A 71,939-nucleotide genomic window follows, 5' to 3' on the forward strand; every position below is an offset into this window, starting at 1 on the left:
GGATATAATGCTCATAGTTTGAGTTACATGTTCCGAATCTTCCTCGAGGCCTGACCCTCACCTCGTCCTGCCCTGTCATATCAGGTTAAGAGTTATACTGGAGCGGTGGACATGACAGCTGGAAATGGTTTGAGACTCTCTGGATAGTTTGTTTTCAGACCACGCTGCAGGGAATGGATGAGAGACACGTGTAGGTTAGCCCTTGGCTGTTGTACTTATGTGCCTCATGGTGACAAAAGTGTTACTGTGAATGATATCAGTATAAAAATCTGCAGCTCCTTGTGGTCCATGTAAATATGACAGACTGATCGGGGGCAGTCTAGTCTAGGTATCTCAGCAATGTGTCACTATCTGAGTTAATTAGGCTCCTCTGGTGTTTCAAGCACTTTGACCTGTTGGGGGATTCATTTCCTGGTCTGTTGTGTTTCTAAGTCTGCAATTGGGGTTCTGGCATAATTTGCGTTCTCACTTCCCAGTCCCTCTCAGATGGTGGGGTGCTTTTCCTTTCTTTATGACCAAATAAATCTGACTGGTGCCAAAGGAAAAAAAAAATGGGATTAAAATTCCCCTTTCGCTGTCTTGAGGAGCCCAGCTGCACTGCACTGTTTGTTTTCCACAGTACGGTGCAGCTGCACAGTCGAGCATTATGGAGAGGTGGGCCAAAGCAAAAACAGAAATGACTTATTTTTATTGGCATGTACCTCTCCATTCAGTGAGTGATAATTGCATTGTGGAATTAGAAAGCAACATTCAACAACACTCTGGTTAAGATAATGTTAATGTGGTCAAACATGCTTTCTCTCTACATGTAATATCTTCAAGGTCTTTTTTTTTGTTTTTGTTATTTTTACAGTAGTACTTTTTCTCACAACTAAATTCTGTTTTCTCACCACAGTCTATTTCCGAGACCATGTACTGTAGCAGCACTTACTGTATTCATACACGCGTACGCACGTATGTGACAGCACAAATAGTGACGTTCGCCTGAATACAAAGAATAATAATGACTTAGATGGGGGAAATGTAAAGTATACTCTGGTCTGCAGAGCAACATGTACAGTGGTTTGGTTATTCTGAAATTACTTAACAGACAACCGACAGCTATTTCAACCGCAGACAAGTGGCTAGACGTTCATACAAGAAGGAATGAGCTGCGCAGAGAGAGGGAGGGAGGTTTCGATGCACCTTGAGATAACACGGGAAGAAATGTGGTGCAGCAGGTAAGACATGTCTGTGAGCAATATTATCTGGGCTATGGCACCGTTCAGGTAATTCTCTCTAAATGCTTTCTGAATGTAAATGAGGTTGACTTCCCAGCAGGTTTATGAAAGCTCACTTTGTCATCTGAACGCAGTCGCTCAATATCCTCCCTGACCTTATAGAGCAAAGTTTGCCGAAGAGAAAGGGGGGTGGGTTTTGCTCTTTGTTTAATTATCCAACCTATCTCGGGCCCTTTCTCTTGATATGCTCCTCTCTTTCTTTCTCTATCTGCACAAACAATCCTATCCAATCATGCCAATTTTCAGTCCCTAGAGTCCGGATGTGTCCTCTCAAAGAGTGCTCTGCACCTTTTTTTTTTTTTACCCTTGTGCATTTACAAAAGCTTTCACAGTACCAGGAAATACATCTCTACTTCACTGTTTACTGTTTCACAGCTCAAAAACAAGAACACATTTGATTCTAAATTAACATAACCATCACACAGGATGTAATCTCACTGATGTTTATCACATAATTTGAGCTAAACTCAGATGTAAACAGTTATTTTTGTTGGACAGTTCAGTCTCCTCCCCAGTGATGCCACATAATTCAAGCTCAGGTGTATGGACTTGCTGGACACTAAAAAGAGCAATATGACTGTAAAGATATATTCATGAAATACAGTGCATGCGCACATTTGTTTTACTCCTGTGACTGTGCACACACACATGCACACAGCTGTAGACATTCAAGAATAAGGCAATCACCAGCAGGGTTGTGCAGTAATTCTATGGAGGAGAGATTTACAGACCAACACATAAAGATGATGGTTTCCAGACCCTGTGCATTATTCTGACAGATTGTGTGCTGCTGATTGTATAGCTCGAGAAAGAAAGTTAAGGGGGGTGGGGGGAGGCGACGGAACAAAAAAGACAACACTAATAATAAGTAATCCATGTGAAAAACAAAAGTCTTCGAGGACTGGGAATAAGTTTGTCTTCTCCTGTGGATACATGCAGACAAAAACCAGCAAGGACGCTAAAAATATGCAAAAGACTTGTGGTGCAGTTTCCCAAGGCCAGAGAAAGGAAATAGACTGACAGTTTCTCCCTGACCCCTTTACTACCCCCCTGTAACCTCGTAACAACCCCCACGGGGGATCCTGTCTCTATGTGTAAAACAGACAGTCAGAAAGCATCCTGGAAACTTTAGAGCCACAAAAACAAGAGGACGTGAGGAAGTCCAATAAGCTTGTATGTAGAGGGGCTCAGTCGGGAGATAATCTGGAGGCCACACAGACCAGGCGCCAAGCCTATAGAGCCTAAAAGCTCCGTGGCACAGCCGAGCAGCGTGGTCATTGTTGTCTTTGGAAAGTAAGCAGCTTCAGCGAGGCCAGTGGTGTGAAAGCCACCTCTCTTCTTGAGTGTCTGCTCCAGACCCTGTTGTTGACATACAGGGCAGGTGCAGCTGCACTCTACAACCGCATCAAGCCGAACCCCCTCGACACACACATGCGCACACAAACACACACGGAGCAAGAGCATTGGATGTCAAAAGACAGGGTTATATGGACAAAGACAAATCTACCATTTTCTTTAATATCTCTGCAACAATCAGCGAGGCACTGCTGAGTTAACACAGGGCCCACAGAGATGAAAACAATGGCTGGATTCTTCTGGCTTGAAGATGGCTATGGGAAATGGCAGGGATGCCAGGGCTGATAAGTGACTGAGGGGCTCAAGTTACTTCCAGCTGTCTGCAGCCGTGCATGCCTCTGCGGAACGTATGGTTCACGCATAATGCAAACCATTTCATTTGCGTAATGCTCATAAAAAATCTGGCGGACATATTAAATAAAGTCAACAGCCTCTCACTTGGGCAGGGTTTACATCACAGGAAAGAATCTCCAGTCCTCTGCGGAGCGATGCAATGCACCCCTCAGCTGAGAAAACACAGACAGTTGAACACTGTGACCTTGTTAACATTAATGTTAACTGGATCAATAAAAAAACGGGCGATAGCAGCAACTCTGGATGCAGCATCTGGAAAGAGTCTGACAGAGGCTTTGGGACAATTACGGTAGTTACAGAGCTGTGCATAGTAAACAGTGTCCATGAGGACCTGTTGGCATTGTTGGCTGTGCTTGTTTTTTTCCTTTACACCATAAAACACAGATTCCCATATAGACGCTGCAAATAAGGAGCGTATTTACCTTCTTGTAATTAAAAGTGATGGGAAATAAAAGTTAATGTAAAATCAGCCCGTAAAAGATTAATGGTATTTAATAAAGGCTGTATTTTTGTGCTGTAAACCGAGTTACGCTGAAAACTAGCGCCACATTGCATTAGCATCACCTCAATACCAGTGAGGGCCTCTTCCTGTCCATTTGGAAAATATAAGTACATTTTCAAGCCGCTGCACACTCCAAAAGGGAGAGTGCTTTTGGCAGGCTTTGAAGTTCTCAGAAATAATGCTCCTTAAAAGCATCCTCTGCCATACAGAAAAAAACATGAACATGTATTTCAGTCAAGAGGCATGAGCGAGCACTTCTCAGCAAGCATGTAAATCCGCACTGGAGGACTTGGACGTTTTTGATGTCTTTTTAAGTCTTATGATGTTGTACCCTCTGCCTGAGCAGCATTGATTAGCCTTCAGGTAATATTCATTCATTCATTTGTTCATTCACTCATTCTGTCTCATCATATAGAGATGAGCAGAGTCAACTCTCATTTCATTACGCTGAGTGTTTTCTCCCGCAGATGAGCACTGTCTTGGTTTGGAGCCGGGGCCTTTCTGGAAAAAGGACACTACAAATTGCAACAAAACACCAGAGAGAAGGAGAGAGGCAGGAATAAAAGTTTGCAATAGTCTTTTATTTTCCCTTCTCTGCACAGTTTAGTGTTTCAGTTACACCCTTCAGGCAGTAAAAACTGTCATCTAATCATATCCTCACACAGTCTTAAATGCCATATACGCCCATACCAGCCTGGAAAGGGGACCTTTCTGCGGATTAAAACGGATATGAGGTTATTTTTGTGAGATCCATGATTGCATGAGACACTCCCATCCCTACTTAGTGTGATGACTGAGGAGGTGAGGTAATATGGCAGAGTGGTGATGCAAAAGAGTTGGTTCATCTGCACAGGAGAGACAAATGTTTTGTTTTTGTTTTTTTTTGCTCTTTAAAATCTGATGATCCTTCTGTGAAAGAAAGTTGATACTCACTGGGTGTTTTTTTTTTCTGTAATGGGGTCAGATCGGGAAAATGTATCTTTGGATGTTTAAAAAATGTGTCGGGATCATGGTTAAAAAGAAACACCATCACAAAAAAAAATGGTTTGCAATGTCTTTTACATCAGTATTTTATGTTAACGGCTGCATTAGAAATGACAAGGTTGAGGCCACATCTATTACAATTCTTCCAGCCTTGTTTTGACCAATTTTCTGCACCAAAGTCTGAGATGCACAAAACCAAATGGAGACATTCTGGAGGGCTCTTTGAATTAATGAAAGAACATGACTCGGGTACTCTTCAAAGACAATCAAGTGATACCTAAATCTCCTGAAGTGAGATGGATGGAAGCAGCAGTAGCACACTGTGTGATCTGACATGTCCTCCACACACTTTAACTAGTATTATTAGAGAGCTTGACAGGGTGGGTTTGGCCTGGCAAGACACGTTGGACACACTACAGCAGATCAGAGAGAAGACAAGGGAACTGCTTTAACGCCCCTGAAACAGCGAGGCGAGAACGTGATGAGGAGATGGGAATTACTGCTGAATTAAGCACCACTTTGATTGGAAACTGATTGACCGCTGGTTGGCAAAACATGAAAGGATGACCTTGAATTCTCCAAAGCGAGTATGGATTGGCACAGAGCATCTCTCTCCTCCCTTTCCTGCTTTCTCTCCTCCACTCGCACTGTCTTTCAAGCACACGCAAACACAACACAACCACACAAACATGCACACAACCTGCGCACACTCTGGCAGCTATACGCACAGCACAAGGGAAGAAGCACACGTGTGTGTATAGGCACGCACAACCAGCTCCATCTCTCTCTCTCTCTCTTTTTTTTTTTTTTTTTGCACTCTCTTTAGTGAGGGAAAAAATGAACACACAGTCACGTACGACAAGCCAGAGTTGAGAGAGCAACTTCAAAGTAAGGCAGATGCAGGGACAGCACCCTCTGAATAAATTTTCTGGCCACCAGTCGATCTGCCCCCAGGCTAAGATTGTGGCTGTTCGCATCTCTCCTGACCCCTCATCAACTCCCAGTTAAAACCAATCCTTCTCTAACAAGGCAGGGAGAAGGTAGGGATAGGTAAATATCTAGAGATAAAATCCTCTTGCACATGTTGCAGGTGTAAAGAAAATACATTTTCAATATTATATGAGTCAGAATGCAGCTGGTTTGATCCATACATTGGTGTGAGGAAGATTCTATCACATCAACAACAACAACAATGAATTCTTTCAGTCTGTAGGCATATGTGTGATTATGTGCACAGAATTATGCTTTAAATGTGACCAACTAATGTTCTTTACTTTAATGAAAGCAACAGCTTGACAACAATAGGCATAATTTTGTTTTTGCGAGAGTGGCCCCCTCTCTCACATTGGAATAATACACTTCCGATATGCTGTTATTTTTTTTTCATTCATTTTATTTCTCACTGAGGTGTTATAATCTCACTGTGCTGTGAAACAACAGTCTACTCACCACATGCCCATGGCGCTTAATAGCACACTGCTGAAACTTATGCGTGTGTGAGAAATGTCAGTATTTAAGAGATACCCCTGCTCAGCAACTGCTTATGCAAGTCATTATTATTTTTGTGTGTTGACTTGTTTTAATATTTGATTTCTTTATTAATCATTTATAAGGCTATGGTTCATGAGCACTGAATAATTGTAATTGCACCTGCTGGGACATACACAGTCCATTACATTTCTGACATGTGATAGATTTGGGTGGGGTGGGAGGCTGTGTTTTCGGTGTTTTGTGTTAGTTTAGGGGTTGAAAAAATTGGAGTTCAATGTCAAACCAAAGGGCCGTTTCATAAATTTGGATAAGTAAAAAAAATGAACAAGTGCAAACACCATTCGTAAAACGCACTCTGTTACATTCTCTGCATACTGTAGCCAAGACAAACAATGATGTATAGCCTTGAGGGCAAAATATTCACCTATGTGTGCGCATGCAAGTGCAAACGTGTATTTCTGTCTATGGGAAATCCACTATTTATAACAGCCCAGTGTGCAGTTCATATGAGATGCAGAATGCAACTACAGTATATGTTGCTTTTAACTGAATACAAATACACACACTGACATGCACGCACACACACACACACACACACACACAAACACCCAGGAGGAGCAGGGATCTAATGAGGCCCGTGGAGACACTGCTGAATTGTCAGTCAACCCTCAGCTTGCTGACATGCAGTCGACAACATCAGTGACTTCTTTTCTCAAACAGGGGAAGCCTGTCGAATTGCATCAGAAGCAAAGAAAAGTCTGAGGTCCTGTGGATTTGGGCTGAGGGGGGTGAAGACAGGAGGGGCTGAGGAAATGTTTTAAAAAGAATCAAACTTGTTAGCTGCTGTGTTACACTGGGGAGAAACTTTTGCAAGTTTCGATGCTTTGTGGGCGAAAAATTGCTTTCTTTTTTTGTAATGCATTTAAAAACAGGCCATGATTCAGATGTATGTACAGGTTACTCCACAGACACACACACACACACACACACAAAAAGTTGCAACCACTTCCCTTGTTCTTCCAAGACTGTTTGCAAAACCGGGCCTCCAATCCTGTTCCTCAAATATACAATGAGGCCAGTGAGGGAGAGAGAGAGAGAAAAAGAGAGAGAGAGGGAGTGAGGCTGGATGTTACTTCACTCTGTCATGCCTATAGTTGTGCCATAATAGGCCATGCTTATCCCAGGTGTTGCTGAGCTTTGTCTGTCCCAGCGTATTGTTTCAGGACATGCAGACGTGCAATTTGCACATGGCAGTGTGTAATTATGACTTTCTCACTAGAAGTCTGGCCTGTCATTTTCACACAGATGGAGGCAGTGTGGTCTCCCGCTGCCGGCATCCACAACACTGGAGTTATATTGGCAGGTCACACCTCGTGATAGGAAGCTGCTCAGGTTCACTTAGACTCTAAGAAAACACCATATGCATATTCTCACTTTATTGACCTGTGATATTATAACAATAATGATAATTATAATTGTGACTACAACTGATACCCTACTGATAATACTAATATCACTAATAATAGTGGTAATAAAAATAACAATAGGCTAAATCAAAACTGTGCCATTCATTATTCGGTCACTCCGTGCTACAAACCTCCTCTGTTGTGTTAAAATGCCCTCGATCATTTCATTGTCTGTTGCGGTGGCAGTGCGTTGGTGGCTTGAGGGTTAAGAATAGCTGATCTACATGGTGGTGAATTAAGTGTCGGCTTTCAGTACTAACTCCTCCTCTTCGGACAGGCTGCGCTTTTCTTCCACTTGAACAACCAAGTAGTTTTCAGGGCGCATTCCCCGGCAGCAATGTGGAGGGAAAGGGAGAGCACGTCCAGCTGAAAAAATATTTCTCTCTTCGCACCGGGTTTTTATTTCTCTCTTTTTATTTTATTTTTTGTTTAATCCCTTGGTTTGTTTGGGAAAACGACATTGCGTCGCCTCAAACTTGTGGAAGTGGTTGTGGGGGAAGCAAGTGAAGAAAACTGCAGCAACCGTCGCGTGTTTTTTCTTTCTTTCCTTTTTTTTCTGCTCACTCGAGCCATTGTTTTCTTACGCATGGATACTAGGAGATGAAATCGGACGTGTTTCTTTTTCTTGAGTAACCTTCCCCCTTCGCGTGGACTTTTTTTTTGGTTTTGTTTTAGTTTATGTGGTTCCCGGGATCTGTAAGAGGAGGAGAGAGTCCCATTCCTCTGCAGCGCAACAAGGAGAGACAAACGCAGGGGCCACAAGTTGTCCACAAGCTGCGAAGGAGACCAAACTTTGCCAAGTTGCTGCGCATCCGGCCACTAACGCCAAAGATTCATCGATATCTCCCCTCTGCGGCTCTGCTGTAACTTCCAACTGTGGATTATTGTTGTTGCAGTGCTCGCCATGGACCTGGGGACCACGTTTAGAGGATGAAAAGGGAGTTTTGAAACATGAACAGTGTGTTGTAAGTTGGTTCACTCCTCCAGTGGCTCGCTTGGACTACGCTCATCTGATATAAAGTCAATTATTGTTGCGACTGTTTTTTCCTCCTCGTTAAAAACACAAACAAAACAAAAACACCCACCGCTCTGCCAAAATGCCACAGCTCAACGGAGGTGGTGGGGATGACTTGGGGGCCAACGATGAAATGATCTCGTTTAAAGACGAAGGGGAGCAGGAGGAAAAGATATCGGAGAATGTATCCGCGGAAAGGGATTTGGATGATGTGAAGTCCTCCTTAGTCAACGAGTCAGAAAACAACAGCAGCTCGTCAGACTCCGAGGTGAGGACACGCTGCACGGAGACAATGTGCTCCACGCGGCTCACAGCATTAAGACAGATGTGATTTAATGGTGTTGAAAGTTTCAATAGTTTCTTCCCCTCCGTGTGTGTGTGTGTGTGTGTGTTCTCTCCTTGTCAGCAAGCAGAGAGGCGCCCCCGAGCCAGACCCGACTTAGAAAGTTATGAGAAAACAAGAGACTACTTCAGTGAAGGTAAAAAATAAATAAATAAATCAACAAAACCGTAAAGGCATTCGCACAAGTTTTTTTTTTAAAATGCAGTGTCCGGTGGTCATGCAGCTTTTGTGCTTTTATTAACCCTGACTTGTCTTTTATCCCTGCAGCACTGAGGAGGCAGCAAGATGGTGGCTTTTTTAAGAGTCCTCACTATCCAGGCTACCCGTTTCTCATGATCCCAGACCTCAGCAACCCCTACCTATCCAACGGTTCACTGTCCCCCAGCGCCAGAACAGTAAGTGCCGCTGTGGAAATGTCGCTCTTTGCTCTCTTTTCTTTATTCACTCGCGCTCGGTGTGAAAAAAACCAGAAGGAGAAGAAGAAGAAGAAGAAGAGAAAAAAAAACTTTGGCCGTGCGTAAAAGTTCCTTGTGCACTGCCAGACCGCCATATTCCCTCCGAGTGGCCTCTCAAGGAGTACTAACTACTTCTTTGTTCTTTTTGGGGATATAAATTTCTCCTCTGCCACCCACCCCTCGACAAGGCGTGCATTTGACAACCCCTCATTCGGCTCAAAGTTCAGACAAATTAGTTATTCTATTCTTATTTTGAAGGATTTATGGCAGTTTCTTACCGAAAATACTGCGCACTGCTATCAGTGGATGTTGATTATATACTTTACACAGTGACCTTGTCTTACTAAAGCTGGGTTTATCTCATGTGCTGTCCCCGAGAGGGACTTATATTTTGCACTATAGATGCCAACATTTATCTAAATTTAATTTTACAATTGTATGATATTTAAAAAAGTGTTTCAAGGGAGTCATTTCTTTTGTTTGTATGATAACATCTTTTTTTTTTTTACATGCTCTGCAAGAAACTGAAAATAAGTGCTATCCTACAGTACTAACAATGTAATACTTCACTTTGACACACATGGGAGGCATTTCACTGCCCAGACCATGACAGCCGTTGTCCTCAGACTAGATTCGGGTGACAGTTGTGAGCCTGTGTTGTTGGTTCGTTTGAGACTGTAGTGATTCATGGACTTGTTGCATGGTTGCATCACACCGCTTGTACGTGAAGTTGTAACAGGCTCACAATGTTTGATATCAAGTGTTCCACTGGTTTGTTTGCTGTTACTGTGCAACAGCTTCTTTTCCATTGTGGAGAGCGTCTGGCTTTTTTAGCATGGCTAGCAGAGGGCTGAAGAAGTGAAGCGCCGAGACTTTACAATAATTTCACACCAGTTGGCAATGAAGATAACATGACTAATGAAGTCACAAGAAGGTGCATGGGGGGAAAAAGGCCACGCTGAGGTCAGAGAGTGTGATCCGCAAAGTGACCACGGACACTGATTCCAGACATTTAAATGTAACCCACACTGTTTGGAATGGCAGCTCGTGAAATACAAATTTAAATGGGACTATGCAAACTTCCTTGAAATAATCCCTGCTGGAGAGCTGTTCCTCCCAAGCTTGTCCATCCCCCAATGCCTGTCATGCCCCCCCCCGCCCCCACCACAGCACCCAACCCCACCCCTCCGCCCCAAAAAACAAGTACTTTCGTTAAGGCCTGGCAGGCATCTGACTGAAAAGACCCCCTCCACCACCACCACCACCACCACCACCACCACCACCACCACCTCCTCCTCCTCCACCCCCCTTTTTTTCTGTCTCCTTTTCACTGTTCAGGCCCGCTCCCCTCGCCTCCCTGTATCTTCCATTCAATTAGAAAGGCGTTAGTTGACCATTGTTATTCTGAGCAGTCTTGATGGCTTCATTGGAGGTCTCCATTGGGGCTCATTAACTAAATGGCTACTCTGCTCACGCTAGGTGATACATGTCGCTGTGTAGATCGTCCACCTTGTTGCTTCTGGCCACCAGAGTTTAGTTGGAATAATGTCGTTATTATATTTTTTGCTTTTCCTGGTGGATTTTTGCAGGGAACATCTTTTTTTTTGGGAGTAAATAAGGCATTCAGAGTCGTCTATTATCTAGTCTCTGCTTTGTTTTGTCTTGTGTCTGTGGTATGAAAGACTCTCACTTTACTTGTGTTTTTTTTTTGTCCAACAAAACAAAGTTAAAATTAAATGGACTTTCCTCAAGGCAAAATAACAAATAATTGGAGAGGATTTAAAATTCGAAGGTATAATCCCCCATATTAGAAAAAAAAAGAATGAGGTCAATGGGACAGAGTGAGCTGACTGTGTCAATCATCACCGTGGCAGAAAACAAGCAGGCAGACAATAGCTGGCATACTTAGCAGATGTCTCAAGGTCTCCATATTGCTCTGTGCTCATGGCTATAGTGAGAGGGCAGTGGATTTGATTGATGAGAGGTTCGACTCAGAACCCAGTAAAAGCTCTGGGGCCGGTTTGTTTACACCTGTGAAGCTGAATAAAGTCAGATTTACTGGATGATATTTACCAGTGGCTCAAACACACATCAGCCCAACAACTTAGTTTAAGTAATGAGCTCTACAGTTAGATTTATCGTGCAGCATCATCCTGTGGGATATGCTGATTTACTGGCTGGATAGAAATGTGCCCACAGGGTAACCTCACCTCGTTTGTGTCGTCACCTCTCTGGTCTTGAGATACGGACAATGCCAGTGCCAGCAAACAGATATATTATATTGTGTGTCTCGCAAAGCCCCGCTGGGAATGATAGATTTGTTTTTGTGGCATAGTATGTGGTTGCACTTGTGCTGCGTGAGACACATTAAAGTTATGCCTCTCACCCACATCATGTGATTAAATACCAGACGACAGAGTCCAGTGGCTTTTATTTCCAGGTGGAGCAGCAGCTTCGTTTCTGTAGCAAGGTAAATATTTTTGTAATTACACACAGGGCAGTGTGTGTGTCTGGCTATATTTTTACATTTCCTGCATGTGTCTATTTACACCTCCCCTACAGGCCTGACATCTTTTGTGTACTTTTTGTGTAATAATAATAAAGCAGTATACCCCGTACATGCTAGGATTTAAAAGAAGGCAAATGCTAAATAATAGATAGGAGATGTTGCACAAGAGTCGTCGTGCTGTGATTTGACTCTGCAATGTGCTGCATGATGAAGGATTTGAGGCCCGAACTTTTAAATTTGGATGTGGCAACCCTATCATGAGCAATGAGAGACAGGCCTACATGGGATCAGCACAAAGTTCCCCCGAGGGCCAAGCATAACTGATTTAAAGCCTGCGTGGAGCTGACATTCCGCTGTAATCCACCGAGAGCTGAGGAGGAGGTTTTATGTTTGCAGAGATGTTCCACCAGACTTCTGCCTGCTGTGGGGCTACGGAGCCAGAGAGGGTTTTTTTTTTTTTTTTTTTTTTCATTTTCCTACATAGTCAGCCTGACAAATCCCGCTTATTGTTTGTCGATTCATTGATGTGATTATCGCTGCATTGTTCCCGTAGTGACGGACTGGTGCGAGATTTAATTGATGAACACACACTTGACGCTTGACGCCATCGCTTGTCAGCCTCATCAGCACTTTGAGATAACTCTGTTAGTACATCATCATCATCACTAAAGAGTGAAATGCCTCTTGTGTGTGAGAGGTGGCAAGTGAGCGAGAGCGAGGTTGGCCGCTCAAATATATCTTCATCAAATACGCAGCGAGACACTCGAACTCCCGAGCATGATTGTTGAATAGAAAATTGTTTGAGATTGAGATATGAATGGAGAGTTTGTATAAGTCTGAACATGTCGGTGGCCACGGTTGCATGCCTTTCTGACTTCTTTTTTTCCCATTCTTTCTGCTGCTTTTGGTGCTTAAAAATGTGCAGACAAAGAAAAGTCAACACAGACATTGTCCCGCTGAATAAAAGGGCCTCTCCCTGCATAAGCAAAGCCTGTTTGTGTTGAGGTGTCTTTTCATCAGGTGGCTCACTTGGCCATTTCACTCACCTTGCTGCACATGTGTGTGTGTGTGTGTGTGTGTCGGTGAATGCACACATATGCATCCATGCGTGCTGCACGTTTGTGTGTGCAGTGTGAGTGTGTGAGTTGTGGGGGTGGGAGAGGGTGGGGTGGGGGCGTTCAGGTGAGGCAATGTGGATACTTTGTGCAACAGAGGGAACAGTGTACGGCGCTCACATCCTGACAACCCTCAGTGTTGTATTCCTGAACGTTGGCACGCAAATATTTTTTCAACCAAGGGCTGTGTCAACAGAGCTAACATTTTTTGACTAGGTTTATAGTTTTTAAAAGATTTTTTCTTCAAAGGCAAACACATCTACATCAATTTAGTGGCACTGTTCAATTAGGAACAGATCGCATGTAACCGCAGAAATGCCATCGCTGGCTAAGAGCTCTTTCCCGGAGCGATTCAGGTTGATAATGAACTCATTGCTCCGGCTGTAGGAAATTAAATTAAAATTGGCAAAAGAAAAATGTTTTGAAATATTAAAATAATGTTGAATTAGTTTGAGAAGAAGGGCGAGCTGTTTGGATGTAATTTAACATTTCAGAATCGAGTCATCTGAATTGATTCATTGTCAATTACTACATATCTAAACATCAGCAATTACTTGCATATTACACAGGGTTGAACAAGGTCAGGTCTAATTAGTGCAACACAAACCAAAGCAGTTTACAGTTGTAATTAAATTACCATGTTTCTAATGTTCCACTTTATCTGCCTTTACATCTATAAATCACTGACTGTGTAAACTAAACAGCCTATAATCTTCAGCAGCTTCACATAGAACCTGTGTTATGGAGCTTTTACAGGAGCGTGCATTTTGTGCTCATGTTCGCTTCGTACCATCGCTTGTGTAGTGGAGCTGTGTGAAATGGTGTCAGTCCTGGTCTGTATCCTTCCCTCTTCGGTCTCTGTGGAAGGCATGAGCTGGCGTCAATTCCTCCTGCTACCCCATAGCCTGCTAGTTCACTACCTAACCCACCCGCCCACCCTTCCGCCTGACATTAGAAATTCTGTTTATAGCGCTCTTTGGCTCTCGAGCGCAGGGCCCATCAGGAGCATCTCAGCACCCTTTGAGGAATGGATAACCAACATCTCCCCTCTCCAGCCGCAGACTCCCCATGTTCAGTGACATCAATGAATCCCTTTGATGTGCCAAGATGAATATGTGTGTAAATGTGTTTTTATCAATTTATGTGTTTTTCTCATTTGCTATGTTTGGCCAGAGCTGCTGCGCGGGGTTTGCTACATTGCTTTTCCCTGTGAAATTTTGGGCGAATTTGTGAGGCGGTTGGCCAAAGGTGAACATCTCTAGCAACACCTGAGTTCTCTCCAGAATCTCGGCCTTTCTTCTCACCTTTGAGACCTTTTCGAAGATGTTGTTGACCGTGTCGAACAACAAAACAACCCTGTTGCGGAGTTAGATATTATAGTGTATCACTTACTGAAAAGATCTCTCGCTATTTATAGAGGAAGCTGCAAGTCATGTCTACACATGCTCTGTCTCCGCTTATGAACAATTTTGATCCTTGTGCGGTGAATGGTGAGACTTAAATGCAAGGAAATTCAGCTGTAAGGACGTGGGATTTTAAAGTGCTGCTGTCTTTAAAGTAACAAAAGTTTTTTTTTTCTTGCCAAGAATGGGGTGATGCAGGTGTGGGAGGTGGAGACATGTATCATGTGTCACATGAATACCAGTTTAGTCATGTCTGTTCTGTGGTATTAATGTGGAGTCTGGGTGTAAGAGGGGGAGGGGTGGGCCCCGGGATTTTATCAGGAGGTCTGTCTCCCTCCCAGGTGACTGCAGTCCTCAAACTGTTCCTGATCCAGGGTTAATCATCCAACCTCTCTCCAACCTTTTTTTCTCTTCTTCTGTCATCATATATTATAAGCCTGATTAATGGCCTATTGGTCTGTTAGTGAGAGAATGGCTTCAACTAATGATTATTTTCATTAATTTTGGCGTGTAAAATTCCGTAGTAGAAAAACCTCTTTTAAAAAACCTCTGTCTGTGATGTGTTCACCAACACACAATAACCTCAAGATATATAAAAAAAACAACTACAAATACTTATAGCTATATAGAAAGTGTTTGTTTTAAAAATGTGCTGATAAATTGAAAATGAAAATAGTTCCAGATCAATTTTCTGTTGATCATCTTATCAGTTAATTGATTATTACAACGATTTCAGCCCCTCAGATTAAGCGATAGTGAAACTAGCTTTTGCTTGCAGCCACACTAACTGATGCAACAGCGGGGGTGTGGGGGGGCGTCAGAGGGGGGGAGTGAACTGTGGTGGTGTAAGTGTATGTGGCCCTTTCATAGCTATAACCACTACTGTTTAGCTCACATAAAGAAATGTTTTCCCTCCATAATTGTACCTTAAATGCTTCACTCCATGCTAATAAAACGTGATTGTACAGCAGGAAGAAAAAGAAAATGCTCTAAACAGGGTTTCATCAGTCTGGTATTCCAAGCAGCTGTTTTCAGTTTAAGCACTGCAGGCAGCAGGAGAGAGAGAGAGAGAGCAGGCAGGAGGAGAGATTGTTGATGAGATGTGGTGGTGGGAGCATAAACTGGGGCAGATATGGGTCCTGCTATCCCTTTTGCCTGTTATCCCGAGGTGGGCCGGCTTCCAGACCGTGAGGCACTCACTTATCAGAGGGATTCTGTCTCCCACAGAGCACAGCTCCTCCGCCGTAGACCGCAGTGCCTCATCATTCCCTTACAGTCACAGCCCCAATCAGCAGGCAGCAGGAGGCTATCAGATCATGCACGTAGCTTCAGTACTACTAAGATTTGTATCAGGCTGCGCTTCAGTTCACGTACAGGGCATAGAAACACTCTCTCCCTGCTCAGGGTCTGTTAAAGGCCATGTCAGTATGTGTAACAGAATGTGTGGAGTATCAGTGAGGTTGTAGTGGTCATACTAAATTAAGGAGAGGATGGATATCCATCCAGGATGAGGTTAGTTGACAGCGAGCAGAGCAGCTGTTCTTCTTGTTGGAGTGATAAATCAGTTTGGCTGCATCCCGCTGAGTTTGTCCCCGTACTGTCGGAGCGAGGTTTGGGCCGCTGGTACGGCCCATGTCCCCTGACAGACACATGTCACGTCAACACATTTTACTTGCAAACACGTGTGACGCCCTGCACACAAACCATAACCATCTTATGGTTTCTGGGGTTAGCGTTATAACTTACGTGCATGATAAGAAATGACACATGAATTTACCTCTTCCTGTTTTACACAGTGTAACTTTTAGCACATATCTGTCTTTGGCTTTATGATGTCAAAATATAAACGCATATAAACTTAGAGATGTGACTGACAGTAAAGCTGACATCACTGAAATGTCATCTGTAATCTAAGGTGGGTTAAGTGTGTTTGGCTACATATACCTTAAAGAGAGCCATATGTTGTAACCATATGTAACACATATATACATACAAGCAGCACATGTGTTTATATCTGATTACTTTCGTCAAGTTTGCTTTGAGTTCAATAGGTTTGTCTGACATGTAGTTTTGAAAGTACAACGTTGCTTTAGCTTAGTTCTTCTATCAATTGTATCAGTGTGTTCTCTTATGGCCATACATAAAGCATTATCTTAATTTTATATTCTTCAAAATACCCATGTTTTTTTGCAGAACAACTATAGGTTATAATCATATTGTGACTTATTGGGTTAAGTCACGATTTTAACTACTTTGTTTGACATTTGGAGTAAGATGAGTTTTAGTCTCTGCTTTGGATAGTTTTTAATAAGTTCATTAATTTTGAAAGACACCCTTGTTAAGTCCATAAAGTGTGTAATTGTTGCATATAAGAACAGTTTTCCCATGAGATCAGGTCACTTGCCCTAATATTGATAATAACTTAACCTTTGGGTGGCCCTCACTTCCCCCAGTTACCCTCATAAACCAATTGTACTTGTTAAGAAGTCACAATGTTCTGCAGAGCATCAAATTCAATTAAAGCGCAGCAAAGGCACAAGTCATCTAAAATGTGTAGCCTCCTTATCTCCATCCAGACTTGTGGATCCTGTTAGAATAAACAGCAGAAGCAGCAGAAACTCTGATGGGCTGATATTTTTACATTGGGCCTTGGCCGCAGGATGCATCACTCTTTCTTGACCTTCTCTACTCAATTTAAAATTATGAGGTTGTGCTCTTGATTAGTTATGAGTAATGGCTGTGGTTGAGGGCCTTGTGCTCCTCAGACAGGAGACACTCTTCAGTACGAGCGGGATTCCCCCTGTGGCTGCCACAGATGATTGGATTTCTTTGTTCAGGGATGTGATCAGTTGATTGACCCAGGTGGGCTTTTTGGTTTACTCCCTCTCTCTCTCCCTGTCTCTCTCTCTCACTCGTTCTTTGAAAGATGTGTATTAGCGTGAGGTGAATCATGTAGCAGGTGATAACGATGGATGGAGCGCGACCGGATGGCAGCTCCACGCCTCCGCTGACATAATCCCTCATCCATTTACATGGCTGGATACCAAATCCCTACAAATGTGACTGACTTATTTGCTTCAAATTTAGAGTAGCTACATTAGAAAAAAAGATCTAATCAGCCCTATATGACATGGAGTAGGCCAAGGAGCCCTTTTGTTTGAATTGTACATGGGTTGGAGGGGCTGGCTATTGGAAATCCCTGAAGCAGGCTTTAGGGGCAGGTCTGATTCTCGTGTGAAATGGGAAGGCTCTATAGCTCTCGGCTGACTTGACTGGGGCTGTATGGGTGTGTTGGCAGGGGGAGCGCCGGTCATGAATAGGGTCTTTGACTACCTCAGACTTGCCCTGAAAGGCAGGACAAAGACCCTAGGGCAACGGCTTAGAGCCTCACAGCTGAGCTACAGAATGCTTGGCCCAGTCTTCCTCCCTCCTTGCCTGATTTAAATACTACACTGGCTTTCAGCATTCTGGCGACGGAGGCTCGCATTCACCGCAGCACATTTACCATCAACTTTTCTCTCTGTTTTTGTTTACAGTATACTAATGCTGGAGATGTTTACGTAATCCATTGTACAGAATCCACCAGTGTTGCTAGTGAATATGCATCAGTGACTCTCTTAAACCCGCCTGAAGATTAGCTTCATGCTGCTCGTATTAAGCAGAATTTATTTTGCTACACACTAACTGCTGGCATATGTGTCTCACTGCTAATCACAACTCAACTCGCAGTCGTTAATTATGGAACATTTTTGCTTATCGTAGTGCAAGATGGAGATACTGGCAAGTAAACAAGATGCAACTTGGTGCGCACCTCTAATTGCTTGATTATTTTTGACAGTTCTGTGCAACTCTTCAGCTTCGAGATTTGCAGTGGTAAAAAAAAAAAAAATGGAAAAAAAAGCCATAAATCTTTTCTGCAGAGTTAATGGGGTTATTTGAGTCCTGTCCAGACACTCTCTCCCCACAGAGTGTCTAGTTTCAGATGTCACTCAGAGCTTTGTTTGCCCCCCAGGGTGAAGGGTTAGAGGTCAAGGTTCAGGGCCAGTTGGCTGAGTGGCCACAAAAGCCCAGGCTTCCCCTCAGCACATCCGATCTCTTCTTCCACACCAGCCTGCAGCCACAATGAGAGGATCGGTTTGCAACATTTGTCTTCTCTCGTTATAAGCTAAAATTAATTTTCGCTTATGTCCAGGGTGTTGTTGTCAGGGTATCGTTCGCAGTTTCACAATGAGCTCATAAAACTGGCTAGAAACTGTAATTGTTTCTCAGTGGAAACTTGTGTAATTATTCAGTTACAGTTCTCGTTTTGGAGGCGTTTCATTGCTTTTGCTGTCCAGCTACTGTGTTGGCCCATTATTACGTTAGCAAACATCTTTTAATTAGTATTATTTGCATTAGGGAGAATTTATAGAGGCTAAAATGTTTTTCTGAGCCGCTCAGAATTTGCACCTCAGCGAAATCTGAACACCAGAAACAAGAGAACAGAAACACTTCTCAGTTTCTTTGTTCGAAACACCTCAGAAACTTTTCGAGCCCACGGCCTCACCCTCGTCAGCCCCCACCCACAATCTCAACTTTTCTCCTCGCCCCCCTCCCACCCACCCAAACATGTCCTCCAGCCAGGTTTATTATGCCGTTTCACGCAGACCAAAATTGCAGCTGCATGGAGGACAATCTGGAGCACATTAGCTCAGGCGCTGTGATTTATAAATTGTTTCTCAGGCCATAAATCCCTGTTGTAATTGTGCACAAGCACCCTTCTCTCTCCAGTCTCTCCCCCCTTCGTTCTCCTCTTTCTCTCTCTCTCTCCCTCTCTTTCTCTCAATCTCTCCCCGAACAACTTACAGTTCTTGGGTTAACACTTAATTGTTTGCAGAAGTGTGCAGCTTGGATTGAGCAAAAGTTTGTTGCGTTGTGGCGTAGATCTGGGGCTCTCAGAAACAACTCTTCACTAAAGATAAACTTTCCTCCTTTTTTTCCCAATGCTCTTCCTTAAGCCCTCTCTGTCGCGTGGTGCAAGCTAAACGTCCAAGATGGGATGTGAGCATTTGTCTTCAGCTCCATGTTACTGTGGTTCATGCTCTGCATTCCTGAATACTGTGTAATTGTAAAGGGGCCTCTCCTAAACTCTGTCCCTGGGAATCTGATATTTACAGCAGCCCCTGATCGTAATCACCTTGCCGTTCTCATTAGATTGTATTCAAACTGAAAGATAGCAGCAGCTGTATATGTTTTTTTTAAATGTCCATGTCCAGCCTTGAGCTCTCCATGGTTTGGAGAATGTTGTGAAGTGAGGTTTTTTGCAGTCCTGATGAATCAGTGTTAGTCCTTCAAAAAACATCTCTTCTTTTTCAAAATGAGTAAAAATGATTAGTTTAATATCAACTGATTCAAAAGAAATTACATTTTCAAGTGTCTGTACGTCTATTGAACTAAACTTGATTATTATTGAAGGGGAAGGTGACTTACTCATCCTCCAACCGCCTGAAAACCTATACGTCCTCACTGGAAAATGTATTCTTCACCAAGTTTCAGCCATGTAAGCCGAGTCCTCAGATGTGAACATGAATTGAATTTATAACCACACCTATCAGCGGGTCATGATTTAGCACTCAGTATCGCAACGCACAGCATGATGAAAAAGAAGCCTGTAGATTGCAGGGGAACGACTTTTACAAATGTTTCAGGTATAAAAATCAACACTTTGGCCACGTTCCAGACCTCCCTGCAGTCTGCCGACAATACGCATAACTAATCCTTGGGAATGTCACGGTAGTAAGTCGTGCACTGTGTCGCACAGTGTGGAAGTTTGAAACTACTTTTGGAAATATTTTCTTTTGCAATAAAACACGCCAGGCCCTATATGCCAACTGAGATTATTTTCAGACCCAAAATGATTATCCTTCGCTTTAGTTTGTCTGATCTAGACTGATAAAAGTGGAATAAATAACTAAAAAGATAATTATTTTGCGCCTCACCCATTTGATTCAACTAATTTCTTCCCTAAATTAGAAATTTCACTGGTTTTATTGCAACTTTTTTGGGTCATCTCTCCATAAATGTCTCTAAAAGTGTTCATAAATGATGTGGGTTTCATTCTAACAGTCAGCCTCTGTGTCCCGGTGCGACAGGAGGAGCGAGCATACCTGTGGCATGTGAATGTGTGTGTGTGTGTTTGAGCAGGTAAAAGCTGGAGGGGGGGCGTGCAGGCGGCGGAGCGAGGGTGGGGGAGGGCGGAGAGGAGATGGAGAGCGAAGTGAGTGGGGCTAGCAGTGGGGTGATAGCGATGTCAGGTAGTAAAAACTGAGATGAGGCAGGGCCCAGAAGTCTGCGGGGTCTGGAGATTTGCGCCTGCACTCGGAGAGCAAACAGAGGCATCTGCAGGCAGCTGTGTGTGTGTGTATGTGTGTGTGTGTGCGTGCGTGCGTGCGTGCAAGGGGGGAGGGGCTGCTGCTCAGGACAGGGGGGTGGGGGTGTGGAGCTGGGTGGTGGTGTTGGGTGGTGGTGAAGGGAGAGAGGAGGGGAGGGGAAGGGAGTGGTGGGGTTGGGGGGTGGACTTGCAGAGTGAACACAATCAGCCCTCTGTTTTCATAAGACTTGTGGTATGTGAGAGCAGAAACAAATGTGTTTAATTTAGGCCCTTTTTTTTCTCCCTCTTGCCTTCTCCACTACACCCACTTATGCCCACCTCAGTTTCTCGAAACTGACTTTTTCCCTTCAAGATGCTTTGTTGCCTCTACTGCCTCTGTCAGCTGCTCTTGGGGAGTTTAGCTTTCTTTCTCTCTTACTTTTTTTTTTCAAAAGTGCCTCGAGAAGCTAAAAAAAAAGGGGGGAAACAATCACCCACTGTGCCCTGTTAGAAAAAAATGACACACTTTTAGCAGACGTACTCAAATTTACTCATGGAGAGTGGGGGTAAATATTTATCTGCACTTTCTGGAAAAAGAAGAAAAAAAAAGATTATTTTTATGTCTTAACCGAGACTTTGGAGTGATTACCGTGCTGTGGTATTTGCCCTGTTCAGTGTGAGGGGTGCATGCTGGACTTATTATTGCCTCCTAAATGCCTTGGCAGGAAACCCTGTATTATATTGGTAACCCATGCTGTCTCTAGTCAATTTGTGTTTGGTCATAAATGAAAAATTCAGGTCTCACTTCGGTGTCATTGGCGTAGACTTCGACGCGCACGGCCGCACGCACGCACATACGTTTACACACACATTTGATTTCTAAGTCGAGCTTTACTGTAAACATCCAGCCAGCCGCTGGTAACCACCTCGTGCTCTGGAGTTAATTATACAGACGTTTACGGCTGTGAATTTCAATGAAACGGGGCTACTCCCCAAACAGTAAAAAGTTGTGTTCCTGTGCGACTGGACAAACAATGCCACAGGACATGGAAGAGGACGACATCTTTGACATTTGAGGTGTAGTCTGTCTTGACATCAGATCATGCTGACATGCAGCGGAGCGCTCTGTGGAAGCAGATCTCCCAGGTACGGGAAACCACATAACTGACTCCACATAATTGACTCGAAAAGCATCGCACCCTCCTCCCTGTCTTTATGAGATGGCCCTGCTCTTACCAGATGTATAATTATTTTCTTATGTGTCTAATTATACAGTGAGTTTTATATGACCTGCTGTGTAACAAAATTACTCACTTATTCCTTACGTCAACCTCAGTAAGAGAACTTTTCTTTATATCTGTTTAAAAATACTAGTATAGGAAAGATGGCGGTTTCATTAAAACACTCAATGTATGAGCTCAGTGATAACGCTGTAGTTGCAGGAAGCAATAACTCAGGAACTTGTCATGCAAAAAGGAAGAAAAAAATAAACCCTGAAACAAATAATTGCTGGAGTTGCAAAAAATGCAAACTCCTGCTGAAGTGGGAGCTCACTCACTGGGACACAATGTTAAAGAAGAGTTTTTGGGGGGTGGGGGTTTATCTTGGCCTTGTTCTCTGTAAATGCTGTTTTATTACTGAAACCGCAGTAAATTCACTCCCAGGACTTTTCAAATAAACCCAGTTTGGCCTTGTACAGAACATGCATGAGGCAGTCATATGACACTCAATCGCTCATTGAATATTTCAGAGTTGAATCTCTGAGATATTCAGTTCATATTGAGGATTTCTACAATTTATGTGCAGCTCATAATGTAACAACACAAATATTTTTTTTACTGACTTTGCAGTGATAAATTATCAAACATACTGTACAATAAATTCTACTGTGTCTTCTACACCCCTCAAAGGGACTACTGAAACTCTGTAGATGGAGTACAGGCAGAGCGTGGAACCATCTTGGAAATCTTGGAAAAACCTTGACGCTGTGTTGTTAGGACCTCCCTCACGCTGCCTCCCCTCTTCACTCCTCTCTCCCTCTTTGCACTAATAGTTCTTTTGTGCACAAGAGCATGTTAAGAGGCCAATGAGCCTGGCCTTAATAGGCCACGTTACCATAGAAACCACAGCACTCTGGATGTCTGACCTTTGACCCAGTTTTTTTTTACTGGCTGTGAATGAGAGTGCAGGACGACCGACCAGGTCACAATAGAGGCCCGGCAAACTGAGGGAGTACCCCTGTCATAGTCACTTAACTTCATTCCTCTATGGGCTAATGGACACTTCAAATGTGGCAGCCATTAGCAGCGTGCTATCTCCACCGCAGCACCACAGCCTTGTCAGGGTTAATATAATGTAAACCAGGGGCTGAAAAAGAGATAACAAGAGTTCCTATAGGTTTCTTGGGTTCTCTGCTGATTTGTATTCAGGGTCCAAATGCAGGTCAGTGTATATGTAGGCTAACACATCTCCACGAATAAACTCACAGAAAGAACGATCGAGGGCTTACAAATCCATGCTGTCAGTTTGGATAGAAAAGAAGAATATTTCATTCAACTGGTACATTGTCACCAAAATGTTTTTGTTGTTCCTTTCTCTTTGCGCCGTCCTTTAAGATAGCTTTAATTAATAACTTCCTCCCTGACTAATCTGCTTACTTCATAGTGGACTGGATAATAGGACACGGTCCCCATTCAGAAATTTTTTTTGCAGTGGCCTGGTAGTGCACTACAGGTCTGACCAGCTTAGCAGCTCGTCGTTTCCCCATCAATTACACACTAATTAGCACAATGACTGCCGAGGTTTGCTTAAGAATTGTCAATGTAATTGCCTGTAATGTTGGCAAACAATGAGCCTTAATGCAAACTTTGAGTCGAGGCGGGGGCTACTTATCACATTGTCTTTGTGCCTGAAAGCTTTTAATTGTGTTTCATGCATATATCAGGTTGAGGTGTCAATGGCCCTGCATGAGCAGGAGATATCAGCGGAGAGAGCCATGGAGGGACTGTTGTGTTGGGGCCCTGACAGGGCTATTGTATAGAGCTGTTGTTCATATGGGCAGGGGACGGTAATTAACACCTCAGCCAAACAGCAAGCTGTGTGGCCCATTTGTTTTCTGTTGGGGGGTAAAAGAAAACAATGGGGAGGGGTTCTCCACACAGTAGGTGATTGACATTATCTGCCAGAGCGATCCGTGGAGGCATTCCTGCTGCTCCTGCTATTCACCACAAGTCGGGTGAAGCCATTTCACAAGCGTCAGGCCTCGTCTGAGCTGCCACTTTATACATATTCACTCTTTTATTTGTGGGTTATCTGATTGTTTGCTCTTGATTGATTGGGTTAATCCAATTCAGCTCTATGCCCTTGTCCAGACATATAATCCATTTCAGCCACATTTGCTTTTTCCTCAAGTCAAGCCATATTTTAGGCCTGATGATTGTGCTATTGTCGTATTACTGCACATTTTACAGAAGCTGAAATATGATGCTATATTTTTTATTCTTTTGACAGCCATTAAGACTTCTCAGTGCAGCTCAGAAGTCGGCAGATAGTTGCTAGCAAAGTTTGGGATATTTTCTGTCCTTTTGGCAGAGCGTCTGACTTAGTTTGACAGCAAATGTCCAGACATCTGTCTCTTCTCCATGCTCTGATGTTGGCCTGCAGTATGGCACCACACACTTCAGAGATGACAAAGACTCTTGGCTGTGTTTTCCTCCGCTCTGTGAGAGCAATGTAACAATTAGAACCCAGCTCTGGCAGGCCACATGCCCCAGAGCATATGCTGTATTCTCTCTGTTCGAAAAACCAAAGGGCTCCAGTGCAGCTTTTTGGAAAATTTCAGTGGCATCACTGCCACCTTTGTCGCATCTGGGTCCTGTAAAAGTAGCACATTCTACTGATGTCTATTCTGAGTGTTGGAGGCAACAGGGAAGGCTGGAAGACAATTAGAGAACTACAAAAATGGATCAGCTAAACTTCACTTAGTTACACATTTCTTTCAGTACTCTGTCCGAGTCGATTTACCAGAGTTTCCAGCTCCCATGCTGAAATGGGCATTGCTGTGGGCCCCCAACCATATGTCTCTATTTGTTTCTAATGAAATAAGGGCATGAGTAAAGCATTATTAAATATCTTGAAGTTAATCTTGTGTTTCAATCTTACACAAACATTTCACATCATGTAAGCCATGTCGTAACTGCTTGAATCATGAATTTCAAATGTTCGCTCTGTCCTAACTTTTTTCTCCTTCACTTCCCTTGTGCGTTTTTCTTTTTTTTTCTCACTGTTAACACTGAGAAACTTTTTGCTGAGCTGCGCGACCCGCAATTCCTCACCTTTTGTTTCCTGAAACAACTCATAGACCCAAACACCCTCCCTCTCTGCCTCTCAGCCTCTCTCATGAGTTAGTGAGCCGTGTGCTGCTCTGGTCTGGAGCTAATATGACAGTGTGCAGCTGGCATTACCTGGCTGGATGTTTCGGGGAGTGTGTGAACAGTCGCTCCACAGGGCACACTGGCAATTAAAAGAAAAGTAGGCGCTCAGGAAAAAAAAAAGCCTCAGGGCATGTTTCTCAGTCCTGGCAGAAGCTGTCAAATAAGGGATGGATTGGGTGGGAGAGCCGGGGTGGGCACGGCCGGGCTAGACCAAACGCTCACAATAGGGCTTGTTTCATTTGTGGAAGGACTCATGATTGACATAGATTAGACAGAGAAAACTGCATTGTTTTGGATTTTCTCTCTGGAGAGTAGCATTCATTAGGCACCATGCACACAGCAGAGTAAAGTTTCAATAGGGAGCTAGCAGCCTCTAAAAGCAACTGCCTCCTGACAGTTGTATGGACTTGGGCCCATTAGTTGGAACCTACGATTCAGCCTTGAGCAGTATAGTGAAAATGAAGAGGGCTGATGTCAACTCTAAGAATTTCCCCCCTTTTCGAAGGGAAAAAGGGTCCCCTTCCCCCTGCCTCGGTGCTCTGTTGGACCCCAGCTGTCAGGAAACAATACTCTCTGCCTGCTCCGACAAACTCATTCCTGAAAATGTTTTTTTTTCCCTCCTCTCCCTTTTCCCCCTCCTGCTATAATGTCTTTTCCATTTTTAACCCACAGCCATCCAAGCTTCCTTCCTCCTTACAAACCCGAGTGATGAATGAAGTTTTAAAAATCCAAACCTGAATGCATGACTCTTCCATTTTACTTGTTTGTCATCATTTATCCTGCGACAAAGCTTTGCATATATTCATTAACAGGTTTTGTCGGTCAGATACCATTTCTTGTCTTTTCCATTTATCAGATGTTTGCTTTGGGTGGACGTCAAGCTGCTTGTGCATAGGAATTCATAGGCCTAATGCTATGTAAATGACAACAACAGAACTCACTGCAGAATGGTAACAGTGGCTGCCTGGTGGGATTGTGTAACCTCTTATTCACACAATTTACAACCCATGATACACTTCTATGCCCAAAAGGCAACTTAAACAATGAACTATGTGTATTTATGTGTCTGCACTACATGGGGCTGGATGAGCAAAGCAAAACATATAGTATAAAACCCTTTTAATTAATTTGAAATTTTACCAGGGAGAAAATCCACATGCATGACAAGCTGCTGTATCCGGTATTTAAACTGATTCATAAACCAGATGGTTGAGCCGTGCTTGTGGAGCTCTGGCTTCATGCTATCTTCATTGCTAGAGGACAAAAAAAAGGCCCAGCATGTTGTATCAAGCAGTAAATCACAAAAACCTAGTACATAGCTCTTACGCCATGGCACATGGTGCAAATGGACGGGCAGCAGTCGTAATAATAGGACAAACTGTGGTGGAAATCTTTGTGACAAGTGAGAAAAAAGAGGGAAAGCAAACACTTACACAACCCTTCATGATAACTCTGATACATGTGTGAAAAAGCGTGATATTAAAAGGAGGAGGCGCTAAAAGGGGTCAAAAGGCCAAACCAATTGAGACGGACAGACAGAAGTTACCTTTGAGTCCGCAGCTCAGCCTTTCGCTGCTGTGTAGATTGGGGCTTCCTTCCAGCTGTCTCTTCCCACCCGCTCAGCGATGGGCGCCCACAGCTGGCCTCTTGTTTTTCCTTGACAAACGGCAATTTCACAGTCCTCCACCAGTCCGTTGTGTTCACATCGCTCTCCCCTGCTCTCCCCCGTGCCAGAAATCACTGTCTGCCTCCAGCAGCAATGTGGCTCTCGTACAGGTGTCTGCTGGAGATCTCTGCGGGTTTGACACCATTCATACCACTTTTGCACGCTCTAGGAAAAGATGTACTCCCTGCGGTGGAGTAATTGTAAATATTAAGGAGGAGCCATTTTTTGCACATTTGGTCTCAATATCCTGCCTGTTTTCGAGCACTTTTTTTTTTTCCTCTTGTTTTTTTATTGCTGTGCATGTTTTTCTCTGCAGTGTTTTTGGTTTGTTGTTTAATTGTGCTCCTTTTCTCTCGCTTGCAGTACCTGCAGATGAAATGGCCTCTTTTGGATGTTCCTGGATCTGCTGCGCTAAAAGACTCTCGCTCTCCAACACCAGGGCATTTAGTAAGTAGACACTGACACAAAAACTATCGAATTGGAAGTCAAGGTTATCAGCATTTTTGATAATTTATCAATGTTTCATATTACTGTTGCATATAAACTAGAGAAAGTGTGACAAAAGTGCAATGAAAATCCCTAAATACTAAAGTCATTGCTACAGTAAAATTTCACATCCCAAATAACTGTAATACAGGGGTCAGTAAATCTATGAATGGGAGCAACAGCACTGTCTCACCATTTTGAGGCACTAACAAGATGTTTCCTTCAGGATACATGCTACATTAACTCAATTATCAAACAAATCATGTCAAGTTATTGGGGGAATCTGTTTACTGCAAACCATGTAAATGCTTTAATCAAACTATCACCATAATGCAGTTATTCACAATAATGAAGTTATAATGTGCATGTTTCCCATACATGTACAGCAAGTCCCACCCCCTTTACCACACACACATACAACCTCCCACCCCACAGCACCTGCAGGCTAACTGCTGAGCAGTTGTGTCTGTCTTTGCCACAATAACTATGTCTCCACCATAAATCTCAAGTTTGAACCTCCCTGCCATCCCTGAACTTTCCCACACAGGTGTGAACTAGTCATCGTGGTGTGTGTCAGTCTGGTTAGACAATGCGGGGCCTCAGCAGACCTGTTTGGTCAGTGGCTTCGCTGAGGGATGTCTGTTTGCGATTCAAAACATTAGATAACACGGAGCGTAAAGCATCCATATCTGACATCTCACTTGCTTGATTGTATCAGGGCACTCCCTGGTTCGGGAAGTCGTGTTAAGCGGTGCACGGAGCACAAAGCCACAATCACTACTCTTTAGTAATAAGGAACGTTGCGGCTCAGCCCCTTGACCTTACGTACCCTGGCTAGACGTGCCTGCTGAGTTTGTGGTTGATTCTCTGGATCTCCAGTGATGCACATGACAAAGTCCTCATTGAGCACAGTCAATGGGAAATTGTTGTGAAGCGGACTGAGTTTGCTCATGGGAATAGGACTGACTTAAATCTCAATGGAAACCAATTAAAGACAATTTATTGAAATAAATACTGACCTCTCAGTGACCCTGTCAACTTTTCTCTGAAACACAGCAATTGCTGTGTCAAGTTTTGCTGCTGGGAAGTTATTGGAATTTATGTAGATGATGTGTAATGTCATGAAATATAGGACTCCACAGAGTGTAGAGAGATAGAGAAAAATTCGCAACAAATAAGTGTGGTTACAGCAACTGTGTTTAAAGGAAATGAAAGCACGCTGACCTAAGGCTGTATTGTTTCTGTTCTGTCCTTCAGCGGTTGCTACTACTTTTCATGTGGCTCAATGTTGGTGCTTTTATTTATTTCTTTTTTTGTTTGGCCTTCGTCTCTTTGAACGTCATTAAACCAGAAAAGTCGATACAGAAACATTGTAGAGGACCGCGAGTGTGAGAGATCAAACCGCTTTCTGGCAGAAACGTTTCTCACATCTGAACAATAAATAGCCTTCACTTGTGCGAACATAAATATGGGCTTGTTTCTGAAGTCTTGAACATTTATTCTTTGGCATCATGCGTGTAAATGTTATTGAACTGCTTTTTTTATATACCCACATTGTGGGCTTTTTTTGTATTGCTTTTAAAATTTAGGCTTTGACTTTTTAAGGGATTAAAAAATATATATATATATATATACTGTATATATATACAGTATATATACTGTATATATATACAGTATATATGTGTGTGTGTGTGTGTATATATATGTATATAATAATTTAACCGTTTACAGCGTTTACAAACAATGTGAGATAACAATATTGTCTTGAACCCATCTAACGTTTTGACTTGGTGGGCAGGTTCACTGAAAGAGTAACAACTTCCATTATGTGAACTAAAGAGGAAGTCGCCATGTTTGATCTGATGACCTGTTACCAGAGGGTCATTTGATGTGCGGTGGGAAACTGGGTACGGCGCACCCTGGGCACCCAGGATAGAAAGTGAAACACCATGCTCTGCTCTTACCCCCCACTCTGGGCCAGGAGCCCACATGCCCCTCTGGTGTGCTGCTGCTGACAGGGAGCCAGGCTGATTATGTGCTCATTACTCCAGCCGAGGAGAGCGAGGGAGAGTGGGAGGGGAGCAGCAGGCTGGCTCCCCAGGCCTGCAGGCTCCCCAGGCCCTAACACTGCACTAATGAGAGCAGGGGGAACGGATGGGCACACACAGGGGGCCAGGGATTACTGCCCAGGGCCAAGAAGAGCCAGAAAGAGAGACCTGAGGAAAGACAGTGAGGAGACACCAGCAGGGACTCCTGAAGCAGACCTGTACTCCTGCAGTCATTCTGCAAGCATGTGTGAAATCTGACTTTATTTAGTACTGATGGACTCAGACCTCCACGTAGACGTGAGTTTGTCTTACGCTGTTAGTTTATTGATGAGGTTTATGCAATATGCAGCATATTAATTTAGAGCCATGCACTCTCAACTCTTCCCTTAGGACACAAAGACAATGCTGATGTTTAGCTTTTTTGTGAATGATATCATCTAACATTCCTGCGTGTGCCTGCAGAGATTAATGCAATTATTGCTGCTGGGCTTTGATATTTCTGCTAAGTCTGTCAATATGGAAGAAGAGAAGAGGAGGTAAAATAGAAATCAGAGCATTCGGTGGCCACTGAAAGTCCAGGGAAAGACCGTCCTGTCACTGTGCAGATTGGGTCCATAAGGCCTGTATGCTAATCGGAGCCTGCTCTGGCCTGAGATCCTCAATTATTCAACAGACAGGTTTGTTTAGCATTCACTTGGTATTGCTTTTGGTAGTAATGGTGGTGATGGTGGTGGCGGGAGGACTGGGAAGAGGGGGTCGAGCTTTTCTATGAACATACCACACCCCACCATGCGTATGTGCACACACACACACACACACACATGCATTCGTGTAGTACCCCAAAACCCCCATATCAGCTCCTGTGTTCAGAGGGCTGCCTTCTTATGAATAATACATCAAAGGTGCTGCAGGGCTTGGTGATGCAGTATGAGGAACTTGTCAGCCCATCAGTAGTGGCCGAGCTGGACTAGAGAGAGGAGAGGAGAGGAGAGGAGAGGAGAGGAGAGGAGAGGAGAGGAGAGGAGAGGAGAGGAGAGGAGAGGAGAGGAGAGGAGAGGAGAGGAGAGGAGAGGAGAGAAGGAAGGAGAGGTGGTGCGGTTGTCTGTATCATCCGCATCTCGCACTCATCTTTCACAACGTACCGATTCACAGTCATTAACAGTCTGCTGATAATGATGTCAGAGCTGCGTACTTCCCTCACTGAGGTCATTCAGTCATTTGCAGTAATTTGTCTATAAGGCCTATTCTCCGTGTCATTACTGACTACACTGACTAGTACTGTTACACTGGATTAGAAGGTGCTGTGACTCTCTAATGAGGCAGAACTGACCGGAGTGTCTGTCCCTCCATTACTTATCAGATCACGATGCATTCAGTGCTCAAATATGGACTGGTCTTTACTTGACAGGGACGCAAGAATCCCCCTCTTTGTTTCAATATTGTATTAGTGTGCAGAGCAATAAAGGCAGCAAGGGACCTGGTCCTGTCAGCGTGTCATAAGTCACTTAGTCACCGAATTGTTTAAGTGAATTGAAGTGGCAAGGTCTAGAGCAGCATTCCACGGATGACTTTTGTCTCCCTCTATGTGTCTGGTGCACTCGTCAACTCTCTGCGCTGTGCCACAGTTTAAGTAGAGATATTAACTGAAAAAGATGCTGTTTTTTTTTTTTTTTTTTTTACTCTTCTCAAAGCAATATATATATACTTGCTTTCAGCCCATATTCGTTCAACAGACCTTTGACTTGGAGTCCGGTGAGATTTTCTCGTTTTGCATTAGGCAGTGAACAACCGGGATCCATCATGATATCAAAGGCTTTGGGAGGACTGAACTGAATACTGATCTGAGGTCTGCAGCCCTGCTGGGCCACTGCAGAGACAAGATCCTCTTCAGAAATGGAATAAGGAACCAGTGCTTTGACTCGAATCTAGGTTGGTAGAATGAGCGGAATTACTTGAGACACTGTTTATTAGCGGCAGGTTTAGCAGAAAAAATACTGTTTGAAAATATTTAGAAGCCCAGTGGATCCCGTTGAGATTTGCTCATGTTTGTGTCTATATGTGCTCTGCTGATTTTGCGAGCCCTCTCAATTTATTTATTGACCACTGGGGATATTCACTCCAGTAATATGACGCTGCTCGGCGCTGTATTATTCTAACCCAGAATATTACCGCCACTGACCTTTTCAGAGGCGATGACCAGACGTAAAGCACACGTTGCCTGTGATGAATGGCATAGTTTTGGAATGGTTGATTTTAAGGACATACGACACGGTCAGTCCCCTCTCACGTCCGCTTCCTGTTGGCGTTGACAAACAAGGCTTGGATTTCTCAGCATGCCAGGCATTCTTTTCACCCTGTCTTTCCTGGAGTTTTGAAAGGCCTCTGAGCCTCCCACCCAGAATCGCCGAGCATAAAGACACACAAAGCTGCGGGGTTATTCAGTTTGTTCTAAGCTCTCTTCCCCATCGGCTGTTTGCCTAGTAATTCAATTCAGATGTGCAGGATCCAAAAACATGTTTGCTTGAATGAAATCCACCCCTCCACCCACATTGACCAAGGACTGTGCTTTTCTTAGCGCCGTTCCAAGTTGGACAGCCAGGCGAGGTACTGCCACCTCGGCCTTTTTAAGCTTCAAACCCTCTTAAGAGACAGACATCTTCTCTCTGCATCAGCTCAGCAACTTTTTGCTGTGTTTTTTTTCTCTTTCCTTTAAACCTTCCTGTTACTACGTCCAGTTGCTCTAAGGCCAGTTGTGTGTGTTTTTACCCGCTAGCCGAGAGGTACACACCACTGCAGACCTGTTTGCAACAAGAAGGTCTGTGTAAAGAGCATGAATTCTGTCTGTCGATGAAGATACCATCTGGTTCCAGGTTGCTCTTTATCCGTCCTATCACGTAGGTGTTGTTTATATTTAAAACACGGCTCATGTTCCTTGTGGTTTCCTTATTACGCTTTGCTTGTGGTTCATGAAACCAGACGTATGAAGCTGTCACAGGCCGAGGAATATTACCTCTACACAGAAAGCAAGTGAAAGAAGGCATTGATACATTGGTGTTTAGTTTAAAGTCATGATTGAGCCATTACTCCAGTTTTTTTCAACTCCACAAAACCACATTTTATGCACTCAGAGAGCTCTGGAAGACATAATTCCGGCTAAAAATCATGCTGATCTTAACTGGTTTAATTGAAAAATGTTGTGAGTTTAAGACGGGACATTGCTTGATCAAGTAGCAGTCTTTATTCCTAACAACAGAAGCTCTGGCGGGTAGGATAGAGGTCAGATTAGATTTGCATATGTGCAACCTGCATATTCCATTTTTTCCCCCACATTTTGTCGGGCTGTGGAACTGAAAGGCAGCCTGGAGTTGAAACTAGTGCCTTCAAACTTGGAAACATGTTTAGAGCACACGATATGAATAATTAATAGGCATCATTTCAAATTCTCACTGAACTGCTTCCCAAAATGTGTTGGCACCCAGGTCTAGAGGTCTCAAACAGCCCTCACAATATAGGGAAAATGCAGGCATATTGTACATGAAGTAGAACAACAAAGCACAACTCAAATATACATGACATGTGGGACCTGGGATTTCAACCCAGCGAGTCAACAATATTTCCACCATGAAGCTTTATCAAAGCCTTTCCTGTGTTGTGTGAAATCGTGTTCTCTGCGCATCATCATATGCGCTGACCTTATATGCTCCAGGTCTAGAGAAACTGAAAAAAGTCTAGAGCAAAGTGATCTTAATATAGCCATGTTTAACACCAGTAAATATTTTCCTCACTACATCTGGCATTACCTGAATCAAAGCATGCTTTAGAAATGGGAGAAACCAATTTGCTAAAGATTTAAAAGGAGGAAAAGGCTGGACCTTCCTTCAAAAAAAAAAATAAAAAAAATAAAAGTGGCATTAGAAAAAAAAAATAAAAGCTACATTTTGGAACAATTCTGAGCAGCATGAGGCACGAGAGTGTACAGAAGTCTCAATGCAAACCTTGTTCCCTAGCAGACCACGTTGGAGAGAGACGAGAGGTTGAGAAGGGGGGTGGGGAGGGATATTGAAAAAAGGTTAGCCTGGAGGAACAAGACTCCTTTCTCCCCCTCCCCACCGCCCAACCCACCCACCCCTTGACCCTCCCATGTGACAAGTTGAGCCAACAAGTGCTCTATTCAGCCAGGCAGCCAGAGGAAATGACTGCGAGGCTGAGTGCTGCCTAATGAAAGTAGAGACGCTGGTTATTATTATTGTCTTCATCATACTCATCGTGGCCGTAGCGCTGGTCAGGTCTCTTGTCAGATCTACGCATTTTTCCAAAGTACGGTTGAAGTAGTTAAAAAAAACACACGCTTTGTGTAAAAGTTAGATTCACCTCTGTACTTTCTGTTCTTCACCACTTATCTCAAGTTATGCAGAATCTGAAGTGTTTTTCCAACGTTTGGGTCATCTGTGTTACAACGTGGCAGTGTAATGCGCCCGTGTGTGTCTGCTCACTCCCATCAAGTGACTGCTGTCAGACAGAGTGGGAGATGATGTCTCCACTTGTTTATGGGTATTCAGTTTACCTTCGCCTGATTGTGTTTGTTTGTGGCTTGCTGGTGTGACTTTTGGAGTCTGTGGCACCGTTGTTTTTCTTGTTGGACTGAACAAACAGTTCTCTCCTTAGCTAAATGACCGTAATGGTCTTGGCATGTGTCTGCGAGGCTTTTTAGTGTTCCTTGGTGCTGGTCCAGATTGCATCACAGGGCCGGTCACAAGCACAGACTGTGATGTTTACCGTGGAGGGCACTCACACGTGATGGCCTATTTACTCCATGCATTTGTTTGGAACAATGGCCCACAGAGATCATGTGCAGTTTACAGTGTGAGAAGTAATATGCTTGTTTCATAGTAATTTTGATGTATGACTTTGTGTTCATGTTGTGTCATTCAGCTGCTGCTGAGTCGGTCACTTCCTGCTTATAAAGTCTTGTTCCTGTTCTCCTCTTCATCAACAGTCCAACAAAGTCCCAGTGGTGCAGCATGCCCACCACGTCCACCCGCTGACGCCCCTCATCACCTACAGCCAGGAACACTTCTCCCCCGGCACGCCGCCGTCACACCTCTCCCCAGAGATCCTCGACCCAAAGACAGGTGAAGTCTCCATCCCTGTACGCTCTCAAATCCACACAAAGTGTGTCTGTGGTCATATTAAATGAATGTCAGTCACTATAAATTGAGACAGACAAAAGTATTGAAACTTCCACAGAAACCAGGAGGCCAGTGCGGCAATGAGTGCAAACAAACGTATGCTAATGAGCTGGACAGGGTCATGAAGTATGAAAAGGAAACAGTGTGTTGAGACACATCTGGACTGAGCTGTTTCTGTTTGGTGCATACTTAGAACGTCTCTATGGATGTTTTGTTAGTTTGTTTTCCACCTTCAAAACCGGTTATTGTTGGAATCACCACTGTGAATCCACGACAGCTTCTGTCCTCAGCTTCCTCAAGCCCAAAGGATTAGAGTAAAAGTTTAGAGTATCAAAGAGCCTGGCAAAAATGTTCATTTTGTTTTCTGAGATTGGAGACAGTGTGGATGCCTCGAAGCAAATCATTTTCACATATTCTGGTCTTGTTCAATATTGTTCCCGTTCTGGCAGGAGGTCTATAAAAATTTGCAAAAAGTATTCCAGACAGACATTCCTTTTGAATTTGTATCATTATATTTAGTAGATACCCATTTCAGATTTTAAGTGCTACTTGTAGAAAAGTCATAACAACGAAGTGGCTAAAACTAGAAAAACCTACAGTGGACGAGTGGTGTGACATCATTTATGACATTTTTAAGATGGAAAGAATTACTTTTGCCATAAAACTACAGCGGGGTCTGTTTTTGAAAAGATGGGAAAGATGGATTAGGTGCGTCACACCAGTTCGACCGTCGTTTGTCTAATGCCATGTCTTATATCCATTTCCTCCTTTTTTCCCTTTTTAACCCTTTTGTATCAGTATTTTTTTTCACAAAATGTGCACCACAGCATTCCTGCTCTAGGGAGTTTAGTTTTCAATTTTGTATTTTATGAATTTCATCTTTTGAAATTGTTGAGGGAGGACCGATCATCCTTATCTGTATTGTTTGTGGAGTCAGGGGTGTATTGCTGTGTGATTCATTTGCAATTTACAGATGAATGGATGAGAATGGTGAATTGTTATGTGAATGAACATGTGAACCATGAAAAATCATAATAAAAAGAGAATTGAAAAAAAAAAAAAACATTACTTGTGCCTCAGCGAGTGTGTACTGCATTTTAAAAGCTGCTTTCCTCTCTCTGTGTCACGTGCAGGTATTCCCCGGACACCTCACCCATCGGAGCTCTCTCCATACTACCCCCTGTCTCCGGGCGCTGTCGGATCCATCGCTCACCCTCTGGGCTGGCTCATGCCACAGTAAGTTCATTTTCCCGCCACCTGTCCACACAGACACAGTTTCAAATGTAATGTTTTCATTTGTTGGACGGACATAGCAATCACTTTGTTTTGTGAAGCTGCATGTCATCACTTGACATTTATCGCACAGATGTTTGTGATCTCGTTTTTTTGATAAAGTTCACATCAACCAAACCTGGAGAAAAAAACATTCAAAGGACATTTTTTGTAATATTTGTTCAGAGCAGTGTCTTGAGTTTTATGCTCCTCAGTCTCAGTACAGGTGCACCATTTCAGAACAATGATGAATTAAAACATTTGAGTTCACCAGGAGGAATTCCTGAACATTTATGGGTTTTGCTACGGGTCTCATAATCAATTGCAACGGTGCTGTTCCACAAGCAGGGGATTTGAGTTGATGAGTAGAGGATTAGTGCTGGTGGGTTAGCTGTCAGCTGTGTTTGATCCACCTCACACTGGAGCTTTTTCTCACTCTGTCTCCCTCTGTCTCTCAGACAGGGCCAGCCCATGTACTCCATCCCTCCGGGGGGATTCCGTCACCCCTATCCAGCGCTAGCAATGAATGCATCCATGTCCAGGTGAGCAGATCATGTTCAGCAACACCCCCAGCTTCCCAAAGGGAGACATTTAATATCTGCTGCTTCTATGACACGCTGTAATCACATTTCTCTTGCTTTGTTTGTGAAGCCTTTATAGACTGAGTAAAATAAAGGGGCGGTGTGCAGTTTCATTGTTAAGCTGTTGATGCAACATTTTAAGGAAACACTGTAAATCTTGCTTGAATGGTTGCTTGATATCTCTCAACCACTTATTACATATAGAAATATATTATATACATTATTTATGTTTTTAAAGCAAAATTGAAAAAAAAAAAAAAAAAAAAAAAAGTTACTTCCACTTTTGGGAAAACATTGTGTGATCACGGACAGCCAGCGGTGTCAAGACTACAAAGGGATGTAAGGTCTGAGTCTATCACAGACAAGTTCAGCTTCCTAAATAGACTGAACACATTATTGGCATTCAGTGCTCCTCTCCTGTCTTTTCTCTCAGAGCTAAACTTCTGCGGTCAGGCCAGTGTTCTGAGCCACTCCACAACACACACACACACACACACACACACACACACACACACACACACACACACACACACACACACACACACGTAATGCCGAGATGAAAGGGCTGGGAATCGATTAGGACAAATCAAAGCTCATCTGAACCTACACGTCCCATCAGACTAAACTCTCTGACCCTCTGTAAAAATTGGAAAGATTTGTTGCGGGCCTTCCGGTGTTAGTATGAGATGAAATATTCAGAAGGGCCTCTGTGATCAATAGCATGTGCAGCTCCATCCCGAGGTGAACTCAGATCATCCCAACATACCTCACACTCATTTTTATTACTATGTAATGCCTCCGATTTAGTGCATTCCAACTATTGCACCGCACGATGTGAATCTTAATGAGAGCATTGTTTAAACAATGTGTAGCTTGACTGCATGCCATCACATGGAGCAGGAGCCGAGTTGTTCACTGGGGACTGAGCAGGATGTTTACCGATGTAGTCATAGATATAGGTTTATCACCAAGGGCATGATATGGCACCTCATTGTTTATATAGTTTAAATTATAACATAGATCACAGACAAAGTGAGGGGAAAGCAAAACACCAGCTCTCAACTGCATCTGTTTTGTAAGACTTAAAACTTTTTGATTTTAACTTTATAGAGATAGCGCTGCTGAACATTAGTTGAGGAGTCAGACCCAGCTTTATGTGTGAGCTTTTATAACATTGACACTGTTGTTGTGATGACTCTTTAACAGTTAGACAGGCTTCAGTGTATCATGAGGTAAAGATAATAACTCTGGATTATTGCACTTGCTGACATTTCAGCAAGTGCAAGGCCGTGTAGTGTATAATATCCATTATAGTGTAATATTAAAAAGCTTTAAAAGCTCTAAATAGATTTAGAATGAATTTCCCTACATACCACTAACTACAGAGTGTGTGATAGAGGGTTAATTTTCCTCTTTGTCCACTACAATGCTCCTTTGTATTAACAATTGGAAATTGAGAGAGCCACTTTGTAAAAGGTGTTCTGTGTGCGAACGGCTGTCAGAACGCTCTCCATGGTCTGGAACGTGGTAAGGAAAGTGGTTTCAGGTGTCACGGCCATGCTGTCACCATGGTAACAACACACTCCACTTTTCTCCAGCCATTGCTGAATAAAGGGGCTTTTGAAAAAGTCTTTATTTGAACAAAAAGCAAGCATGTAAGTCATTGTGTGTATGAATTTAGTCTAGACAGAGGCAGTGGGCATGGTGGGTTTCACCCGGAGGCTAAGGCAGGGCAGTAAATGTGCCAAGCTCGCTGAACCTTTTCTCACCGGATTAACAGACTTTTGCTGTCAAACACGACTGTTTAAACGTTGCCTCCTTTCGCCTCCTTAGCTTGGTGTCCAGCCGTTTCTCCCCCCACATGGTGACTCCACCTCCGCACAGCCTGCACCAGACCGGCATTCCCCATCCCGCCATCGTCTCCCCGGCCATCAAGCAGGAGCCCAGCGGTGACCACATCAGCCCCTCGATGCATGCGTAAGGACAACTCAAATAGTCATTAAAACCCGTTTTTGTGGCCGCAGTGTGTGTTGTCTTTTGCCAGCTCCTCTCCATCATTCATGCTTCATTAACGGCATCTTTTTAATGTTTTGGATTAGCAGGAAATCCCCCGTTCCTCCCAAGAAAGAGGAGGACAAAAAGCCTCATATCAAGAAGCCCCTGAATGCTTTCATGCTGTATATGAAGGAGATGAGAGCCAAAGTAGTGGCAGAGTGCACTCTGAAAGAGAGCGCTGCCATCAACCAGATCCTTGGAAGGCGGGTAAGTGGCACTGACAGAGATGTGCATCTGCGTTTATAACTATGCGTGTGTGTGTGTGTGTGTGTCTTTAGCAGTCTTTTGATATACTCTGTCTTTGTCCGCAGTGGCATTCCCTGTCAAGAGAGGAACAAGCCAAATACTACGAGCTAGCCAGAAAAGAGCGGCAACTGCACTCCCAGCTCTACCCAGGATGGTCAGCACGAGATAACTATGTGAGTAGGACATTTCCACCATTGGCTCTTAAATCACTGGATAGAGGAAGTTAGAAAAGAAAAAAAAATAACTTTTTTTTTTTTTTGCAAGGTTCAGTTAAATGTGTAATTATAGTAACCACACTTTTGTCCTCATAAGCTGAAGTTGCTGAGGTGGTTTAGTTCCACAATGAAAAACTGCTTTGTTTCATCTGTACAGGGAAAGAGAAAAAAGAGGAAGAGAGAGAACAAACCAGACTCAAAACCAGAAGGTAAGGGGGCCTTTTCTTCCTGACAGTTTTTATTTGTTTTTTTTCCTTTCTTCACTTACTGGAGTATGAAAGAAAACTGCAGAAACTAACAGCGAGAGGTTTATTTTTCTTGCGAAGCTGAAGTGCAACTTGGGACACTACACCTTTATACTGTTATTTCTATCTGCCTTTTTTTTTTTTGCATGGACTCTTTTCTTCACTAACACATACTAACTTCTATCCCTGCTTCTGTACTTTGACAAGCAGCTTATGAGGTTCAGTGCTAATAGCGGCAGGTATGTCTGCTGTTGCGCAACCAAATGACCACAAAATAAAAAGAGCTTTTCACATGTCGGTACACATTTCAATGTAGTGTGTTATTTTTGTCGCTTCATAAATGCCTGCCATCTGAATATGTCTAACATCCTGTTTCACTGGCTTGGTTGTAGCATCTTTTCAAGTTGATTTTGCACAAGTCACGTTTCAGAACTCTCACCGCCATCGTCTTCACTGTTGTAGTAATCACTCCTTCACTTCTGTCACCGGTGGCATTGGGGGACTTGAACCAGATTTGAAGCCAGCAGGAGATCCATAATTCAGCTTTCTCACTTCTCCTTTCCTTTTCCCCCAGACTTCTCAATAAGAAGCAAGAAGCAGTGTGTGCAGTACCTGCCCTCAGAGAAGATGTGTGACAGCCCTGCGTCGTCACACGGCAGCATGTTGGACTCGCCAGCCACTCCCTCTGCAGCCTTGGCCTCCCCGGCTGCTCCCGCCGCAACTCACTCTGAGCAGGCCCAGCCGTTATCGCTCACCACCAAACCGGAGGGGCGCATGCACCACCACTTCTCCCTAGCTGGAAAGGCTTCTGGATCCTCATCTTCCTCTTCTTCCTCCTCCTCTTCCTCCTCATCCCAATCCGCCATCTCCATCCCACTTGGTACTTCAGGTAGCCATTCGACCACACCCATCCTCAGCCGGCCAATCCCCTTCACCTCTCTGCACCATTCGATGCTCTCCCCACCTTCTCCCTTCCATCAGGCAGCCCTTCACTCCCATCATGCCCTGTTCCAGTCGCAGCCCCTCTCCTTGGTAACCAAACCAACTGAATGAATCCGCAAAGGCAAATTTTTCTCCCATTTATTGTGCTGTATATTGCTTTTCTTTAAAATAGGTATTAGAACAACTTTTTTTCTAAATGATGAAAAGGAAGAAATATTATTGGTCAATATTTGACTGTCTCCTTTTCTACATCTCTCAATGAAACAAAATGTATTTTTTGTAAAGTTTACTGCAGAACTGGTTTCTTTTTGATGCATTTATCCAATGAACCTCTTGTATAAAAGAACCAATGTACATAAAGTTTCTTTATAAAAACAAAAAGGAACAAAAACATGTTTTCTTTTTAGCCAAAACCTGATTAATGTTAGTATTAAGTTTAAGTCATAGTACTGGCCAATAATTGCAGCCCCCCCTCCTTTTCAATTCACGAGTGTGTGCCCCTTCTTTGACATGTTAAATAAACATTTGAAATTGTTTCTTAAATGAAATGTCTCCATCTGTCTTTTCACATGCATGTTTTTGTCATTTAATAAGGAGAGGTTTATTTAAGAGGGTAGTGTGGTTTGTATTAATATTCTCATAATAGTGACCGCGGAGTATAACAAGTTGATAACTGCCTTTTGTAGGTGTTGAATGTGGATTTAATAAGCAGTATAATGTTATTACAGCCACAGTAGTATTGAATAAAAGTCCATAACACACCTGTCATTTTTTAGGCTCATGTTATGCTTCAGCTGTAAACAGGGAACATCTTCATAAAATCCTTGCTGATGGTAGCAAGGAGTTGAATGTTTAATAAAGCAGAATTAGGCTAACCACACTGGAAAATGAGTGCCTGAACCAGGGTAACAAAAAAAATGTCAAGCCTAAAATAAATACAAATAAAAAAATAATAGACATCTGCTCCTTCTTGGAATATAACGTCCCTCAACAATGACAGAAAAGCAGGTCAGCCCCATCCCAGCGCACTGAACCCTGCTCGGGTTCCCTGTTCCTTTTGCACTTTTACTGCATCTTTATTCACCGTTTGGCACACTGCTTAGGCTTTAATTAACTCAGAGGTAATGGGATGGAGCCCCTGGGACCTCATTAGGCATTTCAATTAGTGAAAAATACACAAGGTAGGTTACAGTTTTTGGTGGCTTTGGAGATGAGGAGTAGTGCCAGGGATGGACCAATTTTGTCAGAGCAGGGGTGGGAAGAGTGACCCGGGCGAGCCCACTACCACATATATAAATTTTTCCATTAAGATGATTTTACAGATATTTGACAGCATCGCCAAACACACTTCACAGTTCTGTATTAATTGATTTTAAGCATACAGATTCTACATAAATTATGTTGACAGAGATCTGTACTAGTCAGCTGAGCCATTATTTATCCATTTATCCATTCACTGTTAATTGCCTGTGACAGCATCAAATGTCAGTTTCATATAGGCTAACAAATTTTCCTATTTTTTGCACAGTCTCCCAAAACTGTAGCCAGGTGGACTAAGGATGTGTTTCGATTGTGGCCCCCCCACCCCCACCCCAGATAGAGGCGCCAAACTGTCAAGTCTTCCCCACTCTGTTTTAAGCAATCATTAGCCATAATAAGACTTTGCTTGTTTGCCGTTCTATCTTACATCATTCCCAGCAAAACCACACGGTCTCTGGTGCCACGGCTGCCTGCTCTGAGCCACTTCACCAATCCGTCAGTGAAATTACAGGTAATGAGTTGTCAAAACACCCAGCAAATCTGTCTCCTCGAGGCCATACATCGATATTCACTTCTGCTAAGACAGTACCCTTATTATTATGAAATTCAGTCCCCAAGAGAATGACTTCAAACGTGCTGGTTATTGCAGGTATTCTTCTGGTAAATATAACTCCATACCGTTGGCTGCTTATTTTCATAGTTTTCACTTGTTTCTTTATTCAAGGGAATCCCATGAAATCTATTACAACATGATTATTACAGCATTTCTGGGGTGAATTTTAGTACACGGTGGGCAGGGCAAGAAGGATTCTAAAGCACAGGTATTTAGCTCATTATTCAATAAAATTATTGTTGAAACGTAATAAAAGAAATGCTATCATAAAGTTCCCATACTCCACTGAGAATGTAACCTGTTTATCTGTAATAACAGATCTGTTTCGCATCCTCTCTCAACATCTGCCATGTAAGCACAAGGTCAGATTTAATACATGTTAATTTTTGCTCATTAAATTCCTCCAATCTCTTGCCAAGGTTCTTTTTTGGGCCTTCCTTTGATCTTGAATTTATTCCAGGTTAACCCTGTTATAGTTCCCCTGCGTAATATTGCACCTAGAACTGTCATTTCAGAAGTCACTGAAATGAGTTGAGATTTTTTTTTAAATGCAAACACAGAAAACGCCACACCATCAGCATCATCATTAATAACACTGATGAAAATCAACACAATAACAAATACTGACACCAGTGAGTTTCTGTCATTGTGTTCAATCAGTAAATCTGATCCTGGCTCTGTGACCTTATAGTCCCGCTAATAACAGGATGCTGATTGCTTCACACGTGGTTTCCTAAAGTGATACTAATTGATTGTTTCTGTAACATTCACTGAGCTTAGCAAGACTCAGCTGGTGCCTTTGTGAAGATAGGTATGGCTGGCTGTGAGCCTAAGAAGCTCCTAATGTATTATTCACACCCATTTGACCTTAAAGACGGAAATGCAAATGTGTGTCAAGAATGAGAGGGATCATTGGACTTTTCAAATGTCAAAGAGCCTGGCACAATTAAGACATATTCATTACAAGCACCCATAGGTCCCCCACACTCAGCTGACATGTAAAACACCTCCAATTAATATTTGAGTCATTATCTCATCAAGCTACTGCACACATTCAGTCCTTATCCCTAAAATATAATAACCATGGTTCTCATCTGCGAAGTTATGTGACTTAAGGCTAATTCTTTTGATTTACTGATGGAATAAGTACTATAGCAGTATTCATACCCTCTGAGGTTGTTACATGGACAACATAATGAGTTGATCGTTTTTGAAACACCCTGTAAACACATACATATTAGGTAATCTAGTGTCATGATGGCCTTTTTAAAATTATTGCACTAGCCTATATATCAATACTGCCATCTGCTGATGAGGCCAAGTAGTAACACAACCATGTCATGGAGTAAATACTTCCATCATGTCAGCACCTAACCTGTGGGTGGCAGCAATAACACAAATGTTATCCGCTCCACTCCTCTTGTGGTGAATCCTGTAAACAGCAATGTTTCTTGTATAACAATAACAATAGACATATAATTTAATTCCCCAGCAGTGCCCTCTCGCATATAGTTCAGGTCAGTTGAGTACAATGGAGTGTAAATACAATAGGAGGATGTCAGTCTCAAATAGGCTACAGTAGCATCTACAGTATGTGTATCTAAATATTTAGTCTTCCTTGGTGTCAACATGTGATATTCAAATCAACCTGACTAATTTGGCGATGACAGCTGAGTCTGGCCTCCCACTGGATTCCTTTCTACACCAGGATTCATCAAGCTGACTGTCTCTGATGTGTAAACATGTCTTGTTTTACCATATAGGCTACAATACATGCATAAGTGCAGACATTTGTGAAGAGAATGTGTTGTGACCAGGACTGAAAATGTCCACAGAGGCTTCATCAGATATTCCCTGGCTGAGCCGCACAAACAACATTTTGATGACACATGATGACAATACATTTTGCCTGACACATTGCACTGAGTTGCAAGACCGAGGGTTGACATCTGATTGGTTGTGCCTGGTCATGTGATATCTAGTTGCTAAACTAGGGAGTTCAGGGACAACCCAGCGTTACTACTTCTTCAGAAAAGGTGAGTGAATATTTTTATCCGCAAATCTATTTATTATATTTATTGTTATTATTGCACATGCGAACACTGTTACGACAACCTTATCCTGTGTCTTGTTTTGTATCTTGTGTGTTCTTGCCGCTGTGACTTCAAATTCCCTCTTTACGGGATTAATAAAGTCCTATTCTATTCTATTCTATTCTATTCTATTCTATTCTATTCTATTCTATTCAAATCGGTTAAAAAGGAGATACAAAAGAAAGAAAGAAAGTTTGGTGTTTGAGCATGAATTAACAGAGCCGTCCTGTAGGTGGCAGCAGTAAAATCCCCGTGTGTCGCTCTGTGTGTTTGTGTGTTTTATTTGCAGAAGAAGAGCGGGCTGGTTTTGTACACGGAAGCAGGAACAGGACTTGTCAAACCTTCCAACCTGTCAAACCGCATTAAGGTAGTTGACCCGGATTGTGTCCTGAGCGATAAGCAGAGACGAGCGGAGGACATCTGTTTGTGTGTGTGTGTGTGTTGACTCCGGTGTGTTGACACAATGAAGACGATTTTTCTGCTCCTCAGTGTGTCTCTGTGTTGCTGCTTAGTCACAGGTGAGTGGAGTTTTGCGTCGTGTTTTTCTCTTCCAGTCATTGTTAGAGAAACAGTAGACTCTCTCTATAATCCCTCTTCTCTTCCCCTCGACTGCTAATTTACGAATTAAGTCGCGCGACACAGGTGGAACTAATGACAGGTCAGTGCTGTGCAGTGGGAACATTTCTACTGAATAGAAACATTGGAAATATTCATGTTCTTCTAGGACCACGAGGACAAAGTAAAGTGGAGAATTTTGTTTGGTTAACTTTAATTTTCTGTAACTACAAACTCCAAACCAAATATCTATACATTGAAAAGCTCAATAACCTTTATAAAATGAAACAAAAACACAGAACAAATCAAAAACATGACTGGATTGATCTGTTCAGTTATGCTCACTGACTTTATCACACCTCCATTGTTCTCCAGTGTCCTGTTTACACAGCATGGTGCTTGTGGCAGGTTAATAAAAAGGCCACACACCCCCAGCACTACAAATCACAATCATCATACCGAGGATATCTTATCGTTATCTGGCTTAACCAAGGCCTCGGGGCTTTGGCCCTCCAGAGGCCGTTAGGATTTCAGGTTTAATTCTGGATTTTCAGTCCTAGCACGTTGGTTCACCTCTTACCAGGGGAAATGACCATGTTAAGTAATACTGCACACCAACTGCCAACAGCCTGAGTCATAATAATTCCAACATAATCCAGACGAGAACTAAGTTTACAGTAAAATGACTAAAGACAAACTGAGGGAGGATATCAGACTAATGGAACTACAGAATAACGATTAAAGTTTGATTTTGATTGAACAATGATTCTTTAATCCCAACAGGATTCCTGACAGTGTTGATGCTTTTACACTCCTCTTCTATCACTGTGGTTTAGAATAGCATGAAGAGATAAAAACTGATGTCTTTCATTAGGAAAATGATCCGCACTGTTAAATATTAAATACATCTCAGTCAGTTTGACCTCGTATTTTCTCCTTCAGTTGCAGAAACTCTCTGACATTACTTTTACTTTTTTTTTTGCAACTGCATCACATATTTAGGCTATTGTAGCTTGTTCACCAGGGGAGGGAAACAAAACAAATACAAACGTTCCAGGTAGAAACTTAATGATAATTAATTCATGTGTTTACTGTAGTAAATACCGGTAGTGGTAAAAGTGCTAAATGGTAAAGTCAGCTTGACTTAAATAATTTCAAATTCTACATAAAGAATTTTAGATAAAAATAATTTGTCTTTCTTAGTTTTTCCAATCATTAGATCATGTTGCTCACTTTATGATGTTGCTTTAAGAGTCAATTGCCCACAGGTATCAGCGTTTCCTTAAATATCATACTGGGTGACTAGCTACATGGTTCTGGCAATGTTGTTAACAACCACCTATTTCACATAAACCCAGCTGCATACATTTTTTTTAAAAAGTGTGAGCCAGTGTATAACCAGGTTTGTTACACATTTTACCTAAGATGGCCAATGTTAGGTTAAGTTGAGCAAGTTAAACAAAACAAACAAGCAAACAACAAATACGTACGTATGTTGAAACTGCTTTGTGGTACAAGCCAAAACAAATGAACTCAAGTTATGAGTAGGTTCATGTGAAAGAGGAGGATATAGCTGTGCAACCACAGGCAACAATTATAGAGCAGGGAGGGGACATTTGGCAAAAGGTTACAGTGGAAAGTCCCACTGTCGGTTGATCCTCGAGTGTGGGCATCAGAAAAAATAACAAGGTCTGACAAAATATTCAAAACTTTGCTGTGGAAACAAATAGAGAAATTGTGTGTCCTGTGTCACCAACCAAGAATTCAAAAGACTATTGTTGCTTTACTTGTCACCATGATTTTGTTTTGCTGGTTAAAACTTGTTTTGTTTTCCTAATTTAAAGGTTTACCAGCAAAAGTTGAGAGCGCCCAAAAGACGGAGCCAATCCAACCTGTTGGACAGAATGTTAAACAAGCTGCTCATGGAGAAGCGGATGATCATCGTACAGATGCCATTGACAGTAAAGCAGAGAATAATCAAGGAACGCCACCTGTAGAAGAAAGTGACAGTCAGACCAAGAATCAAGAAACAACTGATGAATCAAAAGGTCAGGCCGGTCAAGCGCAAACGAACAATGCAGGGAAAAAGGGGGAAAAAATAACTGTTTCTAACCCTAAGCCCAAAAATTCAGGAGGTGATGCTAGCGAGGAAAATGGAGAGACAGATAGTGATATAGGAGGAGTTTCAAATGAGCCAAAAACAGGGGATGGCGGAAATCAGAATGGAGGCACAAATGAGAAAAAAGAAGAGGATGGTGGAAATGACAAAGGCGGAGACAAAAATGAGAAAAAAGAAGAGGATGGTGGAAATGACAAAGGTGGAGACAAAAATGAGAAAAAAGAAGAGGATGGTGGAAATGACAAAGGTGGAGACAAAAATGAGAAAAAAGAAGAGGATGGTGGAAATGACAAAGGTGGAGACAAAAATGAGAAAAAAGAAGAGGATGGTGGAAATGACAAAGGCGGAGACAAAAATGAGAAAAAAGAAGAGGATGGTGGAAATGACAAAGGCGGAGACAAAAATGAGAAAAAAGAAGAGGATGGTGGAAATGACAAAGGTGGAGACACAAAGAAGGAAACAGAGGATGATGATAACAAGGGAGGTGGAGACACAAGTGAGAAAAAAAAAGAGGACGGTGGAAATGAGATAGGCGGAGACACAAGTGAGAAGAAAAAAGAGGATGGTGGAGACAAAAATGAGAAAAAAGAAGAGGATGGTGGAAATGAGAAAGGTGGAGACACAAGTGAGAAGAAAAAAGAGGATGGTGGAGACAAAAATGAGAAAAAAGAAGAGGATGGTGGAAATGAGAAAGGCGGAGACACAAATGAGAAGAAAACAGGGGATGACACTGATGAGGAAGGTGTGGACAAACATCAATATCCCTCCTCCGGAATGAAGGACGAACCAGAAAGCAGTCATTTCTTTGCCTACCTTGTCTCTACAGCTGTGCTGGTGGCAGTGCTGTACATCGCTTACCACAACAAGCGGAAGGTACTTGTCCTCTGAACGTTTTGTTCTCATTCAGACCTCACTGAAGCACACTTCCTGTGTCTCAGGTTAACCCAGATTTCAGTGGCTCAGTATGACAACCATCAAGGTCTGTGCATAGTTGTTGAAACAAACAGATGTGATACTTTAATTTTATTAAAAAAAAAAAAAAAAACACAAGTACTGAGTGCTAGCTCTGTAGCAGAAGTGAGCAGTTCATTGCCACATTTGTCTCAAAGAAATATGGGGTCTGATTTAAACTAGCCAGTTGCTGGTGGTAGCTTCATACTTATACTGATATGAGAGTGGTATAAATCTTCTCATATATTTCAGCAAGAAAATTAATATGCACACATTTCTGAGAAATCCAACAGTTTCTTTGAGTTGCTGATAATCTGCTCTAATCATTGATTGCAAAGTACTGTGTGGTACATAATGGAGCACACAAAGACAAATGGATCTACTTTGCTGACTCTCGTTTGTTACCTGTGTAATGAAATTCACCTCTGTTTTGTAGACCAGATCAGCCATTTGAAACCAGATGAAAATTATCCTGAACCTTTTTGTCTATTTTTTGCTCTCTCCAGATAATTGCCTATGTTTTGGAGGGGAAGAAATCCAGATCAACACGTCGACCTAAATCAACAGAATACCAGAAGCTGGAACAACATGTAGGTTGCTGATATAAATAACCAACCTACCTCAAATTGTTTTCGCTTTTTTGATCAACTACCTTGAACTAGTTCTTAATTCTCTGCCTTTTCTTCCAGATGTGATCTCAAGTTGTTTTCGTGAAGCCCTTGCCTGGAGCAGCTGAATACACTTTAAGAGGGCGAGTGGATAATGGTGTTAGATGTTTCCTTGGTGTCCTCTGCATTGATATTAATTTGTGTTAAATGGACATTGTTCTATTTTCTACCTTCAGATGCTTATTGCATGACTATGCAGATAAAATTGTTGCCTTATTGAGGGACATAGTGAAATGCAGCGAGGGTTAAATAAGCATGTTGTTTTTGCACCTGTGTCGTTATTCCACTTTTTAGGCAATCTTGTAATTTGACCTGACTAAGGTCCTGAACTCAGGATATTTCAGTAGCAGATGAAAAATATTAGCTGTTTGGATTCCAGCCTTGTTTGTACAGGACATGTGATTGCACTGTGTAACGAAATAAGCCATCTGAATCCTTGTAAAATACTGTGTAGATTTATGGGATGTTTAAAATGTTTGTTAGTTAAAATGTATCAATACTGCATTTAGATGTGCTTAAGTATGACAGTGTTGGCCAGATGAATGTGTTAGCAATCTTTAATTTCCTGAGTAAAATAAGTATCCATACAAAAGTGTAAAAACAACATGCCACAGTTTTACCTTGGGTCAAATGTTTGACAATTTCAGGAGGTGGAGCATTTAGGCGAAGCTAAGCTAAGTTAGCGGCCTTCTGAACATAGCTTCACTATAGCATATATTTTACAAATGTAAGAGCGATGTTGATCTTCTCATCTCTCTCTGCAGTCTCCCAATGAGTTGAATGAGTCAACTAATGAGCATGGTTTGTACATAAAGGTCCCTTATTTTGTCTAGATGCTGAATATCATGCAAAACAACCTGTGTAGTGAGGCTGGTGTTGAAATGTTATCTGGAAACTGTCAGTCTGGTTATTATGTTTGCCCATGTGTCACTTGTTGCTTTGTCTTGAACTCTAGTCTGAAATGTTGATTGATTTGACCAAAGGTATTTTATACGAGGAAACTGGCCAACACCTGTGGTGTTTTGACCATTGAGAGTGCACTATTGCAAGGATGTGTCTGTGGGGATAGGTTGACCACTAATACATTAGATTTAACTGTCTAAAATAGATGTGTGTGTGTGTGTGTGTTAATGTTTATAGCTGACAGACTTGTGCCAAAATTTGAATTGCTTTACTGTGATTCAGTGTGTGATTATTGTATTGTGCCTGTTTCATAAATTAATATATTTTTACTGGTCATAACCTATGGAGAGCTGCTCTGTAGATATAGAAGGAAAAGAGATCTGATATAAAAGGAAAAGAGATGTAATTAAAATCAGTCCATATTATGTCCAAAAATATATATTTTATTGTGAAATCTGGAAAGAAAGTTAATGTTTTGTTTTTTTAACAGTGAAATAGAAAATCAGCTAATGAGTTCAATGAAGTATCCAGTATTTGTTTCATTTTGTTTGGAACTGCTGTCCTTAAAATGTTTCTTTGCCGAACCAATTCAGATGACTCTAAAATAAATGCTTTTGTACTTTCAAGTCTCAGATGAGCTGGATTCCCAAACTTTCTTTCATCAACAGAGCTGCTTCAGTAACTTAAGGTCTGGTAAGTGGTAATAATCAGCTGTAGAAGACATTCAGATATTGATAACTAAAAGTACCAATACAACCACGGTAAAACAATCAAGGACAAATACATTGCATCCAATCTAAATCTCAATGTTATAAAAAAGTAAAAGTAGCCATCCAAAGGGTCAGAGGAAAAATCGAATGGTTTGTGAGATGATCAAAGAATAAACTCACTGACAAACAACAAACTCACACATCTGAACCTTTACAAACATAGGCTGGGATGCATTGGTTTATTTCTTGTACACTAAAGAACCCAGCTGAAAGTTGTTTATAATACAACATAATATTTTCTTGAGTAGTAGGCTATATAAAGTATTGCAACAGTGCTTCAGTCTGCCCATAATAAGTCAGGAGGGATGATCAACATCCTGCACAGATGCACACACCTCTGTTAACCAGTGGCCCACACAAGGTAGTGCAGTAAGATAAAGTCCTCACACTGGCATCATATTCCTGGCCCCCTCCTCATACAAGTCCGGTATCTCTCCAATGGAGGAGTAGGTCATGCGGACAGAGTTGCATCCACGAAGCTCCATTTCATATCGGATGAGCTGCTTCCAGAAACCATTGTTGGGCCTCACAATGGGTCGACAGGTCCTGACGCACCTGTGGGCCTCCAGGAGAGCCACTCCTCGGTGCTTCATGAGATAGGCCATGCACAGCGCGGCGGAGCGGCTCACACCGGCGTTACAGTGCACCAGAGTGCGGCCTCCGTGCTCTGCTACGAGCTCTATTTTATCTGCCACACGGTCGAAGTGATCTCTGAGAGGGGACAGCGGGGAGTCGGAGACCGGGATGTGGATGTACTCCACCCCGGGGAGAGCAGGGCACTGACCCCTGGTCTCGGTAACGTTGATGACGCAGGTTATCTCATGCCTAGACACCTGAGCGGAGTCATTAGCCGCCTTAGCATTACTCACATACAGATGCTCGGTGACTTGACACAGGCCGGAGAGACCTGCAAGACCTGACCGATGCATGGGCAGCGAGGAAATTTGCCGCCCGTCAATGTTGTAAATATCCCGGATGTCGAGAGAGAGAGAGCAGAGCCATAGAGCCTGGGGAGAGGGAGAGAGCAGAGAGAGACTGGTACTTGTACGGCATCTCGAGAAGGCCAAACTTCGGCGAGCACACACGCTGTCGCCCTCAACTGGACAAATAAAAGCACATTATATAAATATCTCTTCATTTTATAGCCTATGTTATATTTTAATTCCTTCTTATTTTATCACAGGGTCTGCCCAATTAGATTTTTTTGGTGTAAGTATCTTGATTTTAAACCCGTTGTTATGTAGCCTAGGCCTATATTATTTTATTTTATTTTTTACAAAATGACAAATGAATGAAACCTTTCGATTCCATTAACCATTAGGATGATCTATGTCTCGCTTCAAATGCCTACAATTTGACAGGTCACTTCAGAAAAGGTTTAATCTCTGAAATACCAATTCATGTCCCTAAACAAACACTAATGCAGGAGAGACCACTCCTCTGAAGTTTACCTACACACTGACAACAATGCAATCACTATCCATGGATCCTAGCTGTCAGGAGCTTTTCAAACCTGCAGTTTTGAGTCCTATTTTTGCCTTTATTGACACTGAACCATAAATACACATTTTAACAAAAACAAAAACCATGTAGGCCTATCCTTTTGTAAAAAAAATGATGAAGAATTATGAAGAGGCAGCAAGAGGCAGCTATAGACTGGAAAGAACGTTTTTAAATGTTTTATCTGAGAAATAGGAAACATTCAGACAAATAGTTCTATCCAATATGGTTTTCAAATGAATTATCTTATTTTATACATTTCACAGGTCAATTTGCCACCATACTGCTTTGTTTTCTTTGCTCTGATTTTGCCTGTTACTTGTATTTATATGTTTATTTATTACATTCAGCTGCATCCAAGGTCCGTTACACTCACCCCTGCTGAACTCACTCCACCCAGGGCATCCGGGTCACGGCACCACTGTAGCCGATGTCAATCTGGCTACAGTTACACAGGTGCAGACACTGGAGCAGAGACTGCTCATGCCACTGATGGGGTGAGGCCAACCAGGAAGATGCTCAAACATTTGGTACAAATGGTACGGTCCATTTCAGTGTCTGACTGTACAGTGTTACTGTTTGAAGTGACCCCTGCTGTGTTGGATTTATAGCAGTCTTATTGCAGCAGTAGAATTACACTTTCAGAGGGAGGATGTGTAAATGTTTGCCATATTGTCATCTAGGGTACTGGTTGGGTGTCATAGACCTCTGTTGAGCCTTTTGATTGTTTTTGTGATTATTGTATTAGGTTATAAGACATAATTTTCCTTTGTTTCAGTTCTTCACTCTGTGTTTCACTATGGGAATCGCTTCTGGCAAGACCCTTACAGAAGCTCCAATGACACAACGTCTGTCAGACAGGTCGATGTGTGGGGAAGGTCCCGCCCCTCTATACCACGAGCGACCGCCCCGTCCGGGCCATTCTCGCTCTCTTCCTCAGAGAAATTACGAGAGCTCCCTCAGTACATCTGGTTGTCGAGATTGTTGCCTGCTACCAGACATCCTGCCAAGGGAAACGTTGCCTAACGTGGCACCAACAGACTCTGGACTGTGCTGACAGTAGGCCTACTTACGGTGGGATTGCGACCGCGTTGTGGCAAACTCCCTGACAGGTCAGGTGCTCACGTTAACTCGAGCTCAACTAGGTGCTAACATTAGCTTGTTAGTCAACTTCATTCGTAGCATAGTTAACGCGTAGCGGCGGACTGTTCTCTACTACATAACAGGCTCACACCGATATACCCTATTGATTTTCTTTTTTAACTGGCTCACCCCCTAGTACCGCATTTCTCCCCCAGTTGGCATGTCTGCCCCCACATCCCCCTTTACAAGAGATGGGCAGAAGGAGGGGAAGGACTCTTCCTGCAATTGCCCCACATCATGTGGAGCAAGGATTTTGGGCAGAGACCCCACCCTATGTGCACAGTGTGCATGGGAGCTAAGCACACTCAGCTAGCGCATCCGCAGGTTTGTGAACATTGCTCTACGATGCCGGTGAAGATCCTGGGGAGGAGATTGAGACTGGCTGTGACCGGTCCTGATGGCAAAGACCCCTCCCTCGCCACTTTAGGTACCGCTCAGGACCACGCGACCCATCAGCCGCAAGCCCCGAGGAGCTGGGCGGACACAATGGAGGAAGTTGAGCCCATACCCCTGCAGTTCGAAGATATCTTCGGGCAAGAGGAGGACGACGATGTAGACGGTGAGAATGGTTCTGACATTCTCGAAATTGATGACACGGAAGTAGGAGAGGAGGACTCTACCTTCCCCACGTAATCCAGACCCCCCAGCTCAACCGAAGCAGCCGCTCCGGTGAATAACAACCTGTACGAGTTTGCAAACGACCCGCGACTCAACTGAACGTCCCCTGGCCAGCGGCTCAGGACACAGGGGTCGACGAGGGACCTTTACCATGGGAGAAGGCTCCCTCCGGCCCACCATTATTAGTAAAGAACTTTTTTAAGGTTTTGAAAAGTCAAGGTTGTTTTGTATTTGTAAAAAAAATTTTTTTTAAATCATTTTGTTGTTTTTCATTTATTTAATTCTGTAATTTATTGTATTGTGTTTTGATTGTCACGTAAGAGTGTCTGGACCCCAGGAAGAATAGTCCTTACCAAGGTGAGGACTAATGGGGATCCACAATAAAACTAAAACTAAACCCTCCGGCCAAGCAGCTGCTCCCGGCGGCCATTTTTGGGGCTTTTTACCTTTAATTGGTAGGATAGTTGAGAGCGACAGGTGGAATGACATGCAGCAAAGGACCACCAGATTTGGATTTGAACTGGGGCTGGCTGCACCAAGGACTGTATCCTCTGCATATAGGGTGCCTGCTCAACCCACTGAGCTATACGGCGTCCCCGCCTGTTATTATACCATTTAATTCTGCATGTGCTGCATGCGTGAAATGTCGGACTCTGATGGACACCTTTTGGTCCGAGACAGACATACAGGTAACATAACAGGTGAGGGACATGAACACCTGTCTCCTCAAAAGACTGGACATGCTCCAGTTTGTCGCTCGTTCACCCTGAGCCCACTGTCCTGAAGCTCCCACTCCAGGGTCTCGAAAGGAGTAAATTTTGGGAAAAAAGACTCTACAGCTGAGGATTGGTTGGGGTGTCCCACACAGTCTCCCATTGCCAGGAGAACCTCCTCCACAGGGACAGATGGATTGGAAATTATTAGTAGGTCTTTGATAAAGATCAAAGGGTGAAAATGGAGATTGTCTTTTGTTGTGGAAATTTCCTTTAAAAAAACCAAGCCTATTTTCTAGGCCTTTTCTCGAAAATTGCATATCCATAATAAAATGAGTACTATGTCTGCAACCAAAAGGTCTATTTGAATAATTTTGGTGTCATAGTAAAGGGAAAAAAATGAGAAATTGCTGAGATGTGTAAATTTCAGTATATGTGTTACTGGTGAAGAATAAATGAAGATGACACACAGCAAAAATTAAATAAATTTAAAGGTGTACAGAAAAGAAAATTGAATTTAAGCCCACTCTGGGTCATAAAATTAGTGTAATAACTCATCTATCAGACGATGTAGGCCAAACTTTGTGCAAAATTCTATTTTTGAGTAAATCCGGGATGAATGTGTGTATTTTTTTTCCCGCATTGGATAATGCAGGCGCACGGATTATACGTCAGCCTGTACACGATTCACCCACTGATATTGGATCCGTAATCCGTCATTCAAACGTCTGAGACACAGACACAGACACACACACACACACACACACACACACACACACACACACACACACACACACACGGAGCGCGGGCTCGCCCCAAGCTTTGAATATCCCGCCCGCTCGATAACGACCAATCAAATTCATTCTCCTTACAAACGGCCAATTCTGTACACCTTTAATGTTCGCCCCCCAAAAAATCATATTTTGGAGGAGTGTCAGAATGATGCTGCTAAAGCTCAAAACCTCTATCAAATGATTGTACAATGTATGAACATGATCTCTGTGGTGGCTGATTCTGATAAAGTGAAGCAGTTGCCTACAAAATTATTGAGATTTTACTACAAAATATTCAGGCGAGCTTTCCAAAATGTCCATTTTTGGCACAGCTTGGAACCACCTGCCACTATAAACCAGTGTTTAATCAATCAAAACATAAACTAACTGAAAAAGAATCAAACCAACTAAATAACAACTACTTTCTAGGCCCTCTGTGTCCCTCTGCGTAAAAGCTGCACTGACCCCGCTTATTTGGGTTATTTGGTTAGGTATTAGCAGAGCCAGTCTATTGACTAATATCTAATATCAATATTAGAAATTCTCTGGTATTAGCTCTATCTCTGCAGCGGATTGGTTGATTCGAGTGATTGACAGCTCATTCTAACCGTTAGAGCCAATAGAATGAGGCTTTACCCACGTTGATGTGATTGACAGTACTGGCAGCCAATCAGAATCAGCTGGGCTGTTGTGTGCGGCGCAAAGGTTCCCCCAAGCCGTCGGTCGCGGCCGGACCGATTTAGATGTAACACCGGTCAAAGTTCAAACTGGAAATATTTACCCATAAAACAAACTTTTCACGGCAAAACAGCAAAGGTAAGAGGAAATTTACAACCATGTTTTGGTCAAGCAGTGTCTGTGTTTGCTCGACTTTGCTTGTTTTTGTCTTCTGTCTCTGCCGTGCTGCTGTGTAGCTTCCATAGACTGTATATAAAAGAGGTAGGCTAGCTTCTGTGTTAGCCGCGGGTGCTATGTTCCAATCTTTGTAGCCGGCTCATGGTAGCTGATGTGTTTTGCATAATACGAGCCAGAAATGTGGACTGGGTCCACACAGAGGTGCTTCATGAAGTTTGATGTTTAGTTATTTATTTGAGTAGTGTTTAGGTCATAAACATGGTTTTTACACATTGTAGGCTGTTTAATTTGATGTAAAACATGATTAGCTATATTCTTTCATAATTAGTGCTGTAGAGGCTCTGTGGTTGTTCTGTAGGCCTATGTCTAATACCCCAATTGGGGCATGCGTGGGGTTTAGCTTAACGTGTGAGAGAGAAAATCCAGCAAAGAAAGGTTGCACTTACTTTATTTTTTATCTTGCAAGAGGTGGACTGTCACACACAAACGTCTGCATTAGAGTGCACACTGAGATTTGGTCAGATTACATAGGCACAAGAGTGAGAAGGAGCTACACGCTCCTCATTGTTGGCAGTATACACTGTCCAGTAACATTATAGCATTCTTTCAGAATAAGTTTGCATAGTACAAGTTTGCACCTAGCGCTTTTGTACTTTTGACATATTGTGCTATTATAAGATCAACAACTCATATGTAAAGGCAGGAAGCTAGTGGTTGTCTGTAACTGAAGGTTTGTTGTGATTTTTTCACACCTCAGCATGTTGACATTTTGTTGACATCTCACTGTGGTTTTGGATATGGAGACAACTGCGTAATCATCACAAAATAAACACGGACACCTGCATATTGCCCCATGCAGAGCAGAAAAGTGAAGTTCACCTAAAGTTCATGAGCATACATCTTCAAAGTTCAATAAGTGAACATAAAAATGTCCATTAGCCTACACTTTCTAATAAATGAAGTTGTTATTGGTTCTTTTGTTGATCAGTCCTGCAGAACCACTGCTTTTACAAGTAGCTAGATGCTGAGCCATAACAAAAAATGAAATCGATCCCTCAGTTTCTCCATTTTGGAGTTCTATAACAACAGCATTATAATGAAGTTTATTCATCCATACACGTATCTCACTGTAATGTCCTTTCCTCTAGCACCACCCATAGGCCCCAAAAAGCATGCTTTCTTCAAATAGCCCATCTGTGCCACTCTTGGTCTGAACCATCAAATTAATTGACAGAGAATTCTAATTCTTTGAGTCTTTATTGGACCTTCTGACACATTTTTAATTTTAATTCCTATTATAGGCTACTTATATCCGGCATTTTGCATTTGCTCGCAGTTTGTGTTTAAATTTTATGTTTTATACATGTGAGTTTTTAGAAGAAAAAGTATGACACTGATGATGCAGAGCGAGGTCTCAAAAAATATGATACACTTGGCATTAATAGCATAGCAGTAGGCTAGTCTACTATAATAACCCTACATCATCCAACTATGGTTTTGTGCTTCTAATGCATTTTGGGTGTGTTTTTTTTATGAGAATGTGTTTGTGTTGATAAGACAATGATTGTGTTATATAATGGCTTTATTCTTGTTAATCTATTTCATTCATTTCCTTAAAAGAAACCTCAAAACAACAAATATCATAAGAGCATCAGTAAACAAATTAAGCAGTCACAATTAGGGCTTTTATGTGACAATACGGATATTTGTGGATGGAGGTGAACAATTAAATTGTAAAAGACTGTTTATGTTACAGTAAGCTATTAAGTTCAATTCTGGAAGTAGCGTAGGTTAGTGTATTGTGGTTTGACGTGGATGCCGTGTATTAGCTGGTTGTGTTGATGCCTGCAGGCAGTCCTCGGTTGCCCAGGAAACACAGATGGTGGATGAAGGGCGCGCATACAAAAGAGCATAAACCTGTGGCAGCAGCTGGAGAGCGAGAGCGCTGATTAACTGGGCTCTGTGCAGGCTCGCTCACTTAAAGACGTCGCTGTTCTCTTTAATACGCTCCATCCATTTTCTTTGTCCTGGGGCTTCAGCAGTCTACACTTTATCCTGTTTACCATGGACCGGACTCCCGTCAGTGCGCAGCTGTTGTTGGCACTCCCACATCTGCTTGTCTCAGCTCGGCAGCCATGTAGACGACGCACAGCCGCGGCTTGTGTTAGTGCGTAGCTTGTGGGTGCAGGAGGAGAGCAACGTTTTTACTGCAGGCGAAGTCACAGCGCACACAGACACACACGGTGTGTATTCGAAGGTTGGACAGCTCGCTCTTAGCATGGAGATAAAGAAGAAGAAGAAGAAGAAGAAGAAGAAGAAGAAGAAGACGATGTGTTCATCTCACCGTTGGATGCTGCGGGACAGGTACGTGAGAAACCTGGAGATGACTGGCAGCAGAAAAAAGACACCATGGCTCCCATTATCCTCCTCTTCTTTTGCATGGCCTGTTTTTATTAGGCTTATAGAACTAGTTTATGTTGGCTTTTTTTCTGTTCTTTGAATAAACAAACACTGACTCCCGAATTTCCTGCAGCGAAGGGCCTAGTGGTGCTCCTGCCTCAATCTGACTGACACCCATGCAGGGTTTATGAATAGTAAAATATGTTTTCATATAGAAACTATTTCTGGTGGAAACACGCAGGATTAGAGACAGGAATTTCTCCATCTCGGCCAAGCTGTAGCTGTAGGCAGTGCTACAGTATATTGTGCACCTATAGCCCACATCATTTCCTCATTTACAGCAGCCTATAAGGTCATTGTACATGCCATAAACTTTTGATTATAGCCTGCATTTTTTTTCTTTATTGTTTAGGGAGCTGGCTATTGAATACGAAAACATGTAAACTATCCTATGTTTATGACCAACAGGGAAATGGTCGACTCACTCAATTCATCAGACTGCTTTTATTTTTTTAGCTAACCTTGTTTGCATGGACTACGCTGGATTCATCTACAGAGCTGCTGACATGTCTGGGAGGATCCAAATGGGAACCAACAGCGCGACAGGTTATGTGTACAGGCTGGATTACCTTTATTTCCATCATGAGGGGGGTGACACACAATATCCAGCTACTTGGTAGCATGATTCACACACAGTGAGGCAACTGACATCAACAAAGCCTACACTAATTCAAGTGACTTATATCTTTTAGCAGTGGGTGTATTTCATTTTTACTAGTGTGTAAATAAAAAAGCAGTAAGGAGAAACGATAAAGTAAAAGAGCAGGCGTTCCCTGGGGCATCATGGGAGGACAGCTGGGTTGTGTTCCACTTTTCTGCTGCTTTGTGTTGTGTGTTCTTCTCCAGTTACACCGATAAAAGGCAGATCGAGGCTCACACTGGACCTCATTCTACACCAATGCCCTGCTGTGCTGCGTTCACACACCGGTAAAGCATATCTCAGTAGATTTACACCACTAAGACTATTATTCCCCTCATATTCACTTTACACTATATACCGTGACTTGTTATATGAGTTTGGATGAATATAAACTGCAGAGCCCATTTTTATAGAATCCTTTCATGCTTTTTCCTACATACAGTATGTATCCCTATGTTAAGCCTCTGTGCTGGCTGAGGGTGCAGATAAATGGGAACAGATAGAGAAGAGATTAGTTATGTGTTAAATCGCTGCCATATTTCCTGCTATATGTTACTCTCCTTTCCAGGATTATGGTGGGTAAGAGGAGAGATAAACCAAACGAAGAGTGGAGACCATGACCAAATCAGATTAGCATAATCTCCAGTTTCCAGATTTATTTATCCAACATTATGCAGGATTATCCTGGAAAAAAAATGTTCGCATTTTTGTTAGACTGGGACAAAAAATACTACCATAAAAGCATGTCCTGTAAAGAAGGTCAACAGGAATGTGACTCACATCATCATACACTACTGCAACAGCTGTCACCTCATTTCTCCCACAGTGATTGATGAATGGTGCCGTCACTGCAGTCCTGGACCTTCAGGAGGAGAGGATCCATGTTCAAGTGTTTCCACACAGAGAGAGAGACCACCTCTGCAGCCCTCGTGCATCATGGAAAAGAGCTTTGAAGAGTTAGAAATGACACCAACCTCTTTGTAGTCAGTGTCAGCGTGATCGGCTATAGTGGGAAGGCATTTCCACTTTCCAGGGTAGCGTTTTAACAGTTGCGTTGTGAGTACAGCTTCATACAGCTGCAGCCATTGAACCCCACATGCTTGCTTTCTTCGGCTCTTGTGTGCCGTGCCCTCTTCACTCTGTTAACTTGGTTACCTTGTCTAACACTTCAGTCACTTCTTCCCCTGATGACACTTTAAATTTACCAGAGGTTGTGTTTGAACAGTGCTGTCCTCCTGTGTGTTAACTGTCACTAGTCCTAGCATCCATTACTGGAAAGCGCTAATATTTTAATCCTGTAATATTAAAAAAACACATCTGCTTAAGTGTGTGCGGATGGTGTGTAATTTCACACAGTATGATTTTTTTTGGTCTAGAAACCTCATCATTAGCCTTGATACTACAGTTTTAATGGTCTATATCCAGTAGCTTACGTGCTCTTTTTACTGTTATGTGCGGGTGTATGTGTTTGCGTGAATGCATGTATTTATGCATGTGCTATACTTGCGTGTGTGTGTGTGCGCGCGTGTGTATGTATGTATTTGTGTATATTCACCCCTCTAAACGTGCATGTGTATTATTATTATGTAGCTACATCTGATGAGCTACAAGCTGCTTTACAGTGATTTTCTCATTCCTTTCAAATGCCTGAAGCTCTTCTTTTAGCCACTGGATGTACCAGAAAGGGGATAAAAAAATATTTACAAATGATTGTTGGCATTTGTTACGACCTCATTGAAGTACCAGTTGAGTGGGAATTCTTGTGATTTAGATAATCACAAGAATGGTGCTGGAAATGAATGGTGTGTATTTTTCTAAATGACGCCTGCTGGCATTAATTAAACTGTCCTAATGCTTACAGCCCCATCATCTGATACTTAAGCTAATTACAGCAAATGCTAATAATTATGTGCAAATAGCTTTTTTTCCCACCCAGGTCTGGATTGTACTAACAGATTCTCACTAATATCTAACAGTACTAATGTCTGCTAACGGTCAGATGACTACTAACCTGTACTCTGAATGCTGATGGCTGGCCTGGTTCTTTCTAACACACTGACTAACCCTCTGCTTTACGCCCGCAGTCAGATGCACACACTCCTCTCTCATGATCCTGCAATCCTTCTTCCAGAAATGACCGCCTCAGATTAATCACTGAAGAAAAATCAATGAAAAAATTGTTAAAGAGAGTTTGTCAAGAAGGCTTTCAGGACTTGGGAAGGGAAATGTTATTAACCACAAGATGGAAAGAGGAGGAGCAGACACACTGCTGATATTAAACTGGGTTGACCACATAGATTCTTTACAAAAAAAGTGATTAAGATCTGATTCCAGATGATATTACCAATCTGTGTCACACTTCACAGGCTCAATTAATATATTCAGAGACCGGATTTGTATCTCTGCCTGTACACTGTGTGGTCAACCTTAGCAGGGGAGAGCCTGGCTTGTTGTCACCACAAATGCAGTGAGACCCAAGCCAAGCCACACCTCAGCTCCACTACTAACTCCTTATGTTGATACTAACAGAGGTGAGGCTGTTCAGGCCCACCTGTTGCTCTTATATTACTAACATCTTTGTTCTCTTTGACTGAAACATGATTTCAATCCCGATGTCTGTTTGTTAATCTTTAATTAGATCCAAGCATGCCTCGCGGTACCAGTGATGTTCATTAAATCACATTACATAGAAGCTTTTTACCAAAAACATCCATTAGTGTCATGAGAATGTGCTTTTTAATCAGTGAGCAGTCCTTTTAAGAACCGCAACATCTTTATAATGAAGCTTGACAGTTTTGTTCCCTTGACCAGCTACTAACATCTCTGAAAGTTCAAGTTCAACAGTTACTAACCTGAAGAGCGTTTAACAGCTCTCTGCAAACTAACAAACTAACCTACTAATGAACTAATAATCTAACAAAAACTAACTAAAGTCACTAACTTTGTTGGCAGAATTAGGGAAGCTCCCTGATTTCGAGAAGTTGCATCACTTATTGAATGTACTAACACAATTCAGTTTTTCAAGAATCAGTGATGTGGTTGAATGATGCAGCCTGTCTGTGTGCGTGTATGTGTGTGTGTGTGTTTGAGAGAGAAAGAGTGTATCGGTGTGTATTTGCACAGAATGTGATGAGTGACCACCCGATTTAGTTATGTCATACTCATTAGATTAATTATAGCCAACAATAAAAAAACATATAATATCACCCTGAAGCCTTTGAAACAATCAACTGTGTAAAGATATCATGCCTGTAAAGAAAATGATTTAATTGTATGTTTATGTACATTATTACTTATTTATCAGTTGTCCTTTTCATATTTTTTTGTAATAAAAAAATGTTCACATACAAATTAAACATGTTTTTATCGTATTGTTTACGTGAAAACCCAACCAACCACAAGAGTGTTGCACAAATGATCTATTGTAGCCAAGAAAACAGCTGATCTTCAACAACAGGTATAGCAACGTCCACCACCATAGCCAAGATATTACCAGGTACTTTATCTCTATGTGATATGGAGTGCTAACTCCAGGAGTGCCATTATTATAAATAACATCTTCACTCTCCCGATTGCTGTTATCACACTGAAGCATGATTATTGTCACAGCATGGAAAACTCAACACAGGCATCACAGCAAGTATAATGCATGCAGAGTTGTTGTTTACAACACCTGTGGCCAGCCACAATGACACACAGAGAAACACATGCACATTCACACGTGCACATTTGAATCACACCGAGAGATCTCCTTAGTTCCCTTGACTAAAGGCAAATTAGATCTGTACAAGGGTTTTTGGATTATGGCAGTACAACGATTAATCTCTTGCCACTTCTACAAAAGGCATTTCTTTTAAAATGTATTATTTTGCATAAGTGGTGGACTGATGAGTTTATTAGGTGTAATGATGTTTAACATCACATCTATGGTGTCATCTAGCCACTTGTAATCAACCAGCCTTTCTTAAAATATCCATTCTTAAGGATTCAGTAGCCAATACTTAAGATTAAATGGGCCACAATATGAAAGTGGTTTATGTAATTCTTAATGTATTTAATGTTTGCACATTTTATTTGTCTGTAGCCCCCTTTGGGCATGATTACATTATATTAACCTAACCTATATTTGTAAGTTTTTACTCATGTTTTTACAGTTAGATCACAATGTGTTGCTTGTAGATTCTCAACTCACTATGTGTTAATTGTAGATTATGAGCTTTTTAAGTAACAATGCCGATTGCCCACATGTTGCGACACATTGATGAGAGAATTTAACATTTTTATTTCCATGGAGGTAGTAATACAGCAGGGGGCAGCAACTCATCAGGTTAGAGGACTGGTGCAGTGGAAGCTATAGTCAACCGGCTCATGGGGGTGTTAGGCTTACATTTACAACAGCTGCATAAATGTTGTGTAAAATGTCATGCAATTGCTATTTCTTTTCACAATACACATATTTACTGTATTTTAGTTAAATCTACACACATCTGAAAAACCCATGTTTTGCAATGATTCGTAGCCTATATTAATTGCAGTAAGTACATTCAAATCCATTCCACAACGGCTGATAAAGAGGGGTCAAAGATCATCAGTTGAGATTCTGAGAAATCACAATATGAAAGTGGCAGCAGTGTCCAATAATATTAGATCCCCCTCAGTTTGCACAGCCACAACTAATATAACCCATGAATTGATTTATTTTATCAGGCTGATCATTTATTAACTGTCATCATTCAGGTTGTGCTATACCTGAATTTGTGTGTGTGACACAATGAGAGAAAAAGACTGAGGGGCTATGTAGCACACTGAAACCCCCCCACACACACACCTCAGTGAACCTTCATTCCAGCGTCCTCCTCCTTTGCCTGTGTCAGACAGAGGGGCTTCTACTGTGCCCCCCCATTTGAGCCCAATGTGATCCAGATGACGGGGGTTTCCAAAGGTAGGAGCAGCGGGGTCTGGGGTCTTCATGGGTCAGCTGTAATTCACCACAGAGCTCAGAGAGCAGAGTCTGAACACACACAAAACCCCTCACAGAACAGTGAGGCTCCACTTAAAGTCTTAAATATCACACAAACTCCAGTTCAAAGGCAAGTATGTTGGGACGAAAAACATTAATCGGCTTAATGATGTTCTCTTGTGAATGGTTAGTTTTGGAAACACACTAATGCTCAAGTTTTACAGGGACTTGGATGCCACAGAGACATTTGTGGCTAGAGAGAAACAGAGAGAGAGAGAGTCAGTAAGATGAAAAAACAACAGTGTGCAGGCTGGCAAGAAATAATTCCACAATTAGGCACATCTCATCGTTTCAGAATTTCTTGAGATTTTACCAATTATCTACATCCGTGTTGCTCTTTCCTTGAATAAAATGAGGAATGCCTGAGCATGGTGCATATGTGTGCGTGTGTGTTTGTGTGTCTGTGTTTATATGTGTGATCCAGAAGAAGCTCTCTGTAACCAGAGCCTCAGTCACAGGGAGGATGTCTGCTGGAATAACAGCTCGCTGCCTCCAACGGAATTTGTCTGTAAGCTGTAAAAGATGGCAAGGGAGAAGAAGAAAAAGTGAGCTAGGGAAGTATTTCTCTCTGTGGCGCTGTAATCAGCAGTGCTTGGCCCTGCAGAGTTTAAAATAGTAAATCCGCTCAAAGGCAGTTCAAGGGCTGAATAGAGATGGCTCTGCCTGCAGGTATGTTTGTTTGTGTGTGTGTGTGTCTGCTTGTAGCTGGAATGAAGACGTGAGAAAGGCTATGATATTGTTGAGGTTCTCTATTTTTAGGATACAAGTCTTATTTGGGCCTGCTGTACGTTATGTGTTGGTAACGGTATTTTATAAGCTTAAACAGTGTTAGTGTCCATACTCTATATTGTACACTTAAACCAATACACTCAATGGGTATAATTCAGTAGTGAGATCTATTTACTTCTGTAAATATACTGAAGATGGAGGCAAATCATACAACTGCATTCTTGCAAAATGTCAACTTCTAACGAAAACACATCCTCCACTGACACAGTCCCTCTAAAAAGTATAGGTGTCATTGTTACATGTGCATTTCATAAAACATGTAGTACTAAAATTGATAAGTCACATAGATACAGCAGGTGTTATGTGGGAATGTGTGACTTTGTTGCGTAACAAGTGTGACAATGCTAAATTTTCAGTGCATTAACAATGTTTTCGGGATCTGTCTTTACCCATTTTAAAAATCCACAACAATCTACAACAAAAACAAAGTAGGCTATATTGTGTTTTTTTTCCCATGTATCTTGAGGTTAGCCCTTGCAATTTACTACATAGCGAATGGAGACAGAGCTTTGAGCTCAGGGCCGGCACACGTATTATTTTGGGCCCCAGTACAAGTATTGGAGAGCATGGAATGAAAGTGGAGAGCAGCAGAATTTGGGTCAGGGGTTGCAGGTCTTTAAATGTACAATAGGGGCTTTAATGCGAGGGCAGGAGGAGTTCAAGAAAATGGTTTGCAGACTTTTAAAACATTTAAAGAGGGAAAATGTGGCTAATCTGTCCATGAACAGGACAATCTCTGTTTTACCAAGCTGCAACTTCTTGAGACCAACAAGACGATCCAAGGACTGACATGACTACATCTGCAGAACCACAAAACATAACATGGTTTAAGTATTTTGGAAAATCTGACTTCACTGCACAGATTCTGGTTCTGCCTCATGCTGATGCAAAATTGCTTGCATACTTGCAGCAGAGTTTTGAGCAATGTTGTACTCTACAGCTACTTTCCTCTCCACTGATTCCTGCTGCATGTCATCCTTGCTGCTACTAAACTTTTAAATCATCCTCCATTAAACTATCCCACACATGATCTGCTTCGATTAAACTGTTTGACACATGATCTATGTGGTCACACCATTTTCTCCAGCCTCCCACGTCATTCTTCCAAACACTAAGTCCTGTTAATAGTGTGAAAATGGTGATATTAAGTCAGAGACCTGGTGCTTCCTAAATGTCTTTCTTTTCCCCGCCTGCAGCCAACATTCAGAGACTAGATAAGCGGACAGTCGGAGAGGGCCAATCTGTCCTGCTGGCTGGTGAATGATGGACAGTAATTAAAAGTTAGCTAATAACCTCTTCACACCTGACATTTCAACAGGGAGGTCCTGGACACCATTATCTACATATAGATTAAACAGTGTAATTGGCAGGGAGATAGGGTTAGGAGGATCGCGAAAGGAAAAGGAGAAAAAAAAAGGGCCAGGCCATCGCCAAACCATTAAGCAGAATATCTGAGTGACACTCTGATTTTGCTCCTCTTGCTAATGCGACAGGAATTGAGCTGAACTAAAATGCTAAATGAATGAAGCCTATCTCGGCGTGGTTATTACCGGGGCAAACATCGGCCATGGAAAATAGCTTTAATTTCATAATAATTGCTAGATGGACGTGACTCGTTAGAGACACAATATGAGAGTGAAAAGAGAGGGAGACAGGGGGGGGGGGGGGGGGGGGGGGGGGGGGGGGGGGGGGGGGGGGCAGGAGGGGAGGAGGGGAGGAGGAGGAGGATGACGGAAGTGACTCCTCTGTGGATGAATGCTGTTGGTTGTACTGCACCACTTGTGCTCCCACACACTGCCATTTAGAAAACTCATTGATAACTTATACTGTGGACTGATGAGATGGAAATGGAAGGAATTAGTTGCACTGTCATTAGCACTGTATAAATATGAAATACTTAATTTAGAGACCCTGAAACACTCCCGAATTAGTTTTGACACAGGTTACAGGTTCACACAGTTTAACTCTTTCATAGCTCCCACAGGTTTTCCTATCCAGCACTAATAGGCTATTACACATGCATCACATAATATTTCTGATGGCTTCACTAATGACTGTATTTACTTGCTCTCTCATTGGCCTGCCGAAACTGATGCATTTCTGTGTTATTCAAAACTAAGTCATGTTGAAGGAGTAGTTCAATATTTTGAGAAATTCATTTTCTTTCAAGCTACAGCCACCTGCTAGCTGTTGCCTAGCTTAGCTCTAAGACAGCAGCCAGCATGGCTCAGTCCAACAGCACATCTACAGTCCACTGCTGCCAGTCAACACAAAAAGTAGTGTTATCACTGGAGGACACATAATATCCTCATGTAAAACCATGATTAAGTTTTAATAAAACCACAGACATGTGACATGTTAGACAATGAGTTTGTAGGTGAGAAGTTAACCATCATCTGGCAGCCTCATGTTATTGTTTCACACCAATTAATCACCGGGAAGTGAAAAATTATAGCCATTTTTCCAAGATGTACACAATCGAAGGTTTTGTGTTTTAAAATCTGTTTGAAAACTGAATTCATCCGGCATTAAAACAAATAGATCTTTCACACTTATCAGCAGATGGAAAACTATTTCTAAAACATCGAGACAGGAGTCTGTCCACACCTCTGTCCCAAAGCATTGATGTGATGTGATGTGATTCTTCTCACCTGTGATGAGTCAGAAGAAAACAATGTAAAATCTAAAGCTGAATAGAACTCGCTGGAAAACAGCCATCTGCCAAGAAAATAGCACCATTTACTTCCTCCACAATAATTCAAATTGACAGAGAAAACTGAACAATAATGACAAAAGCATGTAGATACTTGTGGCCCCCAAAAGCTATCAAACAGTTAATAGTTACCTTAAAACCTGCCAGGTCACTGCTCTGTGTTTTTCTGACTATTATTGTTCAGTAATGAATATGAACTCTCTCTCCAGCTATAGGAGGGTAATTTAGTCAAATTTGGGCTTTTGATTTTTGGCCTATTATTTTCACTGTCTGAAAAAGGGCAATTAGCCTACAGTTTGACGCAGTTGCTTTTACCCAATAGTTGTTCCTTTCATTTTTCTGCACAAGCCATTCATCGAGGGATAATGGTGCCCCCAAACCCAACACCCCTCCCCACCCTTAAAAAAACAGAAGTGTTTCAGGGGTAGATAATTGCCACTTGCTGAATATAACAAATCCTCTTCTACATCCCATGGTGTGTTTCATGGCTGAGTGGTCAACCTAGCAGCACAAAACACAGCGTATTTGCCATCTTGAGGAATTTGATTGGCTGGTGCCACTTTACAGCCTAAAAAAAGTCTTTGCTGATGTGGATTTTTGGCCTGTGGTTTTTGAATTTAGAGAAAAACAAGAAGATGTTGAGAGTTTATTAATGAAAAATCACCGTTAATTGTTCACTAACACAACTATCTCATCTGCAAGCCCTTCAATGAAATGATTATGTTAACAGTTTCTACACAAAGACAGAATCAGACTCTTTGTCTGTGATACACTAAGAGTCCTTATCTCTTAACAACTCATGGCACAGATCATATAAAGCAAACTATAATTAGTCACAGTCACAAGTGACTGTGTCACGCACGCATGCACACACACACACACACACACACACACACACACACACACACACACACACACACACACACACACACACACACACACACACACACACACACACACACACACACACACACACACACACAGGGATGGTTTCCTATATTTGCGGGTAATCTTTTCATTGCAAGCTAATCAGCTAAATTAATAACATCCCCTCAAAATGTTACAGATGGCTTTTTGAAACTTCACATTTAAAACATCTGCTTGAGATTTTTGGATTAAGTTTCCACCAGTGCAGGGTGGGGTAGTAGATAGTTACGGTGAAGTTGCACTCTCCACCACTAGATGTCCCTCTTGCTTTAGTCTGGAAGCAGCTGTGTTGGAATTGGAGTGTGTATCGGAGCCATCTGTCCATGACTTGTCTCTCCAGACCTCGGGTTCATCCATCATGTCCAGAGGTGCTAGTCTCTCTAGAACCAAACAAGAAAACATTTCTTTATTCCTCTGCTTCATCTGTCCTCTCAGCTCTTTCCACTCACATTCTCCACATTCTCTTTCTGTCTCGTTCTCTCCGTCTGTCTCTCTCCGTTCCTCTGCCTTCGATAGAGGGATCACTTTACTGTTTATAAAAGGGGATTGGTGTTGTTAACAGGTGTAAGGTAATGGGATCCCTACTGGCAGCCAGGCACAGAGAGGGTCGCACCCCTCCTCTTCTCACCACTTGCACCCAGACCAGCGATACTCTTCTGATGGATTGCACCCACCATTCATCTAAATTATGTCACTGGCAATGAGCTATCAGTTCAATCTGGCCTAAACGAAGCACAGGGTTTGTTTCTGTTGACACTTCCTCAGCACTCACTTCTCCTCCTGATTACTGTCAGGGCCTGTAGGAGTGACAAAGCTTGGCCAAGCTTGAGGCGGAGTCCCCACTCTGCCACACCGTGTTGGTGTGTGTGTGTGGCCTGATTTCTTTTTTACTGCCACTTCACACCTGTTGAGAAGCTGTTATCGGGGAAAAGATGTTGGCTTTGAGTTTGCTACATGAACCTCTGCCATTACATGCTGTAAATTTGCTACTTATTAGGTGAAACTTTACTCAGGGTGCAAATTACCTCACCTTAGAGGGAAAAGGATTTACTAAAGGTCAGCATACAAGTCTAATTCACAACCACACTTTCCATGCTGAAATCCAAAGTTAACCATTGCAGCAAGATCAGTCCTGTATGGCATTGAAGTTCAACCAGGCTAATATGACTGTGTAAATAGGAAGGTGCTGCTTTACTACTGCCATTTTAATCCAATCCAGCCATTTTGGATCCTGCGTTTCTCCTCTCCCAGCCTTCTCTCAACGTCCCCTCCTCCTCCTCCTTGTGTTTAATTCCTTTTTCTCCTGGCGACCCTTAGAAATACTCCCAGCTGCACAACAGATGTTGAATATATTCTTTTTCTTTCTTTCTTTCTTTCTTTCTTTCTTTCTTTCTTTCTTTCTTTCTTTCTTTCTTTCTTTCTTTCTTTCTTTCTTTCTGCAAACAAAATAGTGACTGAATTCATAATTGTAAGATACCAGCTAAACCACGATTGCCATACAGGCTGTAACGTCATTTACATCATTTTATTGCAGTTCTGTCTTTCCCTTTTCTGGCCTTTCTTTCTTTCGTTTTTTTTTTTTACTCGATCTTTCTCTGAAATTTGCAGTTTGCCTGGAGGAATTCGTCCCTCTTCCAGTCGATGCTTTTGGCAAGGCGAGTGATGGGGGAGCGCAGACAAAGTGAGAGGGCCCAGAGTGCAAACAGTGAAAAGTTAGTCTCTGGTCTTTCCTTTCACCGAGTAAAATTATTCCAGGGATAGGGTTTGATTCATTGAGCAAATTCCTGAAGCTGATTATTTGACCATTATACTCATGTGGCCTCATTCATCATGTGAAGCTTGTTAATGTGAAGTAAAGCCTCCCTTTTCCTGATGGCTAAAAACACCTCACAGTTTAGACTTCTTAACTAGATGTGGGTGGAGAATAGCAAAGAAAAGAGAAAATTAAGAGAAGGCTCCGATACAAGACTGGTTTTGTGATTTGCTGGTTAATTGAGCCTATCTAACATGTTGTTAACTTGTTATTTCAGATAAACAACCCAATAAATGTTCCCTAGATTACATTATTACAGTTGTAAAATGTACCCGGGGAATTAGCTCCTCTATATATATATATAAAAAAACTCGTGATCATGCCTCCCCCATGCTCATTGTTTTTTATTGAGTTCTTCACCACAGGAGCCAAATATAGAACTAAAGCTGCGCTGATAGAAATAATATGCAATACTTAGTTTTGAATCTACACTCCCAAACGTTTTAAAATGCACATTTTACCCATGCCTGACAGCAAGTTCACAAGACTTACAAAAGAAAGCCCTTTCACAACATTTGCGTCATTCCTTTGATGTCTAGACATTATATGTTTTTCTTTTTTTTCTTGAGAAACTAAAAACCCTACATCTGACGGGCTAGTATGTCATCTCCTAAGAGAGAGGTACTTGACTGAAGTCACTGTGTAGACAGTACAAAGCTTCCACATTGGTCCATATTCATGAAGGTGTAGCTATTACTGACATATTTTCTTATGGGAACAAATCACCACCAGGGCGTGAAGAAGCTGCAGTGTAGACTGCAGTCTCTGGAGCTTTGTCACATTCAGCTGATCTGAGTCCAGTCTTTGTGTTGTGCCTGTTGTCTGGGGAAGTTCCCATGGACAGGACAGTCTTAGCCCCCCTCTCCCCTAACAGAGTCAGAGGGTGGATGGTGAGAAGGAAGGGTTATGCTGACAGGAGGTAAGATGTGAGGTGAAGATCAATGAGGTTTAAAAGCAAAATAAAGTGCAAAAGTCAAAGAGAACTACGGAGACAGCATGAGAGAGCATCTGTTGTGTCTTCTGTACTCAGCAGTTTGGGGTTTGCCCTCCAATGTTTCAGGGTTCAATCTAAAGCTGATGATCTATTTCTGGGAAGGTTGAAAATGTCAAATTATGGCCTGTGATATGCAGACAAATTTCTTTTGTACCAAATTAAACATGCAATCCTTGCTCTTCCTCTTGCAGCTGTAAAAACTACAATTTGTCACAACATTACAGCAAAAGTATTACATCAGAAAACCTCCAGAGAGGAGACACACATTCCCGGAGAAAACTTTTTTTTTTTTTTATAAACCTTTTAGATTATTCTTTTAGATTATTTCTGTGTTACACAGCCCTTTCGCTGAATATTTTTGCTGCATGAAATTAACAATATTCAAACAAACATGCTGCAAAAAGGCGTAAAAAGTCTTATACCAGCAATTAGTCAGGGATGAGGGTGTCAGCTTGATTTTTTTTCTTAGTTTCACTTTGCAGGATGATGAATTCAGTGTAATTAATGCAAATAAAATGACAATTTTAAGTGTTTGCTGACCACTTACAGACATATGACCTTAACAATGGTGCTATTGATCAGTTACACCGATTGTTTTTCTTGTGTTTGTTGAGACCATTGCTCTCTTTGCCAATATTCCCCCTCCTACAGGATGACATTGAACATGCGACGGGTTGAGCACTCATGGGAGTGAGGGTTAGCAACAAGTCAATAACCGAAACACAGCAGAGCAGCGAAGGTTACAGAGGTGTTGTGTGCACAAAGGCAGCTAAATTTGTGTCTACCTGTGTGCATTAGTGTGCTTGCATGGCAAAGGCTTCTGTAGTCTGTTACGAGGCCTAGGTATCCCTTCTCTACCTCATTAGTGCTGATTTACGCCACAGCTAGGTGAAGGCAGGCAGGATGGACCTCCCCCCGCCATTTACGCACACACACACAGATAGACGCACACTGCCCTGTACTCCCCCCTCTCTCTTCTTTCCCTCTCTTTCCCTATCTCTCTCCTTCTCATTCTCCTGCCGTGCACAGACAATGGGGCCCTGGAGAAT

The 71,939-nt window shown here is 42.4% G+C and overlaps 3 protein-coding genes across 5 annotated transcripts; 2 read left to right on the top strand and 1 right to left on the bottom strand.

Annotated features, from left to right (window-relative positions):
- The first annotated feature begins 7,731 nt into the window (after nt 1–7,731).
- tcf7l1b (transcription factor 7 like 1b) lies at nt 7,732–40,490 on the top strand. 2 transcript variants are annotated; one of them, XM_083979676.1, is made up of 12 exons: nt 7,732–8,716; nt 8,855–8,927; nt 9,059–9,186; nt 27,085–27,168; nt 34,252–34,387; nt 35,578–35,680; nt 36,175–36,258; nt 38,131–38,274; nt 38,397–38,559; nt 38,664–38,771; nt 38,971–39,022; nt 39,633–40,490. In XM_083979676.1, the coding sequence occupies exons 1-12, from the start codon at nt 8,531–8,533 to the stop codon at nt 40,109–40,111; spliced, it is 1,740 nt and encodes a 579-aa protein (XP_083835802.1). In that variant the 5' UTR covers nt 7,732–8,530; the 3' UTR covers nt 40,112–40,490. The 2 variants fall into 2 exon arrangements, with proteins under 2 accessions (XP_083835802.1, XP_083835803.1); XM_083979677.1 differs by having other exon boundaries at nt 38,400–38,559.
- A 3,325-nt stretch (nt 40,491–43,815) lies between these two features.
- On the top strand, nt 43,816–49,794 carry tgoln2 (trans-golgi network protein 2). Of its 2 annotated transcripts, XM_083979447.1 has the most exons (6): nt 43,816–43,909; nt 44,256–44,484; nt 46,366–47,079; nt 47,335–47,513; nt 48,098–48,181; nt 48,281–49,794. In XM_083979447.1, exons 2-6 carry the CDS (start codon nt 44,430–44,432, stop codon nt 48,284–48,286), a joined length of 1,038 nt encoding a protein of 345 aa, XP_083835573.1. In that variant the 5' UTR covers nt 43,816–43,909; nt 44,256–44,429; the 3' UTR covers nt 48,287–49,794. The 2 variants fall into 2 exon arrangements, with proteins under 2 accessions (XP_083835573.1, XP_083835572.1); XM_083979446.1 differs by having other exon boundaries at nt 46,366–47,513.
- Nucleotides 49,795–49,987: 193 nt separating this feature from the next.
- LOC310991637 (dual specificity protein phosphatase 18) lies at nt 49,988–50,892 on the bottom strand. The gene has a single exon (XM_083979448.1). The coding sequence runs from the start codon at nt 50,859–50,861 to the stop codon at nt 50,316–50,318; it is 546 nt and encodes a 181-aa protein (XP_083835574.1). The 5' UTR covers nt 50,862–50,892; the 3' UTR covers nt 49,988–50,315.
- Between the last annotated feature and the right edge of the window lie 21,047 nt (nt 50,893–71,939).

The sequence above is a fragment of the Trachurus trachurus genome (assembly GCF_905171665.1).
Source record: "Trachurus trachurus genome assembly, chromosome: 9".
Taxonomy (NCBI): domain Eukaryota; kingdom Metazoa; phylum Chordata; class Actinopteri; order Carangiformes; family Carangidae; genus Trachurus; species Trachurus trachurus.

What these genes read in the sequence shown, in the direction of transcription:
- tcf7l1b (XM_083979676.1), top strand. Translation starts at nt 8,531, where the DNA reads ATGCCACAGCTCAACGGAGGTGGTGGGGATGACTTGGGGGCCAACGAT. An exon ending in CTGGGCTGGCTCATGCCACA is followed by an intron (nt 35,681 to 36,174) that starts GTAAGTTCATTT and finishes TCTGTCTCTCAG; the next exon opens with ACAGGGCCAGCCCATGTACT. An exon ending in GGTCAGCACGAGATAACTAT is followed by an intron (nt 38,772 to 38,970) that starts GTGAGTAGGACA and finishes TCATCTGTACAG; the next exon opens with GGAAAGAGAAAAAAGAGGAA.
- tgoln2 (XM_083979446.1), top strand. Translation starts at nt 44,430, where the DNA reads ATGAAGACGATTTTTCTGCTCCTCAGTGTGTCTCTGTGTTGCTGCTTA. An exon ending in GTGTTGCTGCTTAGTCACAG is followed by an intron (nt 44,485 to 46,365) that starts GTGAGTGGAGTT and finishes CCTAATTTAAAG; the next exon opens with GTTTACCAGCAAAAGTTGAG. An exon ending in CTTACCACAACAAGCGGAAG is followed by an intron (nt 47,514 to 48,097) that starts GTACTTGTCCTC and finishes TGCTCTCTCCAG; the next exon opens with ATAATTGCCTATGTTTTGGA.
- LOC310991637 (XM_083979448.1), bottom strand. Translation starts at nt 50,861, where the DNA reads ATGCATCGGTCAGGTCTTGCAGGTCTCTCCGGCCTGTGTCAAGTCACC.